General features: G+C 37.2%; 2 protein-coding genes and 1 pseudogene across 4 annotated transcripts; 2 read left to right on the top strand and 1 right to left on the bottom strand.

Annotated features, from left to right (window-relative positions):
* Positions 1 to 14,865: 14,865 nt before the first annotated feature.
* LOC143529604 (uncharacterized) lies at positions 14,866 to 19,704 on the bottom strand. Its single transcript, XM_077025365.1, has 5 exons — positions 19,575 to 19,704; positions 17,812 to 17,969; positions 17,667 to 17,722; positions 16,474 to 17,556; positions 14,866 to 15,599 (listed from the first exon to the last, which is right to left on the bottom strand). The coding sequence occupies exons 2-5, from the start codon at positions 17,924 to 17,926 to the stop codon at positions 15,072 to 15,074; spliced, it is 1,782 nt and encodes a 593-aa protein (XP_076881480.1). The 5' UTR covers positions 17,927 to 17,969; positions 19,575 to 19,704; the 3' UTR covers positions 14,866 to 15,071.
* A 20,220-nt stretch (positions 19,705 to 39,924) lies between these two features.
* On the top strand, positions 39,925 to 43,358 carry LOC143529580 (importin subunit alpha-like). 2 transcript variants are annotated; one of them, XM_077025342.1, is made up of 10 exons: positions 39,925 to 40,101; positions 40,477 to 40,607; positions 40,686 to 40,777; positions 40,850 to 40,981; positions 41,097 to 41,282; positions 41,375 to 41,538; positions 41,630 to 41,708; positions 41,800 to 41,928; positions 42,760 to 42,887; positions 42,986 to 43,358. In XM_077025342.1, the coding sequence occupies exons 1-10, from the start codon at positions 39,929 to 39,931 to the stop codon at positions 43,356 to 43,358; spliced, it is 1,587 nt and encodes a 528-aa protein (XP_076881457.1). In that variant the 5' UTR covers positions 39,925 to 39,928. The 2 variants fall into 2 exon arrangements, with proteins under 2 accessions (XP_076881457.1, XP_076881458.1); XM_077025343.1 differs by having other exon boundaries at positions 39,925 to 40,113; positions 42,760 to 43,100.
* A 6,192-nt stretch (positions 43,359 to 49,550) lies between these two features.
* On the top strand, positions 49,551 to 52,458 carry LOC143529603 (COBRA-like protein 7; annotated as a pseudogene). Its single transcript, XR_013134690.1, has 2 exons — positions 49,551 to 50,082; positions 50,922 to 52,458. The product of XR_013134690.1 is annotated as a COBRA-like protein 7 (transcript).
* The last annotated feature ends 19,631 nt before the right edge of the window (positions 52,459 to 72,089 follow it).

The raw sequence follows: 72,089 nt of genomic DNA, 5'->3' as shown, positions 1-72,089 counted from the left end.
TCACGCGTATGATACACATGTTACTAGCCATTGAAAGATATTGAAATTTTACATTATTGTTTGAGTCTTCGTCTCTAATTCTTCCAAAGTTATAGAAAGAAATTTTTTAATAGGTGATAACATTTTGATCTAAAAATTATTTTTATACACATATAATGTATAATACCGGTTTGAATGTTTTGTTTCAAAATAATCAAACACCAAGGTTTGGTTTGCAAATTATAGTTTATAATTAATGGTGTATAAATATTTCAAAAACTTATTATAAAAGTCATAAATAAAAATCATTATATAATATAACTCAATATACGTATTACATGTTATATTTTTTTACTATTATTATAAATTTCATCCGTGTAACACGGGCTTTCATTATTAAACATGTTATTATTTAAATTGTATATTTAATTTGGATTATATTGTTTTTTTTTTAATTTTCAGATAGTGAAGCAAATTGAGTTTCTTTTTTTAGAATATTTGAAAGAAGTTGATGGTGGTTTAATATGAAAGAACATGTTTAGGTCTTTTTGCTGATATTTTTTTGTGGTTTGGTGTACACTAACTTATTGTAACTTTAAACTTTTAATATATAGAAATTGTAAATGGTTAACACTTTGGTACAAAAGTTGAAGAAGTTTTGTGTGCTTAAATTTTTTGTTTAAATTTATTATGTTTGTTGACATGTTTTTCCACCCGTATATAACACGGGTCTATACCCTAGTTAAAACTAATATCATATAATAATAATGGTGTATTGGATTTTAATAATCTCTGTTAACTGGTATTGGTCTATACCCTAGTAAAAACTAATATCATATAATAATAATGGTGCATTGGATTTTAATAATCCCTGTTAACTGGTATTGGCCGATAATAATCCTTATTTATTTTATCACCATTGACGGTCCCAAATTGTTACAAGCCAAATAGAAGAATTCAATCCAAAAGACTAGTCTGATAGGTGAGGGAACCCATTTGGTTTATAAACCTCACATAGGTTGCCCATACAACCGATGTGGGACAAGTCTCATACCTTGCAATGGTTTAAGTCCGTAACAATACACCCTCCTTAAGGCCCAACGTCCTCGTTGGTCACGGCTGGCTCATTCCAGGCCACCACTCCGGGTTCTCGTTGGTCACGACCATGTTGGTCACGGCTGGCTCACTCCAGGCCACCACTCCGCGGGCCACCACTTCGAGGTTGGATCTGATACCAATGTTATAAGCCAAACAGAAGAACTCAACCAAAAAGACTAGTCTGATAGGTGAGGGAACCCATTTGGCTTATAAACCCCACATCAGTTGCCCATATAACCGATGCCACAAGTCCCATAACTTGCAATGGTTTCAGTCCGTAACACAAATTTATAAAAGTTGGTCCCCAATGATCCTCTGTTAAAAATGACTTAACAGAGTTATACATTTTTCCGAATTGCAACCTAATGTTTTAGGGATGTTGATCGAAAGGAGGATACGAGTCAATTGATGTAAAACTTATCTCGAAAAGATGATCCAAACAACTTGATTTTAATTAATTGGAAATTCAAACACCCGAATTGAAGCATTGTTTCGTCGTTTTGGAGGACCGTTTCGAACTATGTTTTACATCAACTGACTCGTATTCTCATTCCGATCAAAAACCCTAAAACATTAGCTTGAAATTCGAAAAAAAGAAAAATGTAATGCCGTTATGTCATTTTTAACCGGGGACCATTGGGGCCAACTTTAAATTTGGACCGTCAGTGATGATAAAATAAATAGGGAATATTATCGGCCAATACCAGTCAATAGAGATTATTAAAATCTAATAAACCTTTAATAATAAGAAAATAGTTATTATAGTGACTTTTTCCCTTTTCAAAATATATAGTTGTTAAAATGGATAAATTTGATAAGTGTGTGTATATACACACGCTAGATTTTATTTACAATATTTATAGATTTATGATTTTTTTTAAACATTTGGCATTTAGTTGTTTTTGATAGATTTTTGTTAGCGGGCGAGGGTTAGATTAAAAAAGGAAACCAACAAAAGGCTAGAACCCAAGATCAAAATATACTGTGTTACGTATAATGAATTATGTCAAATTTGCAGCATGATGTCAAATCTGTCATAAGAAGCCTCGCTCTATCTGTTATCCCTAACAACAACAGGACCTTGATTTTATCCATAAGCTTTGACGAAGAGGACTCCTTGTCATAAAATACCATGTTTTTTATAGATTTAGTTATGTTTTTGATAGATTTTGTTTTTGTTTATTTTGTTGACACTATATTCGACTTGATTGAGATGTTGTTTCATGATAATGTGTTAATAATATTTAACAATACATGAACATATACATAAAATTCGTGGATTTTGTTTAGTTTAAATATGCTCGGTTGATTTTCGAATCAAATTTATGAACACATTTAGCTAAATGAGTGGGGTTCAGAACATTCTACTGGGTCCACGGTTTGCCTGTCTAACTTGTTTAACTTTCTAACCTTTTAGAAAAAATGGGTTTGATGCCACAATTTAAAACGACCAAGTATGTTTAACTTGTTTATTTTTATAATTTAAAAAAAAAAGTGGATTTGATGCCATAGTTTAAATTGACTAGGTATGTATGCTATGTTCGGGATCAGGTGTCATTGTCTGACACGATTTTTAAATACGTATTAGGTTCACTTGCTAACACTATCCATTTAGCACATCGATAAAAATGAGTCGGGTATTATAGGCTTTTATGGTCATTACGCTCTAATAACCGATTATAAAATTATGTCTCATACTTGTGTGTATGAATGCACTAATTTATGATTTTATATGAATAAAAATTGCTCGTAGGATGCTTAATAACCAAAACCCGACCGTAAACACTTCAACAAACCTATTTGAATATCATACTACACTTACAGTTTCGTAATTGTAATAGTTTTATATTTGTAACATATTTAGCATATTTTTCATTATATGTTTTTAAATGCTATAACATATTAAGGTAAACATATTCGGATGAGCGACTAGTACGACCTAATTTCATACACGCATCAAATTAGTGAAAATTTTAAAAGCTAGTCTCTTACCCTCTTCTATACCCAAATGTCTTAACTTAAGATGTTTTGTTTTTCATCCCAATTTTAGCACCCATATACATTATAATTTTACTACTACTGCTGCTGCTCCTGCTTTTGCTCCTGCTGCTGCCGCTGCCACCACCACCACCACGACTACCACTGCTCCTGCTCCTGCTCCTGCTCTTGCTACTGCTACTGCTGCTGCCCGCTGCCACCACCACCACTACCACTGTAACATTCGTCAATTTTCGGACCCGAAAACCCGACTCGTTTAATTTTATTTATTTGATTATAGTTGTAAGATTGTACAAAAACAACCCTTAGCCAACTTTGATTAACTCTTGTACCCCCCAACTAAAGATAAAGGACCTAATTCCAAATTAATAAAAAATAAACTTTTCCCTTCTCTTTCTCTCCCACCGTCGGCAGCCATACCCCCCATTTCTTGGACCTTAATTTACGGACTAATTGGTGAAATTAATGTTACCATATCACTAACATACCTTAATCGCTTCCTACAGACACGCTATACATGGTAAATAACAATGAATTGACAGCTAATTTGAATAATAACGAACCGCGGCTATCCTAGGTCGTTTACACTATAAATACATGCATATAATGCATTTAAACTTTACCACACCATCTCTACAGCCTCACGAACCAAAGGCCTAACTCAATTTTATCATACGCAGTCGTCTATATCGGATTTAATATCAAGCTTGAGCCGTAAAACCCACTTGGCCGATCACCCTCAATCCTCTATTGTTTTAGGTAATTATTACATGCTTTTGGTTTGCTTTCAATCAAATAACATAAACCATGTTTCAATTTTAACAAACATAAACCCATTAATCGGATTGGGATTCTAGGGCTTGGTTGGGAAGAAGATGAACTGATTTAAAACTGATATATATTAAATGTTTTAGAGTTGTAAATGAGTTAGGCACTGGCCTGACGGCCAACGCATGTTACCCTAAAGTCCAAACCGGCCTGGGGCGCAGGTTCAAATACCCCAGGCCCGGTTTTGATGTTTTTTAATTGTTATTATTATTATTTTTATTTACTTTTAATCAAAGATTTTGATATTAATACATGCATATATACTTAAATACGCATTTTCCTTCATAAAACGAACTCTGGATTTAATGTTTCGTTTTGTAATATACATATATATGTATATATATGTTGTACATATAACAAAGATAATAGCAATAATTTCTTTTTTTACTAATCGCTTAAATGAGACGTATTGTTATTCTATTAACGCCCAAACTAAATTATCTTGTATCTTTCCATCAATATCTTATTGTATATAATATTTATTTTATCTATTAAAATCAACAACAACAATAACAATACTAAAAATAATAATAACAATAATAATGATGATGATGAAGATGATGATGATGATGACGACGTAAATTATAATAATCACAACAATCATAATAAATATGACATTAAGACTAAAAACCCTATCAAATCCCATATCCATCATACGCCTTGTTATTATTTCTTTAATCTTAATTAATAATATTAATATTAACTAGGAGTATTTGTCGGTGAACCTCGAGGAACTTGACTGTTTTCCATGCTAGCCTTTTCTTTTATTATCTCGTCCTCGTTTATCCTACGCTATAAGGTGAGTTTACATATCCCCTTTTTCTATCTTTTATATTTTGGGGGTAGCATATATACTTTATTTTACTCATTTTTTTTTCACATCTATTCAAAACACAATTCAATATATGTTTATGTGTGATCATTGCATGCTCTATGATAATGCTCTATGTGCTTAATTGTTTATTTTATGTTTGGTGGTTGGTATCTCATCCTCATCTAGTATGATCATACATTTACTTAAGTACGTTGATTTCGTATCAATAAGAACGGGTCCACATCTATTTAGTTGTTTACATTTTCATAAGAATTGCAATACTCATCATTTACATATGAATTGTGATTTATCTCTCTATATATATAAAACTAAAACTTATGTATTCTCACCAACATTCGTGTTGACAAACTCTATTTTTATACATGCTACAGGTACAAATAATTTACATTGATCAAGATTGAAGATATTAGTTTTTACCTTAGCATATTTATCCAAACAATAAATATGATGCAATTGCTTTGATTATTATAATTGTGTGGTTGTTTTGATATTAATTAATTAAATAATTATTGTCACTTTAATTAGTGTCTTTTGAGCTACTGTCGAATCAATACGTTACGCCCCGGCACGTTCCGCCTTTGGTCGCGGTGTGACAACCACGACTACGACTACCACTACTACTACTAGAGGTGCACGAATCAGGTTTTTTCTAATACCTAGGTTCGGGTATGAACCGGTTTCGGGTATCGGGTATTGGAAAATCGGGTATTGAGAGAAATCAGGTAGGGTATTGAGGAGAAAAACTCAATCCTATGTACCCGGGTTGGGTATGATCGGGTTCGAGTATTGGAACCGGGTACGATGGGGTATTAATACCCGGTTTTGAATTTGTAATTTTTTATACATTTTTTAATTTGTTTAAAATTTAAATTTGCTTTGTAATGCATAACAAAATTAAACGATATTACAAAAACCATAAAACCACTGAATTACAAATTATTTACTTAGTAATATGCATTTTACAAAAGCTTAAACATAAAAGTTGTGAATTAAACATAAAAATATACTATAGAAACTCATGTATTATTTCGGAAATTAGAAAATTGGTATCGGGTATAACCGGGTATCGGGTATAGGGTATGACCAGGTCCAGGTCTTTACGGGTATAAATCGGGTACGGTTCCGGATACGAGTATTGACCTCAAAATGCATACCCTATCCATACCTTACGGGTAGGGTCGGTTCCGGTTTCAGGTATAGAATAGCCGGGTATAAAAAAACCGTTTTCAGGTATTTTTTTCAGGTCCAGTTCTAGATACGGGTTTTTTTTCACCTCTAACTAGTACTACTACTATTTATTATGTCTGGTATTATAAAGAGTTAAATACATTAACTGACATCACTTTTGTTCAATAACTCAACCTTGTAAAAAGAAATAAGTATATAAGTCGTCGTAGCATTTATGGAGTAGGTAATGTGAATTGAATTTTTTATTAAATTTTCTGACACCTATCACATATTTACAAATTACAAATCTTGAACCAAACTGTAAATAAAAATATAAAATGTAAACAATTAATAAGTTGTATTTAATATGTTAAGGATCTCAGTTGCGTTAATTAAGAAGGATAGGAGTGACATGTATTTAAAGAAAATCTAAACTATAAATATAATTATTTGTGAATATTAAATAAAATACACTTTAATTATTAAATAATTGTTATGCAAGTAGTGCTATAGTGTGATTAGGCCTTAAGAGACCAAAAATGGTGGAATGCATGATGGTTTAGTAGACCAATATGAATTAGAACATATAAATATCGTCATTTTTCTAATAAGCATTCATTTCCTTCGTGCGAGAAATATATATTATGTAAGTTTAATAAGAATAATAATCGCTAATTTGTTAAGACCAAAGATATTTCAATGATAACTAATAAGAAAAATAAATTAATTTCAAATAACATTATGAAAGATAGACTAGATTTAATGATTTGTACTAAAAGATAATATATGATTTAATAAGTAACTTATAGGCTCTTTGTTCTAGTTGTGTGAAGAAGTTAGATAAGGTTTTTAGTTTTAAAGAGTGAGGGCTTAAACCCCATGAAAAAGTGTCATTCAAAAAGAAAATTTAAGTAGCAAAGGTTACGTATTACTATTGTGTGGTTTTGTTATCCAATTACACAAAAAGTTAAGAATAGTTGGTGTGATTTAGATACTTTAATTATCACTTCTTGATTGTTAATTTTATCTACCTATAAAATCAGTTGATGTGGATCATTTCTTAACTGTAGTTGTTGATTTATTGTCGGCTAAATTCATTAAAATTGAGAACGTAACTACGTAAAGTAAATTATGAGAAATAAATTTTGAAAAACCAATATTAGTCATAAAATCATATGGTGTATCGAAATTTTAGTTTTTGTCATGAGTTATGAGAAATTTCGGCCCTAGTCTCAATTGTTCACTCAATCGTTACAACTTTGTCTGAGATTGACATGGTTAAAATTTTCAACTATTTTTTTAATGATCATTTTACCCTTTAGTTAAAAGAAAAACAGACATTTCTTCGTCGTCAAACCTCATCTTTCTCTAGCAACCTAGTTGCCATACCCAACGTTCGGGATTCCCACAAGACAAACTTTCACCGCTATTCTTCCTTGGTCGTTGTCAGCGTGCCAAACACAAAACAAAATCCACACTAGAGGGATGAGAGAATAAGATAATAAGCCTCACCATCTATGAGATCACGGCCACCCATTCGCTACTGTTACGCACCTCACCCGACCATCTAACGACACGTATTTGATGCCCGCTAACGCCATTGTGGCACATCATCTAAACATTGCATCCTTGTTTAAACATCTGAAGCCCTTATGACACCAAGATATATGTTGTTTGACGCCTTTCAAGCCTTCAGTATGTTGTTGGTATGCAAAAGTGCAAAACCAGGCATTCCTTTTAACAATGTGTTGTGTGATGACTTTGTAAACAATAAGGATAATATGCGCAGTTTCTTATACTTAGTAACGAGAGTTGCAAGTTCAACATAGCACAAGGACAATCCATGTAATGTACTATATATGTTTCAAGATAGATTATAGCGAAAACTATGATTTGCCTCATAGTGTAATTTCGTCGGGCACCATTAATCCCTGAAAAATAACTTGCGCATGTTGTGCCACTTCCTTTTGTTGGCGGGATCACTTTATGCCATTCCGTCAGTTGACTTGTGTAATGACTACCATGCCCTTTTCAGTTGCGCAATTAGAACACCTGTCTTTCTAATAATTTAAAGTGTATCCCTGATGTGTAATTTCCTCCAAAATTTAAAATACTAGTTTTTTTTGTTTTCACCCGAACCGACACGAGCACAAGGAAACGGACATATATATTTCACTTTATATATATATATCACCCGGACCGATACGCGAACAACAAAACGAACCTATATAGTTCACTTTTTATATATATATCACCTGGACCGACACGAACACAACGAAACGAACCTATATATATCACCCGGACCGACACGAGAACAACGAAACGGACCATTATATATATATGTATATATATATACCACCCGAACCAACACGAACACGAAAATTTTTTTATATATAGAACACGAACACAATACATAACACCCGAATTATTAATTTCGGAATAACACATCACAAAAACATACATCACCTAACGATAATATAACATTCAACAAACACCCGAACCAACATTTAAACTAACTAGTTGAGCCTTCACCTCCTCCAGTAGACGATCCAGACTTGACCTGCAACAAGCCTAAAACGAACTGATAAGTTTTTTCTGCACCCCGAAGATTAATTACATAAGGAATTCCAAATAGAATTCCATTGTAATTCAAATTGAATTCTATGACGGGCTATGGGAGGTGCTATGGGGAGAAACGACGGGGGCCGACGAGGCTATGGGGAGGTGCGACGGGGCTCGGGGAGAAGCGATGGGCGCAAGGGGAGGTGCAGCGGCGGTCGTTGTGGTGAAGAAGATGGCAGTGGTGTTGTGATCGGTGTGTGTGTGTGTAGGAAGGTGTGGTGAAGAAAAAAGAGTGTGAAGGAATGAGTAGAAGAAGAGAAAAGGAGAATACTCGATGGTGATCGGACTGCCATTTTTCACGGCCAACCATTTTACAGAGCTATTGAAGAAGAAAAAAAACAGAGTGGCACAAATCTATCACCAAATTTTATTTTTGTAAAAAGTCAAAAATACCCTCCAACTTAACGGGCGTTAACAATGTAAACTGACGGGAAGGCATAAAGTGAGCCCACCAACAAAGGGCAAAGGCACAACATGCGCAATTTAATTTTCATGGATTAATGATGCCCCCGACGAAATTACACAAGGAGGCAAATCATAGTTTTCTCTAGATTATATAAACTTACTTATAGGAGAAATAATGAAATATAAAAAAATGAATGTTTACATAAATAATATTTGTTTGCACATTAGATATATGTAACACTGATGATCCCGAATTCAAAAAATGAGACTAATTCGTATCCTCTTTTTGACTAAAAACCCTAAAACATCACTTTAAAATTTGTATATATTGATGTGTTATGATTGTACATAAATTGTTGATTGTTTTTCACACAAGATCATGTTTTAAATTTAGAAAATGATTTATACGATGACTAAACCACACACAAATAGGCAAGTGTCCTATCGTATATGTAGAATAGTATTGGTAAGAACCAAGAATCGATCCACGGGTACAGAGTATTTCTAATAATAATTCTTTGTTTTTAACTAGCGGGAGTAATAATCATTTAAGGTTGTTTTTAAACTAAATCTTTGTTAAATTAAAGTAAGTAAAGTAGGTGAACAAGTAGACGGATTTTAGACGAGAAAATCAATATATTAAGGTTACCATCTAAATCAAGAATCCGTTTAACTTTTCTTTGATTATTAATATTATGAATATGTTATTAACTTGTTTTAAGAATATAAGATAGATAACCTCTCATTCTAAGCGAATTACCCTATGACATAAAAGAAAATAGAATGCATAACTTCATGTCTATCATGAAAATGTCAATTTAATTAAGCAAATAGTTTTAGTGAAGTGTAAAGATTAGTATCAACTCCATTTCTCAAACACCATTCCTAACGACTTTTAGGGAATTATAGTTTAGTCACACAACCCTCTTTGGCTGATTTAAGTAGATTATAATTACACATTCCTTTCACATATGATTTCTTTAACTAGCATGGCAACCTATTCAATCGTACTTAACAATCTTGTTTTAGAATTACCAAAACTAGAGAAATTGATCATGGTATGCATCTCATCTTTTCAAAGTCTAATACAAGGAAATATGTTTTGGACAAAATATCAAGATTTTCTTTTTACCATTTCTAGTATCCAAGAATATTAGTTAATCATGAATGATTATTTAAGTTTGTTTTAAAGATATTAGTAATCAATTGAATTAATGGATTAAGATGACAAAACATATTTCATCAAAGGATAATTGTAAAATAATCATTACTTCACAAAAACTAAATCACATATTCAATACAGTCATCAAATGGAGTTTAGTTTCATCATATATTTAGATGATAAATGGAGGTTTAGCTCATGATGAGCATGGCAATGAACATCAAAGAAGATGAAGATGGCTAATACATGATTAAACTTAGAACAATCTAACCAAATAAGTGGTGAATCTTTCTTCAATGATGATGGATGCTTCCAAGTCTTCAAACTCTTCAAATGATCTTCAACTTAAGTATAAAGTGAGTGTTTTGTAAGTGATAAACTCGTCCAAATCCTCTCCAAGCACACCAAATGCAATGACACATGCACATCTATTTGTAGGCAGTCTGGGAAATTGGGCACGGCCTCGTGGTGAATGCCAGATTCTTTTATTTTTGTCTTATTTGGGTAGGGTAACCACAGGGGTGTGGTACATGATACACGACCCCGTGTTTTTGCTCTCTGATTTGTCTTTTCTTGGAAAGGTGAGCACGAGGGCGTGGTCCATGAGAAACGGCCCCATGCCCACCATATTTTGTCTTTTCTTGAGAAGGTGCCACGAGGGCGAGGTCACTGAAACATGGGGGTGTGTTAGGCTGACTGATACACAACTTCTTTAATTTCTTTGTTTTTTCAAGTATCCACTCATTTCTTCGTTTGTTACTTGATTCTAGCAATTCATAGGGTCCAACATAATCTCATTATAGTATGATTATGCGACTGTCATAGTAGCCATAGTCCTTGAGACTTGGTCACCTGACGCTTTTATTTGCTCATGGTTTGATTGTTTTACATTCACAATAACAGTTTTGTCTTTTTATTATATTATTTATTGTAACAAATCTGATGATTTTATCACTCAACCATGTGCTGACAAAACTATGTTATTTTCTACGCATATGCAGATTATCAGTTGGTGTGAAGCTAGGCGAAGAGATAATTAGCAAGACTTTAAGAATAAAATTAATAAAAAACTATTTAAGTTAATTTATTTGTTTTGATATGTTTGGATTAATTTGGATTGTTCTGGTAATTTGCTCAAACTTGATGTAATTGGATGATGTTTTGTTTATTTAAAAACAATTAAATAGATATTGTCATATTATATTGCATTATAGTACCATGTGAGCTGTGAGCACTCAGTTCACGCCTGACATTTCCGCCTTAGGTTGGGGTATGACATGGAATAAGCCTAAAAATAGAAAATAACATAATAAACAATTATTTAAACTAAATAATATAATAAAAGATGATATTTTGGAGATTATTTGATGCTTAAAAGATGTATATTTTTATATACATCATATATCTAGATTGACTTCTTGGAAAACTTCACTTCTTTCTATAAGAGCTTGATCTTTGGTTTTTGGTGCATTAGGGATGCGTTATATGTCTATTTTCCTAGCTCCGGAAGGTGTCTTGAAAAGCTTGAAACAAATTCCGTCTAGGTCTTTTGGAGGTGTTAGTCAGGCGGAAAGAAAAATGCATTGGGCCCCTCTAAAGTTGGTTTTGGATTCTAAAGAAAAATGAGCTTTAGGTATTGGGTCGTTAGAAGGTTTAAACAATAGTCTTTTGCAAAAGTGGAGATGGAGGTTTGTGAACGAACCAAATTCAATTTGGGTGAAAATCAAATTCCTCCTTGTACGGTACGAAAAGAGGTTTGTTTTCTTCTTTTAAAGGCAATAACTTTTGGCAGAGAATGTTAAAATCATTTTCAAATCTTATTGCCTCAGGTACCGTACCTCTAAATTCGATTAAAAAACAAATTGGTAGTGGAAATGATATGTTGTTTTGGAATCATCCTTAGTGCCATACCCTATGTGTAGCTGAGAAGTTTCCAAGGTTATACGCTTTAGAAATGGTAGTTCGATGGCACAAAGGGTGAGGGGAGAGTCGTGGGAGTGGCGTAGGGAACAAAATGACCCAATTTCTAGAAATGCAAGATTTGATTAAGAAAGTTTCGCTTTCGGATGATAATGATCGATGGGTTTGATCGTTGCAAGGGATGTCTGAATTCTCGGTTAAGGGGATTTGGGAGAGAATTGATAATAGTACACTCCCTAGTGATTCGAGGAAAACCAATTGGTTCCCTTTTGCCTCGGAAAATAAGTATATGCGGATGAAGGGTTGTGGGAAATCGTTTGCCAACTAGGAAAAATATGGCTACTAAGGGGATAGATGTTCCGTATACTATTTGCCCCTTGTGAATGATGGGTCGGAATCCATTATTCATGTTTGTGGAGAGTGCACCTCGGTCAAGAAAATTTGGAATTTTGTTGAAAGGTAGTTTGATGTGAAGTTATCAGTGTTGCGATTACCAACTGATCTCATGGAGTGGGTTAACACCTTGTCTTTAGGATGCTCAAGAAAGAAATTGTGGATGCGATTATGTATGTCACTTGATAGACAGTTTGGAAGCTTCGAAATGATATTGTACGCGGTGTTGTTTGATGATGTTACATTGTTACTTACTTCTCTTTCCTTAGGTATTCGAATAGAAAGAGTATGTGTAAAGTTAATTGGTTACAATAGTTGAAGAACCCTCTTTTATTAATGCAATTTTCCTTTCTTGTTTTTTCCCGGCTAGTTTCTTGCTAGTTGGTGCTTTATATAATATCCGCCGTTCAAAAATATTGTATAAAACTTAGCGAAGTTAAATTTTTTTTTAACGGAAGTCTTAAAGAAAAAATGTGTAAAACGTGTGACTCGTCACAAAAATAAAATATTTGTAAGGTTAGAAATGTGGAATTATTAAAATCCAATTTTCATTTTCGTTCAATTATTGTCACGATTAAATCTCCAGTTCAATTTCATTTTTTTCAAGCCCCTCAGTTTAAGAATTTGCTAGGTCACCTCAGCAAAACTATCAAAGCTAACATTCATAAATCATAACTGCAATATTTATGAAATAAAATATTTTTTTATCAAAAAATGCGATATTTTATTAAAGTAACTAAATGCAAGTAAAGTTTGTCACGGCACTAAATTATGCAATAATTTGGTACAATTGAACTGAATAATTCATGTATATTAAAAACCATATAATTTCAATGAAATAAACTACCTTTACAAAAATAGTTTATAAAATTCTAAAAACTCAATGTTTTGCTAGTATCCGATGAGTTTTTTTAGAGGTCACAAATTTAAGTCTCGTTTGTGACAAATGCTATGCGTGAACCAAGGGTTTTACCACAGTGGGTCTTCAGATGGCGTGTTTCTCATTAAATTAGTGACGGGCCGGGCAACCCGAGTATCTGAACTTTCTTAGTCATTCAAAAAAAAAGAATAAGAAGAGGTTCCAAATTGTGAAACTCACTTTAGGTGAATTGCTAAACAACTCTTGTTAATATGAAATTATGAACCACTGAATTCAAAGATAACAATAGAAGCATTAATCATCCACTCTTTGTATCGAGAAAGATATAGCATTTTCGTCTTATTAATTTCTAATACCAACGTCTTCCAGTGTTATATATTCATATTGACGGTTCGGTCTATTGGAAAAAATATTGGTTTTCAAAACCGCCGGCCCAATCATTAAGTATTGACGGGTTGCTTGTATCCTAACGATTATTTTCAAAAAGACAAATATATTTTAAAGGCGTCTGTCATAGTAGCAGTAATGTCTCTCCCAAATGATCATAATACTTGCAATACCTCATTACCTAAATTTAATATTTTTATAGTGATAATGCCCATATTTCAAAATGCGTAAATAAGCTCGGATTTAAAGCTGAGACTCTCAAAAAAAACCCAAAAGAAAACATTCCGATCACCCACCAAGGTAATGCTTGTTGAAATTTTTTTATCAAATAGGTATTCTAGTGAAATCATTATGTCAAGTAGAAATTTTGAGGATCTTCATAAAGTACAATATACAAGCCCACCATGCACAAGCACAACACCCCAAAACAAAGAATACAAGAGTAGGCCCAGAAATAATAAACTACACATCATGGAGCCCTTCGTGTTTTGTGCAAGAAGTTGACGTTCCAAACTTTAAACATGAATAACAGTTTGTGCAACAGTTTATGTTATGATATTCAATAATAATAATAATAAATATTATAACTTATAAGGTGGACATGTTATAATATTTTTAGACATTCAATAATATATCAATTTATAGCATATCCATACTTGTGGTGACTGGACATGAACAAATAGACTAGAAAATAATCCAAATTAAAACATGCATATGCATATTAATTTAAGAAATTCAATTTGAGAAAGAAAGTGGATACATTGTAACTGTCTAATACTATATCAATTTTCTATATCTTTCTTACACAACATTTTCACTAGCCGTTATGCCTACTAGGCTACCAAGCACTAATGCCCGAGTTTGAATCCTTGAGACGAAAATTCGACCGTCCATCATTAGCTTGACGCTCCAGAAATTCGAACCCAGTTTCTACTCAAAAGGAAACCTATAAGAGAAAACTCCCTAACCACCTAACCAGACGAAAGACGTGATGACAATTTTCCATATCTAAAAGCATTATATAACTTTTAAGTTAATTATACAAATGATCTCTACGGTTCTCTATTTCACACTTTTAGTCCAAACGTCAAGAAATTATAAGTTTAGTTTAAATGATTGCACAAACGTAACACGTTTGTGAAATTACAAATTATTATAATAATAAATAAATAATAAAAATACAACCCCATAATTCACTACTTTAATGGATGTCCAACTAAAGATCATTTTTTACAATAATTTGCTTATTATGATTCACAAGAATTCTCAATAAACTCAACAAAAAAGCCTAAACTTAAGAATTTCTTGAAAATAATGTACAAAAAATCAATCTTGGCAAGAAAAAAATAACCATAAACATAAGATCAACCAACAAGATTTTATGCATTTGATCTTACTTATGTTACCAACATATCAACAATAGCTTCATCAATTAATGACCCGAGTAATCGCCTTTCGATCTCAATTCCGATTTCAAACGCTTCAACTTCATATTCGAGCCACTTTTTACGTTGACCGTTACTCATATCCTTGTCAACAAGCTCATCAACCATACAATCTTTCATTTGTTCCCAATCATTTATCTTGTTACACACATGTTCAACAAACTGATCTTTTTTTCTCACAACTGCTAGCCCTCTTAACCAAACTCTACACCTTGAGTCAACACACTCGCTCACGCAGTCAAACACGAGCTTACGCCTTAGTTTAGGGTTGTGTTTTTTGTCAAAAACCGGTTTTTGAGCTTCTAGTTGAGCAAATAGATGTGGGTTCACAATCTTGCTGGTTCTGTTTAAGGTGAAGTCTTCAAACATTGACTCGATGTTGGAAAGTATGTTCTTTATGTAACTGTGTTCTGACTTGGAGTCAACCTCGGTTGTTGTCGGTTTCTTTGAGAAAACTGCACTGAATTCCTGACCCGCTACCTAAAAACGTCACGAAGTTCAAAGATAAATCAGCTGTAAACTGCATTAACCGTAATGTACGATATAAAATGATCAGGTTTTGAGTTGGCACATATAACCCGTTTAAAATAAGGTTCGTGTTCAGGAAGAGTTGTTTAATTACAAGATTCGAGTTCGGGCTGACCTGTTTAATCCGTTTAGTTAAACAAATCGACCCGCCAGCCGGTGTAGTCAAACACGTCTACCCACTAACCTGTTTATGACCCATTTAACCCACTTTTTTACAACCAGCCAACCCGTTTGACACGTTTAGATAAATGAGTTAAATGGGTTGTGTTTGGGTTGACATGTTGAATATGTTTAGTTAAACAAGTTGACACGCCAGCAAATTTAGTTAAATAGGTCAACCCGCTAACCTATTTATGACCTATTTAACCCACTTTTTTACAACCGGATTAGCAAGTTTACAACTTGATTACTACCAACCCGATTAACAAGCTTACAACTTGATTATTACCCACCAACCTGTTTGACACGTTTAGATAAATGAGTTAAACGGGCCATGTTTGGGTTGACCCGTTTAATTTGTTTAGATAAGCATGTCGGCCCGCCAACCTTTTTAGTTAAACAGGCTGACCCACTAATCTGTTTAACCCACTTTTTTACAACCCACCAACCCGATTAACAAGTTTACAATTTAATTATTGCCCACCGACCCATTTGATACGTTTAGATAAATGAGTTAAACGGGTCGTGTTCAGGTTACATGATATTTTTGACACAAATAAAAACATGGGCCGTGTTTGGGTTGGACAACTATAACCCGCCAACTCACAAACTGCCAACCCGACACAATTGACATGCCTAACTCTATGTACATAACAAAGTGACATACTTGAGCATCTTTACTGGTTCTGTCTCGGTTTCTTGAATCTTGAAAGATTATAGTTCTTGTGATTCTTGATTCTTGATAAACAAAAGCTGGACTCATAGCAGTTAATTCCCTTAACTGTTGATCCAAAAGAGTACTTAAAGAACCACCTCCATTTGCTGAACTCAAACTATTTCGATTAATCTTATCCACCGACCGCGATATCGGAGATGTGAATGTAAAAGAAACAACATCCAGTCCATTAGATTTAGTTGCAACTTTCCCATTATTATCTTTTTTAGCACAACCTTTGTTTTTCACATCTTCTGTAACACGTTTCCTTCGGTCAAGTGTTTTGTTGATAGGGCTTATACTCGGAATCTTATCAGAAACCGGTTTCTTTTTAGGTACACAATTCTGCTTCATGTTGTTCGGTTTAAGCACTTTGTTTACTTTGTTTGTGACAGGTTTCTTGATTGTGTTCTTTTCACTAACTGGTTGATTATTTGTAGCTTTTGACCCGATTGAAGTCAGCCCTTCTAGTTTTTTAACGTTTACTTTCGCTTGAACAGCTAAGGAAACCGACTTTTTACCGTCTTTTGGTTCTAAATAACCGTCCCAGCTTTTGTTCATTGATTGCCCTTTAAGCTTCCTGGCAGCATTTGGCTCCGTTGACCTTGTAGAAGACGGTTTTCTGTTAGAAAAGTCAACCGAAGACGGTCCAACAAAAGGAATTCTTGATGCTGCTTCCATTATACGGGTCGGGTCATTTGATGAAACAAATCCCGACCTCTTGATTGTAGATAAGAGCTTCTGTTGAGTAACGGGAACCGATCGAGCTGATTTTGGCGGTAACATTTCAGTTTGAAACTTCTCGATTATCTCATGTTTTGGCTCAACTTGTAATGCTGAAGAATTTTGCATGGATCGAGTGTCGAAAAATCGGGTTGACCTTGACTGCGTGTCAGTCAAATTTGAAGACGGGAAAGAATCCAATCCCATAAGCCTAGCAACCACCCCGGGGGATTTACCGATATCATCTTCATCACTTAGTGATGATGAGCAGCCTTTAAGGACTATACTGTTTGATGTATAATCTTCAATCACCTAAAATAAATATTTCACATGTTGACTTTTTTGGTCAAACAAGTTGTTTTACATATTTAAAACAAAACATACGAGTCTTAACATAAGCAAAAATGTGTAGTGATTCATACCGCATGATAAGTGATTTGTGCGTTGGTACTGATGCTCGTTTTCTGCTTCGGTTGTACTATGTGATTTTAAATTTTTGGTTAAAAACAGAAAGTCAAAGCTGAAAATGCATAAAACAGGTCGATTTGGATACTGAGTTAAGAATACCTGATAAACTGGGAACTTTGGAGGCCAACTGCTTATTTGACTTTGTGTTCCAGTCAAACAAATGGTGTAAACCGCGACCTCCTTCGCCCTTGGAAGCTTGTTTCTCAACTCTCATGTTTGCATTAATTTTAGGACCTTATCACGGAACCAAATAACTTCTACAAAATATTAATCAAAAAAGAATTATACAAAGAATGGGTAGTGATGTTTTGTAAACTAAAATGCAGCATTTGTCATTATATGTAACAAAAGGATGTTTATTTTCCATTATGTCTGACGTGGCACGAGTTTTTGATGAGTGTCACAATCTCACTTGATACATTAGGTTACTTGCATATACGGGTAAAACATTTAAAGTATGTTACAAACGATTCGGGAAATATATTTTTTTCTTACAAGGAAAACGTTTAGAAGTAAGTTACATTTTGATAAAGAGTCGCGAAAACCGCAACTTTTATACAATTAAGTATTAAAAGAAATAAAAATCATGTAAGTATAAAATTTATGCTCAGATCATGGCTCAGTTGCTTAGAAATACATCAAAAATATTGATTCATCTGTATAACAAAATAATCTAGTGATGAAGTGAACTTCACCAACTAAACCTTTGATGTTGCTTGCAAAGTATACATGTGATCCTCTAGGAAGCTTTTGACTTTCAAGAGTCAAACTCAAAATAATTTAGTAATTTATCTAACATTCTTGTATTAGGTGTGTATTGTGGTACGAAAAATATAAATCAATATTTTCCAAAGGGTACAACCAAATAATTATTATAATTCTGATGAGAATGTAAAATTGTGCTAAATTTCAAGGCGAAAAGTTGGACAATAATTTTCAAAGGTCAAACATTCTGTAAGCCTAAATTAGTCAACAAAAGCACTTAAAACATGAATTCCATTGTAACACTATAACACCATCATTTTCTACTAAAACACCAAAGATTTCCACTAAACAGGCATAATTTCATGATTTCAACTCATAATTCTTATAAAAACAATCGAGATTACCAAATCCCAGATGAAATATCCAATACTACAACAAAAAGACTCATAATTTAGCTACATTTGTACATATTAAACCTTAGATAGTAGCTATTAGTTATTCCAATCAGCATGATTGATCAAGATCAACACTTCAAATTCTTCACCATTGACCTTTGACCAAAAAAACACAAACTTTCCACTTTGAACTCAAAATCCCAGATCAAAACAAGCATAAAGCTTACAAAATTTCATGCAGTAAACAGACTTGATTTCATGAATTTAACTCAATATCACATATAAAAAAAATCAAGATTACCAAATCCCAGGTGAAATATCCAATAATTCAACAAAAAGGTTCATAATTTAGCTACATTGGTACAAACTAAACCCTACATATTCCAAAAGCATGAAACTTTCCACTTTAAACTGAAAATCCCAGATCAAAACAAGCACAAAGATCATAACCCACATAATATTTTCAAGAATTTATCAAACAAAAGTATAAAACAAACTCAACTACCAAATCCCGGATGGAATATCCAATAATTCAACAAAAAGACTCATAATTTAGCTGCATTGGTACAAATTAAGTTCTAGAAATCAAACTCTTGAGTCTTGACCATTGACTTTCACAAAAAAAAAAAAAAAAAAAACTGAAACTTTACACTATGAACTCAAAATCCCATATCAAAACAAGCATAAAGATCATAACCCACATATTATTTTCAAGAATTCATCAAATAAAAGTATAAAAAATACTAATAAGTGAAAGCTTACATGAACATCAAGAAATGAAGAACCTCATATGCCCTGAAGATAATAAGAACAAAAAGGAATGAACTGAAATGCAGAATGCATAGATTTTGAGAGGATTTAGAGCAACATTATTGAAGGGTATATGGTTTTTAAGTGGTCACATTCTTTAATAATTTACAGAAATAAAAGCATTAAATGGTGTCATGGGGTCAACAAATTGGATGGATTCTTGCAGCATAAATAAAATAAAATAAAATAAAATAAAATCTATTTGATAAATCTTTTACTGTTCTGTATTTTAAAAAATTGACTTTTAAGTGGAAAAAGTTATTTGCAAATCAAGAAAAAGATTGTGTGTTTTTTGTGCTTTTTATAACGTCTCTTTCTATTATCTTTTTTACTTGAAAATGAATATATATATGTATTTTTTTACAGTTGAATACATAATCAAGATGGCCTTGGAGGGAAGATTACAAAAAGAGTAGTGGTCCTATAAAAGAAACTGAAGAGGTAGGTCTCAGCAAAGTCCAGTTGGACCCGCAAGACACCTTGAAAAGGTACGTCTGCGCAAAGACCAACTGGTTCCGCAGGACCCACCATGCTCAGAGAGATGAAAACCTTACACGCAGTAAGCCAGCTGTTCCAGCAGGAAAGCCTCCCTTGGTACAGTACCCTACCTGTTCCCGCAGCTGTGGGTACATACCAAGAAGGAAGGCTACCCGCACTAACGGTAAGGCTACACGCATAAGGCACTAACTCTTACACTTCAGCAATGTCACCTGAGGAAGGAATGAGCAAGGCGGGAATACTCCCGCCCAAATGAGCCAGTCCGTACGCTTCTGGAAGATCTTTTGTACTATACCTGCCAAGGTATGGACAAAATAGACAAGATCTGACCAAAGCAGCCCATGAACCAATCACAGGGTGACAGCTCACCGACAATAGTACGAGGAGGAGCATGCTCCAGTACAAAATGTCACTATCAGCCGCTGCCTACTCACCAACCACCAGCATGGCACATACATAGCCCACAGTTGGTGGAAAAGGAATATTATACAGCTGGCTGTACCTGCTTGGAAACCTACCTTCGGCTATAAATACTCCAACACCTTGGAACGGTATCATCATCATATATCATCTCATATTATCTTATCGTCTCTAGTTATTTCTCTTAATATACACTTATATTCAGAGCAATCTAGTATGATTCTCACGCCGGAGGGTGGTCACAAGGAGGAACCCCCCTTCTCAGTGACGAGCTCACGGTGTCTGTTTTGCAGGTTGAGAAGAATAACCATCTTTGCCGGACCTAACCCTCGTGGGGAACATCTACTTAACCCTAAGATTATCCTTAATCTGCCGGGGTCACTTAGTGTTTCTTCATAAACCTTTTTAATCATTACGTTTGGCTTTTTTTTTGTAATATAAAATAAACATATAATATAGGAAAATGATTTATATAACTATTGTTTTTATTTATATAAAGATATGTTAAAAGATAGTTTAAAGGTTATTTTATTTATTTTTTTGGTTGGAGAATGACGTGAACAAGATTTCAGTATCATAGACATTGGCTATGGAGGGTTTCAAATTGTCTCAACTTCTTTCACATTATATAATATTATAACGTATCTTCTGAAATGATGGATCACCTTTTTAAATCATGTTTATTCGCATCATATATATCGCCACAAATTGGTTATCAGATAGAGATGACGATGTTTCCATTTGGCTCAAATGTAGAATTGTTGCATAACCCAAGCTTGTTTTCAAAACAACCTTTAGGGTCTTGTGTGTCTTCTTCTGAAATAAGCGATAAGTGATAAGTACTTGGTTGTTACAAAACACTCAACTATGTGGGACAAGTTGTCATATCTTCTACTTATTTTGTCAAATTATTTTAGTTTTATCGTACTTTAACTCCTAACTTCAAGCAACAATATCTCATTTATCATAACTCTGTTTTGGGCGCGGCTTGGTTCGTTATGAAGCTCTCACAACATAGAACACAAACCAAATATATGTCGTCGAAGTTGATGAATAAGATACGTTTATACTTGTTGTCTTGTTGAGAAACATTTTTTTACTAATGACCCATGCACCTTTTTATTAATATAAATGACTTAATATCTAACAAGAGTTCAAAATGTTAATATATTTATTTATTAATCTAACATATGTAAAAAAATATCTTATTGTTAGATTTATGAAATTGTGTAACCTAATTTTAAAGAGACTCTCTAATAGTAAAAAAAAACTGTTATTTTTTCGAATGTTGTATATTTAATTTCTTTCTATATGTTTTCACATGTGTGATTTATGGTTTAATGTCGTTCGATTTTAATGCATTTACAAGGAGAACAAATAATCAATATACTTGGACGGAATTTCTTTACATCAAAACTAATTTCAACTATAATATGACATATGCATTTTAGAAAGCGTATAGAAAAAAGTGTCGCTCTACCCCTACTTGTTAGGGGGAGGAGAGCAGACAAGGCCTGGGGTGAGGAAGTGATCCATCCAACTCAAGTGCAAAGGTTGGGGCGGTGCGTAAAATGTTCTTGCATCAATGCCTCAATCCGTTACCCATCTCTCCTTTGTTTCTTCTCCACTTTGACACTACCCTCCCGATTAAAAACCTCGCACTACCATCTATATCTACCAACTCCATTTCTTTTACTATCAACTCAACCATCTCTCTCCCTTGTGATTCATCATCAGGTCCCCCTCTGCTAGAAATTTTAAACAAGATTCGACCGCACACCACTCTGCTGACAAAGCTGAGTGTAGGCTATCAGGGCGATGCACTTTTTGCAAGCTTATTTTAAGGGTGTATTTGGTTTGTAGAACTCGATAAAACTCGAATTTAAATTTTAGCTATTGTCGCCTAGTTTAAATTGCAATCTCCATTCAATTGTTAAGATGATTCGATTAAAATGCACAATAAAATTGGAGATTGGCTCGTTACACACGTATATTATCAAAAGATAATGTATTGTATTTAAACGTGACATGCTAATATGATAATTATGAGATGACAAAAAATTAGCATCTCCTGCACTTTCAATTTTCAAATATTTGAAAGTTATCAAATTCCAAATCCCATTAAACAATACGTTTATCTATTAACTACTTGTTCGGGCTCATTTATTATGAGACCTTGTATTTAACCATCATTAGTATTCTAAGACCATACTTTTCACTCGACAATTTGACCACATTATACAATTTAGTTGTCAATGTAGTTATATACTTCAAAAATATCTTAAATATAGTGTTGCTATTCAAACATTGTACATTAACATACAAATATTAATGTACATACACTTACTCTCATGTAGATTTTTTCGAGTATTCGTACCCTTAATAGAAAAGAATTGACAATATATTTGACTAAGAATAAACTATTTATGTCAAGTTGTTGAAGATCCAACTGTTCCTTATTTTTCATACACCTCTTTAAAAATGTTGCCTTGTTTCTATATATCAAACATCAAGCACACGTGCCTAGCTTAGAGTGGGAAAATGGTGCCAACTTTGTTAAATTCCCGTTGTGATAGTCTTTCTTGTTTATGGACTTTCGAATTTTGTAATCTTGGTTATGTATCATCTTGCTATGAAGCTTCTTTTAATGCTAGTTGCCAATAAAAAAAGTGTCATTCCTTCACTTTTAGTGTATCACATGACAAACAAATTAACTATCATGATCTCCCTATGTCCTATGTGTCCAATCTACGAAGAAAAAAAGAAAACAATCCATGGTTATCTCATCATATAAAAAGATGTTAAATGGGTGGTGTTTACATAATGACAGGTCAACTCAGCACAAGTCAAACACGTAACAACTTGAACAAACACATAAACTCGCAAATAAATATGGCTCAGATATTCATGTTTTGATAAAAAAAAAAGGCCCATTTATATCACCAGTGGTACTAAAGGCACACATCTCACATTCTCACTACCCTAATGTTTCATCAACCAACCGCTTGAAGACAACTCAAAACTACCCAAATAAACTCAAATTGGTTAGGGGTGGTGTTCAACATGCACAAATGACAAAACTACCCACGTGCCCCAACAACCCAATCACGTACCAAGATGAAAGAAACCTGAAGAGGTAGGTCCCAGCATAGCCCAGTTGGACCCGCAAGACTCACCTTGAACAGGGACGTCTGCGCAATGACCAACTGCTCCAGCAGGACCCACCATGCTCAAAGAACCTTACGCGCAGTACGCCAGCTGTACCCGCAGGGAAAGCCTCCCAATGGTGAAGTACCCCGCCTGTTCCCGCAGCTGCGGGTACAAGCCATCAGGGAAGGCTACCCGCACTAACAGCAAGGCTACACGCACAAGGCATTAGCTACTTCAGTAGTCACATGAAGGAATGAGCAAGGCGGGAATACTCCCGCCTAAATGAGCCAGTCCGTATGCTTCTGGAAGGTCTTTCGTACTATACCTACTAAGGTATGGGCGGAACACACAAATTGACCAGAGCAGCCCATGAACCAATCACAGGGTGACAGCTCACCGACAACAATACGAGGAGGAGCACCCTCTAGTACTGTTTGTCACTATTAGCCGCTGCCTACTCACCAACCCTTACGATGGGACGTGCGCAGCCTACAGTTGGTGGAACAGTGCGTAGCCGGCAGTAAAGGAACAGTATACAGCCGACCTTTACTGTTGGCCGTAGCCTATCCACCAACCAGCATGGCCTGTGCGTAGTCCACTGTTGGTGGAACAGGAATACTATTCAGCCGGCTGTACCTTCTAGGAAACCTACCTTCGGCTATAAATACTCCAACACCTTGGAATGGTAAGGACATCATCTGATATCTCAATCTTATCTAGCAATCTCTTAATATACACTTATATTCAGAGCAATCTAGTCTGATTCTCACGCCGGAGGGTGGTCACAAGGAGGAACCCCCCCTTCTCAGTGACGAGCTTACGGTGTCTGTTTTGCAGGTCCCCTGAAGAACAACTCTCTGCTAGACCTCATCCTCGTGGGAAACATTACTTAACCCCCAGATTATCTGTAATCTGCCCAGGGTTCACTTAGTGTTTCTTCATTGGCGCCATCCGTGCATAAAAAGCTAGAACTAATTCTTAGTTTTTTCAAAGTTTCTGAAGAAATGGTTAACGTTACTCCGGTCCTAAGACCAGTAAGTGACCAAGAAACCCCGGTGACCACAACCCCAGTAACTGGGAACACCGGCGGTTATACAAATCTTACGAACACTACCCCGGCTACCCAAGCCGGGGCAAGTGCAGTAAATATTCCACTGGGGTTCACTGATGCCCAGTTGGAAAAACGAACGAGGGTCCCTCGCCAAACACTAGACCAAGTGAAGGCGTGGGCCGAAGCACGTCAGAGAGAGTTCCAAGCTGAATTGGATGAACGCTTGCGTTCAGTTCAACAGGCTGACGAATTCGGCAGTACTCGCCAACATCTCAATATGAACAGTGAGTGCGAGTACTCAGACGACGAGAGGGAAGAATCCGATACCGACGCAAACCCTCGCCATAAGGCGAAAGGGAAGCGTAAGGAAACGGACTTCCAACCAAAAAGGAATTTTGGGGAAGCTTTTAAACCAACAAATGCGGAGAGAAACCCGCGTGATTTCTCCAAAACCTTTAGACCAACTGCTACAAATGCAGGAAAGTCAAAGTTCGCAAGGGACATTGCGGAAGCAATCGCCCCGAGAAGTGCCAAACAAATGTCCAACATTGGCACTTATGATGGTCTATCCGACCCAGACGACCACTTGAACAAGTTCATTGCGGGGGCAACCGTCAGTAACTGGACGGAACCCACGTGGTGTTACATGTTCCAGATGACTCTGGTCGGAGCGGCCAGGGCATGGTTCGATCGCTTGCCGGTCCACCACATTTATGATTGGGCGGACTTTCAGAATAAGTTCAGCCAGCACTTCAGCCAGCAGAGGAAATATACTGAAGAACAGTGGACGATCCTCAATTGCGTTAGAGAGGAGGATGAATCTTTGCTAGACTTCATCACCCGCTTCAATTCCAAAAAGCTAAGTCTCGGCAACATAAATGAAGATCTTGTTCGCGCAGCTTTCATCCAAGGCGCCGAATACCCAGAGCTTATCCGCACATTGACGGGTAAGGATGGCATGCCATCAACATGGGATGCCATCATGACGGCGGCAAAGCGCTTTGCTGAGACGGAAAAGCAACTGGGAAGGGATCTTCCCCAGAGTACACACCTCTACACGCAGAGGACAAGAGAGAACAATGTTCGGATTGCCCGGCAGAACAAAAAGAGGAAGCTAGGTATCTGGCAGTCAAGGGTAAACTTTGACACCTCATCCAGCTCTCACCCTCTTGTTGGCGGAAGAAATCACACACACCCTTCAAGCCAAAAGCACCGGTGGACGCCACTCACCAAAAGCGTCACGGAGATATTTGCCACTGAAAAGCTACCGTGGCCAAAAGCTCCAATGATCCGGCAGCGACCTAATGCGGATCAGAGTAAATCCTGTGACTTCCACGGGACAAAAGGTCATAGTACGGAAGAGTGTACATCCTTGAAGGATATTATTGAAGCATTCGTCAAGGATGGAAGACTGGCACACCCGGTGGCATCAATCAAGAAGGGATGAAGAAACGACAACCGGTACCGAGGCAACGGACGAAAGCCCGTTGACATCAGCATCAACATGGTTCATGGTAAGATCAGAGGAAGAAAAAGGCGAACGACAGAACCATGCGCGTGGAAGGAAGCTGAGGTGCGCTTCCCGCGAGTGCTAGGAGGACCCAGCAAAGAAGGCCCTATCGTCATCAAAAGCCAGCTGGGGCACTACATCACTTCTCGCACTCTTGCTGACAACGGCGCCTCGTCAACGGTGATGTACAGGCAGTTCTTTGACAAGCTAGACGACGAAGACAAGGAACGCCTAGAAACGATCTGCGCTTCGATGGAAGGGTTTGATGGCAGCACAAACACCCCCCTGGGTATCCTATCTTTCCCCGTCACTCTTACGGATGGGAAACACTCCTGCACAGAAGATGTGGACTTTGTCGTGATGAAGAAGCCACACCACACATACGACATTCTCTTCGGGAGAGACGGGATGGCAAGATTCAACGCCGTGGTATCCTCAGTCCACGGCATGATGGGATGGCCAACAGCTGAGGGTGTAGCGATGATCACCGGCATTCCCCAGGTATGCATCGCATCTGTCTCATCTAAACCCAAACCTAAGATGGCTAAACCAACCATCACCGAACCAGAAAAATGGGCCTTCAATGGCAAGTACCCTGACCAGGCCGTCACCATTGGCCCGACAATTGTTGATCCCACACGCACCTTACTCAAGCGCCTATTACAAAAAAACGCTGACATCTTCGCGTGGACACCAGCTGACATGACTAGTGTACCCCGAAGTAAGGCAGAGCATAAGCTCAAATGCGATCCGGCTGTTACGCCGATCGTACAAAAGCGCAGAGTAATGGGGCCAGAACAAACTAACGCGTGTAGAACCCAAGTCAAGGAACTCCTTGACGCAGGCATCGTACGCGTTAGTAGATATCAAACTTGGGTTGCAAATCCCGTTATGGTACCGAAGAATAACAAACAATGGCGCATGTGCATAGATTTCAAGGACTTGAACAAAGCATGCCCCAAAGATTGTTATCCGTTACCCGAAATTGATCTTAAGGTGGACTCGTTGGCACCGTTCCGCCTTAAATGCTTCCTGAACGCGTATAAGGGGTACCATCAAATACACATGGCCGTTGATGATCAGGACAAAACCGCTTTTCGGACGCCCGATGGCACATTTTGTTACCAAATGATGCCATTCGAACTTAAGAATGCCGGGTCCACATACCAACGCCTGATGGACAACCAGTTTCATGCCCAAATTGGGAGGAACTTGGAAGTCTACATGGATGACTTGGTCATCAAAAGCCCTGACCCAGAAGCGATGTTGAAGGACATCGAAGAGACTTTCAACACGCTCAGGAAGATAAACATGAAGCTCAACCCGAGCAAGTGTGCCTTTGGAATGGAAGAAGGGAAGTTCTTGGGGGTCATCGTCACTAAAGATGGCTTCAGAGCGAACCCTGAAAAGGTTGAAGCCATTATCAAAATGGAATCACCTACTACCATCAAACAAGCCCAGACACTGAATGGACGACTAGTGGCACTTAATCGCTTTCTGGCAAACCACGCAGATAAGTCGTTTCCCTTCGTGTCAACGTTGAGAAACTGTTTAAAGAAAATGCACTTCCGCTGGACATCAGAAGCGGAAGCAGCTTTTCAGGAGATTCGGTCACGCTTGATCGAACTCCCAACGCTCACGGCACCAAAAGCGGGAGAGGAGTTAATCCTATACCTTTCCGCAACAGATAGAGCAACCGGGGCAGTCCTGCTAGTAGAGCGAAAAGTCATCAAGATGCCAATCTATTATGTCAGCCGTGTCCTAACAGACGTAGAAACCCGGTACTCTACCCTCGAAAAATTAGTCTTAGCACTTATACACGCTTCACGCAGGTTAAGACGATATTTCCAGGGCCACCCAATAACCGTTCTCTCTAACTTCAAACTTGCAAACGTTCTAGGCAAACCCGAGTTATCGGGACGCCTAGCCAAATGGGCAATTGAGTTGGGGGAATACGCGATAAAGTATAAGCCAAGACCAGCCAAAAAAGGCCAGGTTCTGGCCGACTTTATTGCAGAAGTGCCTGCATCGCGGGAAAAAGAGTGCCAGGAAGAGGTTCAACCCTCTCCAGCACAAGACATCAATGATGTCTGGCGACTCTACACTGATGGAGCAGCCGGTAACGAGGGTTCAGGCGCAGGGCTGAAACTAACCAACCCAGCAGGCCAAGAATACACTTACGCTGTTCGACTGGATTTTCCAAGTATGAATAACGAAGCCGAATATGAGGCATTCTTGGCTGGGCTGAGAATTGCGCGTAAGATGGGGGTGAAAAACTTGGAAGCCCACGTGGATTCCATGTTGGTAGCCAATCAAATCAACGGGACGTACACGGCCGTGAACGACACAATGGCCCTATACCTCGCACAAGCAAAATCCCTTATGCGCGATTTTAATGACTGCAAAGTCATACACGTCAAGCGAAGTGAAAACAAATCTGCGGATGCGTTAAGCAAGCTTGCATCATTAGCCTTCACCCACTTAGGAAAGGATATCCGCATTGAACTCCTCGAGGCACCTTCGGTCCTGCACAAGGAAATTTGTGTCATCCAAACCAGCTCGGAAACGTGGATGACACCAATAATAAAATACCTTGCGGCAGGTACACTACCAGAATCCAAAACACAGGCAAGAAAACTACGCTGTAAAGCACTGAATTATCAACTCATCGATGACATCCTTTACAGACGTAACTTTCTTGGCCCACTCTTAAGATGTGTGGACAACCAAGATGCTGACTACCTCCTAAGGGAAGTACACGAAGGCATCTGTGGAGTACACGCAGGTCCCCGCGCTGTTGTAGCTAAGCTAAACAACGCGGGATACTTTTGGCCGGGGATGCATATGGATGCACTGGCATACATCAGAAAATGCAGGTCTTGCCAGCTTTACGCACCCAACACGCACCGCCCGAAGAATGAACTTGTTCCAGTCACTTCTTCATGGCCATTTCAGAAGTGGGCCATCGATGTGACAGGCCCATTTCCTACAGCAGCAGGAAATGTTCAGTTCCTAGTGGTAGCCATCGACTACTTCACCAAGTGGATAGAAGCAAAACCTTTAGCCCAAACAACCGCGAAACATATCAAAAAATTTATTTGGGAATTTATTATTTGTCGTTTTGGACTTCCACAGAATTTGGTGAGCGATAACGGCACCAACTTTGCTGACAAGAAGCTACAACAGTGGCTGAAAGAACTTCAAATCACCCACACCTTTACCTCAGTGGCACACCCGCAAGGTAATGGTGAGGTGGAAAGAGCAAATAAGACCATCGTCGAAGGCATAAAGAAAAGACTCTTAGAACACAGATCCGGCTGGGTGGACGAGCTTCCGCACGTCCTTTGGGCAAACAGAACGCTGAAGAAGGCCAGTACGGGAGAAACCCCGTTCAGTCTCACTTATGGCACTGAAGCCATGGTCCCGGTCGAAATTGGTTTACCCTCACCAAGGGTCTTGATTCAGCCAGAAGACAATGATGCGGAAAGACGGTTAGACCTTATGCTAACCGAGGAACGCAGAGACTTAGCCGCAGTGCGTGAAGAGAACTACAAGCGACAAATGCAAAAGTACTACAACACGCGGGTAAAACTCTGCAACTTCAATGTAGGAGACTACATATTGCGTAACAACGAGGCTTCGAACCAAGAACGCCCGGGAAAGCTGGCCCCGGTCTGGGAAGGGCCATACATTATCAAAGAAGTCCTGGGAAAGGGCGCATACCGGCTCGAAAGGCTCGATGGCACTACCATCCCAAGAACATGGAATGGAGCTCAATTACGCAAATGTTATATGTAGATCAATTCCAAACTTGTAAAGAAAAGGCCTAGAGCCACTTCTAATGGAAATGATTCTCCTTTCACAATGTGTTGATAGCCTTACCTTTATACTTATGAACTTCCCACACTATTGTGCCGGTATTCACCGCATAAATGGGGGAAGAAGTAAGTCGTTACGTGTGGAAGGCGGCAAAACCCGCATAAACACAACGCTAAAAATGTTAAAAGTTTTAAGGAAAACCTACACGCAGGTCAGATGTAAGTAAAGTTTAGCCATCCTTGTAAGTGCAAGTGACGGTCTTACCCGCACAATCACGAACAAGGAAGCAAAACTTCAACCTATCATCTACCACGTTCAAAGGTTAACTTATTCTGAACACTTAGAAAATTTCAAAGGAAAAGATGAGGAAAACTTCCACGCAGGTCAGATATAAGTAAAGTTAAGCCATCCTACTAAGTGTAAGTGACGGTCATACCCGCACAATCATGAAAGAGGAAGCGAAACAAACTTATAATTTACCACGTTAAAAAGTTAACTTATCTAAGTACTAAAGAAATTGCTAAGTTAAAACATGCGTAAAATAAACAAGGCAAAGAACAAACACAATCTTTATTTCATCAAAATTCAAATATTACAAAGAGCTATACAAAAGCAAAAATCTACGCTAGTGGTGGAAAGGGATCTTCAGAATCAAGCTTCAGGACCACTTCCACTTGGACCCGCTCCATCAGTAGAGCGTGGTGGTTCAAGGAAAGCTCTAAGGATAGCAAGCCCATCATCAGCAGCAGTGACTTCGTTCACCTTCTCCACCACCGGATGCAGGAAGGCGGCATACTGGTTCACTGCTTGGTCATAAACAGCTTCAGTATCCACATCAAACAAAGGGAAGTTGGAAGGCGGGATGCCTTTCTCAACGAACCCTAGACCAAGCAGGAAGCCGGCCTTTTCCCCATCCTCATGAGAAGCGTTGAGGGCTGCGCTCATAGCATCGTCATATGACGTCTCTGAGAAGACCCGATGCACAACCTACAAAGAAAAAATACAAGTATCAGAACCTTTTCTATTTTACAAAGAAAAGCGTGAAGACATAAAGCTAAACATACCTGAGACAACGCTTCTCGAAGAAGCCATTCCTTGGCAACCAGAGCTTCTTGGAGGGCAGCTTGAGCTTCGTTACGGGCGCGTTCGGCTTCACTCTTGTTGAGGTTGGCAAGCAACACTTCTTTAGCCGCAGCCTCTTCGACGCCCTTTAGCTTCCGCTCAGTATGGTCAAGCACCCCCCTCTGGTCCAAGATCTCCTGGAGCTTTTTGGCGTCTTCCATCGCCAAGGCATCATGAGCCTGCTGGAGAGCCTCTAATTTGGCTTTAAGCTCTTCATTCTCCACGCGTAGAGGCTCAGCAACAGCTTCAGCCTTGGTGGCCCTCTCGGTTGCGTTCCTCGCAGTCTCCTTAGCCAGCCGAAGCTGTTCATTAACAGCTTGGGCAGCCTTGGAACGGGCCTCGAGTCGAGCCTGAACTTCAACCTCGAGGGCCTTGAAGGCCTTCTCCTTTTCCGCAGCCACTGCGGAAAGCCTTTGGTTCTCCTCCCGGACAGCCCGCGCCTGAGCCACTTCTTTAAGGCGAGCTGCTTTTAACTTGTCGTTTTCACGACAAAGCAGCTCGACGCGCGGCTGCATCCGGGCCAGGAGAACCCGAAGCTCATTGCTTAGCCTACCCTCCTGGTAGCTAGCCATGGCTTCCCCCAACGCACCACTGGGAGCAGCGTGACGAGCCCATTCCACGCACTCTACAGGGGTGCGAAGGGTTGTTCCTCGGCGAATGTTCCATCGTGGAACATACACTTCATTGGAATCCGACACTGCAAAAAACATAAAGCAGTTAGGAAAAGATGATATATATATATATATATATATATATATATATATATATATAATGGGCCAAAAGAACCCTACGCACCTGTAGGGTCAATTACAGGCCGATAGCCGCCGAACCCATCACCTGAACCCAACGGAAATCCATCCAGGAGGTTAGGCAGATGGGAAGGTGGCAGAGATTGGCGAGAAGCCCCATGCGTACCTGATGGATCGGCCGTCGTTGCCGATGGCGGGGGCATGGTAGCAGCCGCCGCGGTCGCCGCCGCGGAATCCGCAGCAATAGTAACCGCCGGCTCGGTGAAGGATGCTGTAAAAATCGCACTCACAGCCGGCGGTGACGTCATCTCAGCTGGAACAGTCGGCTCAAAGGAGTGAGCAACTGAACCAGCGGAAGCAGGCGCAGGCGCCTGGGTCGACGCCTCAGGTAGGCTGACCAAGCCTACCGTCATTGGCGGAGAGGTACTCCTCTGCGCTCCACCCTGGAATGCGTCAACATCCACGCCTGCGTAAAGAAGATAAGTGTTAACGATATTAAACTATGAAGATAAAAGCTAAAGGAAGCTGTACTTACGGGTTTTCTTGAGCCTGAAAGTACGGACGGGCGGGGATGAACCCGATGGAGCCGGCCTCTTCACGCCGGTCACCGTCGTCATCCTGGGCTCTTCGGTGACAGTTGTCACAGCCTCCGGAATGGTGATCTTATCACCACCGGGATTCCCCGCCACCCCTTCGCTCTCGGTCTCCGAGTCAGATCGAGGCACCGGATCGGCAGTGGAGGCCACCTTCTCCTTTCCCTTCCCGCCGGCAGCCTTCTTCTTCCGCACCAACGGAGGACCATCTGCGGATTCCTCATCAGAACATACGATTAGAGGAATTCCAGCAGAGGTTTCAACATTGAGGGGTCGAGGGTTGAAGAGCGCCTTACCTGGCCGCCTGGCGCTCAGGATCTCATGGCCTTGCGGATAGACCTCCACGAACCGATCCGCCGTTTGCTCTAGGATGGGCAACTCGTTCTCGTCCAGAGCGCGAGTACCCATCCGAGCGGGACCGTCAGCCTCCCGCGGGTTCAGGAGCGACTACAGGTCGTTCCCCTCTGAAATAAACAGGAAAAAAGTTAGAAGAAATTCAGAATCAACAAAAGGAAACAAAGCATACCGTAAGGAACAGAGTTCGAACCGTATTCGAGGACGATCGGAACCTTTTGCGCATCCGCCGCCTTCCACACCCGGCTCATCCCCAACATAACCATCCCGGACTCCGCAAACCGGTAAACCGGAGATTGGACCCGGGAAATCCTCGAAAACCATTCCGCCTCCTCGTAGTTGGAGGCGTGAAGGCTGGGAAGAGCTTGCCCGTTCTTAAACTTCATGGCAAGGGGGATGGCGCGAGCGGATATGAAGAAGAACTCCCGCTTCCACGCGCGAAGACTGCGCTCGGTCGCGCAAATCTTCAAACCCTTAACCCGGGTTATCAACGTATACCACCCCTGGATGCACCTCCAAGTATAGAAGGTCATCAGGCGGTCAACATAGGGCTCAATGCCCAAAATCCGGCACACCCACTCGAAGTGGCGAATCTTGGCGATCGCCATGGGGTGCAACTCGGTCAAATGAACGCCGTGCCTCTCAAGGACACGGTAAACAAACTTTGTCAATGGGAACCTAAGATTCCCATAGACAAAGAATGCAGCATAAACCCCGATCTTGCCTCTGGGGGCATCGTACACCGTCTGGTGGGGTTCAGGAAACTCAGGCTCGAGAGACTCGAGCATGAACTTCCTGACGACGTACCGATACAGATCGCCAGGTAGAGCACACTGGCACTCGCCAGCAGTACTCTTGTCGTCAGCCGTAGATTCGAGATCACGAGACATCTTGTAAAAGAAAGAAGAAAACGATTTCGAGGGAATGCTTGCCTGAAAAGGTGAGTATTCGCCGGAAATCGCTTAGAAGATGAAGAGAAGAGTGAAAGTGTGGATTACAAAGAACCCTCTCCCCCTTTATATACTAATCGCAATTAATGCGATGAAATTAATGCGGAAGAGAGAGAAAACGAAGGTGCAATGAAACTATGACACATGGCGAAAAGCAAGCTGGCAACAGCTGTTGACAGGACGCATACCATTAATTTCGCGGCCACGCGCCCGAAAAATCGCGCCCACGCGCCTGAAAAAGCGTCTGGAATGACCATGTACTGTCACGTCACCATAACTTCCTGCACGTCCTGACAAAGTCAGAAGAAACCGTCGCACGACGTTTCAGATGTTTGGACTGTTCTTATCTTTCCACCAACTCTTCGAATTTCGAAATTCAAAATTCAAAAAGATTCAAAAGTAAGCGGGAAAATACCCTTACCTTGGCAACCAAGTAACCATAAGACGGGTGCGGGTACAGTGTCAAGGCAAAACCCTTCACATACTTAGCACCCGCAGGGAATTGACGCCAGGAATACCTTGGAAATAAAGTAACCGTAAGACAAGTGCGGGTACAGTGTCAAGGCAAAACCCTTCACATACTTAGCACTCTGTAGGGAATTCAAACCAAGAAGGATCTTCTGGGCCATGCTTGCGGAAACGGGAATAACATCCCCGCATGACGGGAACGTCGAGAACTATATTGTTTGAAACTCCAAGATGGAATTGGTGGTTTTAGCATAATTGATCACTATGTTGAAAACTACCAAGACCCCATGGAGAATCCACACAAGTGGGACTCAACGCTCCTGACGTGCGAGGAGGTTACAAACCTACCCGCTTCATACCCAAAGATCAAGCAGAAAAGTCGGGAATTTCTGCGTGACATCAGGAAAACCGCGGGAAGAATCACCACGGAAAACCTAAAAACTAAACCCTTTTCAAAACCCCTTGCTAAGTCCAAAAGTTCACCTCACTTATTAATAATTCAAGAGAAGAACATTGGACTGGGGGGGACTTGAAGAGGTAGGTCCCAGCAGAGCCCAGTTGGACCCGCAAGACTCACCTTGAACAGGGACGTCTGCGCAATGACCAACTGCTCCAGCAGGACCCACCATGCTCAAAGAACCTTACGCGCAGTACGCCAGCTGTACCCGCAGGGAAAGCCTCCCAATGGTGAAGTACCCCGCCTGTTCCCGCAGCTGCGGGTACAAGCCATCAGGGAAGGCTACCCGCACTAACAGCAAGGCTACACGCACAAGGCATTAGCTACTTCAGTAGTCACATGAAGGAATGAGCAAGGCGGGAATACTCCCGCCTAAATGAGCCAGTCCGTATGCTTCTGGAAGGTCTTTCGTACTATACCTACTAAGGTATGGGCGGAACACACAAATTGACCAGAGCAGCCCATGAACCAATCACAGGGTGACAGCTCACCGACAACAATACGAGGAGGAGCACCCTCTAGTACTGTTTGTCACTATTAGCCGCTGCCTACTCACCAACCCTTACGATGGGACGTGCGCAGCCTACAGTTGGTGGAACAGTGCGTAGCCGGCAGTAAAGGAACAGTATACAGCCGACCTTTACTGTTGGCCGTAGCCTATCCACCAACCAGCATGGCCTGTGCGTAGTCCACTGTTGGTGGAACAGGAATACTATTCAGCCGGCTGTACCTTCTAGGAAACCTACCTTCGGCTATAAATACTCCAACACCTTGGAATGGTAAGGACATCATCTGATATCTCAATCTTATCTAGCAATCTCTTAATATACACTTATATTCAGAGCAATCTAGTCTGATTCTCACGCCGGAGGGTGGTCACAAGGAGGAACCCCCCCCCTTCTCAGTGACGAGCTTACGGTGTCTGTTTTGCAGGTCCCCTGAAGAACAACTCTCTGCTAGACCTCATCCTCGTGGGAAACATTACTTAACCCCCAGATTATCTGTAATCTGCCCATGGTTCACTTAGTGTTTCTACAAAACCATTGTTGATCGGGAAGTAATATATACCCGAAAATCAAAGTTGAAACCATTTGTTGATTCAATTACGCCACTTTACCCAATCTTACCGAACTACACAAGTTGCGCCCCTGCCACTATAAAATTATAAGTATCAACTTAAAAAGTGGCATCAAAATCATGAAAAAATAAAAGATAAAACTTATAAAAAGTGAACATTGTTAGCAATTAATATAAACCTATTAAACTGTAAGGACCAAATCATGAAATGAATAAAAAGATCTCTACCCCTTAACTATTTAAACCTTCTCCACACCCTCATTTTTGCATTCCACTCTCCTTGCTAGGGTTTTATTATCTCTTCTTCTTCTTCAGGTTCGTTTCATTAATTTTAATTTCGTTGCATCAAACAATCATGCATGCATGCATCGATTTTTATACATATTATTAATCATCATCTACCTGCAGCATCATATCCACTAAATCATCCGGCTTTTACGATCAGTTTGTGCATGATATATTTGATCGTACCTATACATACTAGGTTTCTAATACGTGTTACTGAAATATTCAACGAGTATTTATCGATTAATATACAAAACTGCACATCTATCTGCATCGACTTAGCCATAAAGTATTTACGAACTGTTTGCATGTATCTGCATAGTTGTTAGGATTAAACGCACACACGAAACCGAACACACACACGAAAGCAATAAACGAACACGAGGATTTAACGTGGTTCGGTCTAAACTGACCTACGTCCACGGGTGGCAACTAGATATATCTTTTTGAGTGACCAATATTACAAGTACATAATGTTGTTTATATAGAGACTGAACTAGGGTTAGTAAATTATTATGCAAGAAATCTAAACCGGGCCGGGCTTGGGCCCGACCGCCCACACCCGTCTCCTCTTTTGACTTCATATAATAAACCGGGCCAACAAGGCCTACGAACCCAACAATCTCCCACTCGGAGGCCTTGAGTACTCTCGTCTGCACTCCTGATTGTACTTCTGTAATCTGAACATTAAACTTCTTCTAGTTGCCACCGCCATCTCATCAATTAACCTGAAGGCCCGTTGAAGCTCCCCGGAGCTCCAACACGTCAGTCATGGCTGAAACTGCCCCTGACCCGTTCTCTGTCCCTACCGGCTCCCACTGTAACGAACTACCGGATCCTGAGATAACCTGAGAACAAACACTCTCCATATTCAGCAAGTAATTCATTGGAGAGACTTTTACAGCTGGAATACTGGTTTTCTTAATCCACTGTCGACCTGGAACTGTAACTGAAACACGACCTGTGCTCCCACTGTCACGATGTCCCCCAACTGATTTAACCTTCCTATCTCGTTCATCCTGAATCTTCACTTTGGCTCTGGGTTTGTTACTTGCAAAACGAACCTTCTTCTGCCCACGAGATTCTGTGAACCGGATTTTGTCTTTCACCAAAACTGGACCCACTCCTTTCGATGACATATCGACCATATACAACGAACCCATTTTCTTGCCACGAGCAACCACGAGATTCCCTTTGACTACTTTCCACTGCCCATTCCCGAACTTAACATCGTGCCCCTGGTCATCCAACTGCCCAACTGAAATCAAACGTTTCTTCAAACTTGGAATAACCCTCACGTCTTTCAAAGTCCAAGAAGTACCGGCTGAAGTTATCAAATCAACGTCTCCCATACCCGTAACCTCTAAAATATCATCATTCGCTAGTCGAACCTTTCCAAAATCCCCAAATTTAAGATTCTTCATCGTTTCACTACAGTGAGTGGCATGAAACGATGCACCAGAATCCATCACCCAAGCATCAACGCTACTCTCAACACTACAAACCAAAGCCTCATCACTACTGACCCCGTCATCTGTGTCGTCTTCTGTAACGTTCACCTCTTTCTTACCATTCGGACACTGATTCCTGAAGTGTCCTTTCTCTTTACAACCCCAACATTCAATATCCTTACGAGTCTTAGACTGACTCCTCTTCCTGCTCCCACTGCCTCGCTGTTTTCCCCTACCTCTACCTTCTGTGACTAGCATATTGCCTGATGATTCACCTGAACTTCTGCGTCTTGAATCTTCTCCCAGAATCAGATCTCGAATCCCATCGAAAGTAATATTTGTAGACGAACTACAAACTGCAGTCACTGTTTGCGACCAACTGTCGGGCAAAGAGGATAATAACAAGAGGCCTTGAACTTCATCATCAAACTTAATGTCAACTGACACTAAGCGGGACAAGATCGAATTAAGATTATTGATATGAGTTGTAACTGACCCACCCTCTTTCATTCTTGTTGTCACTAGCTCTCGGATAAGATAGACTTTATTCGCCGCCGAAGGCTTTTCATACATGTTGGATAGCGCCTCCATCATACCACGTGCTGTGGTTTCTTTCATGACGTTAAACGCCACATCTTCCGACAACGACAATGTAATACAAGCCCTAGCTTTCTTGTCTAACTTCTTCCAATCTGCTTCTGACAACTTTTCTGGTTTTTCATCCTCGAACACTACATCCAAGTCTTTCTGACAAAGTAGTGCCTCAATCTGCATCTTCCACCAACCGAACTTCTGTCCGTCAAACTTCTGTATCGAAACCTTTCCGTCTTCTGCCATGACAATGACTAAAACGAAAAACTAGATAAAACACAGACAAACACGCAATGGCACGAGCCTGAACTTAACGACTGTTCTACTGAACTCTGTTAAACAATCAACCTATTTATACGCAGCGGAATATCGAACTGAAAATCAGAAACTGAAATTTTAAACTGAAACGATAAAACCTGTCAAGCGCGGTTGACACTGGTTCACTGCTTCTTTAATGCTTCTTCTGACTTGACAACTGTTCTTCAACAAAAATAGGATCTTGATTTGTTGCCTTAACTCGTTCTTGCTTAACCAAAAAATGTGTTTCAATATCTTGGTCAAATAGCAAAACGAAAAAAAAAGAAAAAATAAAAATAATCTTATTTCTCTTTGGTCTTCTGCCACGAATAACAAGGAAGAAAAGGAAGTAATCTTTCACTTTTCCATGAATTTCATGGCTCACAAGTCCCAAGAAAATAATAGCATATCTTTTCACTATTTTCTTCGCGAACAGCACCCAGGACCAAATAAATCGAAACCCACTGCCTTCCACGTCAGATCTAATCGTATCTGCTAAGTGGCGGCGAACTGCGGTTGATGGCGGCGGAACGCGGTGGTGATGCGTTGCTCGACTGAACCCTAGTCGTGATCGTCGGGCTGGGTTTAGCAGCGGCGAAACAGCGGCGGCTGGATGGTTTGGCGGCGACTCGGCTGGTTCAACGTGTTCTTCGTGTGATCCGAACCTAAGCTCTAGATACCACTTGTTAGGATTAAACGCACACACGAAACCGAACACACACACGAAAGCAATAAACGAACACGAGGATTTAACGTGGTTCGGTCTAAACTGACCTACGTCCACGGGTGGCAACTAGATATATCTTTTTGAGTGACCAATATTACAAGTACATAATGTTGTTTATATAGAGACTGAACTAGGGTTAGTAAATTATTATGCAAGAAATCTAAACCGGGCCGGGCTTGGGCCTGACCGCCCACACCCGTCTTCTCTTTTGACTTCATATAATAAACCGGGCCAACAAGGCCTACGAACCCAACACATAGTATGATCATTGAATTAGCTGTTTTTATATATGAACAGTTTGCGACTTTGCACTAGTTTTTACGATCGATTATGTAATTGCATTCTATGTTTCTAATCTTCAAGTGTTAGTGAAATTAATGAGTATTTAGGATCCATTTGCATGTATATATATATCAAATTAGCCATGTTTCAACGATAAATTTGTGCATGATTATGTAATAATTGCATTTAGGTTTTCAATCTTCTAGTGTTATTGATATCAGTTAGGTATCAGAATAACGGGCTTTTACGATCAATTTGTGTGTTATATGTATTTCCATTCTAAGTTTCTAATCTTCAAGTGCTAACGAAATCAGTTAGGTATTTGCATCCTTGATTAGACCTAAATCAAGGAGTTTCTACGATCAGTTTATGTATGATATATTGATATATATATATATAATTGCATTTTAGGTTTCTAATTTTTCAAGTGCTGTGAAATCAATTAGGTATTAATTATGTCTTTGAGACCTAGAGAGAAGACCGAGGTTCGCCGGAGCAATTACAAGGTGTCAGTTGACCCAGAGGAAGGAAGGAGGCGTAGGGAGGACAATATGGTTGAGATCCGGAAGAATAAACGAGAGGAGAACTTGCTTAAAAAGCGTCACTTGTTTATGTTCAAACGCACACTGTCGAGAAAAAGGTATCATCTCTGATTGATTTGGTTGACTATTGATTAGCATAAGCTCTGCCTGTTTGATTTGGTTGAATATAGGATCAGGGGCGTCTCCGAGAATTTAAATACCTCGGACGAGCCAAAATAAAAAGACCCATGGGCCTTAACAAAAAAATTTTATTCACTAGCGTACATGATAAAACTTTTATCGACCGATTTATTATAAGCAGAAACCAAAATGGAGCATGTAATTATCTCATAAACCACTGAAAATAACCTTATTTTTAATAACCTTATTATCTCATATATACAATAACTATATGATTTGTCTAGACATAGGAGTATTAGTTAGGTTTAGGGTTGATTAGTCAATATTTGATCTAGTTGCAGACATACTTTTTTCACTGAGTTGATTAATGTGCAGTTTGAAACTCTTGTTTCTATGGCTGCTGGAGTTTTTTCGAATGATAATAATATGCAGTTGGAAGCAACTATCGAGTTTCGTAAATTGCTTTCCAGAGGTATACATATGCATAAATGATATATATTTGGTTTCAAGACACACATTTTAATTTAATTAGTTAAATTTTGTTTCACAGAACAAAGTCCACCAATTGATGTAGTTATACAGTCGGGAGTTGTACCTGGTTTTGTTGAGTTTTTAACAAGGGAAGATTTTCCACAGCTTCAGGTAATGCTCTGCTTGTTGTGTGTTTTGTTGAGTTTTTAGTGTATATTTTTAACCTTGCTATTTTTTCATCAGCTTGAGGCTGCTTGGGCACTCACAAACATTGCCTCGGGAACATCTGAGAACACAAAGGTTGTAATTGATCTTGGGTCTGTCCCAATTTTTGCCAAGCTTTTAGCTTCTCCAAGTGACGAAGTGCGCGAACAGGTAATCTTTATCAGAGGGTTGGAGTTAGGGAATGATAGGCGTTTGGTTTAATGGCGTGTGTTTCAAAATCAGGATACACATTTATAATAATGTTTTGGCCACCTCTTTGTTGCAGGCTGTTTGGGCTCTGGGAAACGTGGCCGGTGATTCTCCCAGATGTCGTGATCTTGTTCTTGATCACGGTGCTTTGATTGCATTGCTTTCTCAGTTAAACGAGCACGCGAGGCTTTCTATGCTCAGAAACGCCACATGGACATTATCAAACTTTTGTCGAGGGAAACCACAGCCTTCGTTTGAGCTGGTTGTTTACTAGTTAATAAATCATGACATCATAATTTTATTATTAAGTTTGTTTAATATGGTTTTGAAGTAGTTAATTTATTTAAATCACAGACAAGGCCCGCTCTTCCAGTTCTTAAGCGTCTTATTCATTCAAATGATGAAGAGGTTATAACCGATGCATGTTGGGCTTTATCCTATCTTTCTGATGGTACAAATGACAAAATTCAAGCTGTGATTGATGCTGGTGTCTGCACACGCCTTGTTGAGCTTCTAAAGTGGGTTATGCATTATTTTGGTTTATAATTTTTATATCTGCTCTTGATTAATGATTTAAGCTCTTAATTGTTTTTATGTTTTTTTATTTAGTCACCTGTCTCCTTCAGTACTCGTCCCTGCGCTTCGAACTGTTGGAAACATCGTCACTGGTGACGATCTCCAAACTCAGGTATGATCAGGCATTTGTTTGAAATTTACTTGGATTTGAATAAGTATGGTGACATTGTAAATATAACTTCACGTGTTCTTCAACTTGATAGCATATTATCGAGCGTGGTGCACTTCCTTGTCTGCTTAGTTTTTTGACTCATAGCTATAAGAAGAGCATTAAAAAGGAAGCCTGCTGGGCAATCTCAAACATCACTGCAGGAAACAAAGAACAAATACAGGTATAAATTGGTCAACCCCTTCACTTACTAGTTGACCCATTTGACTTTTGTCTCTTCTCTAATGGGTCTAAAGCCACATAAGGTGTATCTTCAATGCATTAACCATGTTATATATCATTTTATCAACAATAATGATTATTACTGAGACAATATAATTTTGTAATCACACTTGATGCACCAATTATCTGTGAATTATTTTTAAACATAAAATGCTTCTGGTTAAGGTCAACTTGACCTGACCCGTCACCCGTTTTGACTGTTACCAAACCTCATTGTTTCTATTTACAAGGCTTGTAAATGAACCAAACGCTCACTGAACCGTTCATGAACTGTTCAACGGGAAGTTCGTTTATGCTTTTTCATTTAACAAACGGGCGAATGTGAGCTGAAAAGCTTGTGCGTTCAGTTAAACAAACGGGCATGAACACATTTTTTGTCCGTTCATTTAAATTCGGTTCATTAATATATTCATTTAAAATTTTTATGGTCTGATACAACTTAGTCTAGTTTCATTAACTATTTAGGCCCAACGCATTCTTCTTCACGTTACTTTTAAGTTTTAACTGGTTTTAGCTCACTTGAGTTGTTTATCTTTATTCAGTTATGTTTGTTCGTGAACTATTTTTTTATACCGTTAACGAACGAACACGAACAAAAAAAGCTCGTTCGTGTTTGATTGTTTGTTCGGTTAAAGTTAAACGTAAACACAAACATAGACATGCTTTGTAGTCCATTTGTGTGGTTCATTTACAAGCCTTTTCTACACAATTTCTGTATTTGGAAATAAGATATATTTACAATGATTTATTTTTCTTTATTATAACATTTCAGGCTGTGATTGAGGCTGGACTAATTGCTCCTCTGGTCTTTCTGCTTCAAAATGCTGAATTCGATATCAAAAAGGAGGCTGCATGGGCCATATCAAATGCCACTTCCGGTGGTACCAATGAGCAAATCAAGTACATTCCTTTTATTATTTTTTACACCAAGTTAACATACAATTATTATACTTAACAGACATTTATAAAAACGATACCATGATGATTATAATTTATAGGTATATGGTGGATCAAGGCTGTATAGAACCTTTGTGTGATCTGCTTGTGTGTGCTGATCTGAGTATCGTGACTATCTCGTTAGAAGGGCTCGATAACATCCTTAAAGTTGGAGAAATGGAAAAACATGCGGATAACAACCGTGGTGTTAATGTTTATGCAGAGTTGGTTGATGATGCTGAGGGGTTAGATAAGATTGAGATATTACAAAGTCATGATAATAATGAGATTTATGAGAAGGCGGTTAAGATTCTTGAGGCGTATTGGTCATATGAGGAAGATGATGAAGATGTTGGTGATGATGGTCAGTCATGTTATGATTTTGCGGGAGATTATGTTCATGTTCCGTCTGGTGGATTCAGTTTTAACAGCTGAAGGTAATTCCAGTTTTTACTATTTAGTATTTACCTCAATCTATGAAGTTATCTTGTTGAAGATTTTATTAATGTGTTGTGGTGGTGGCAAAATGCAGGGTTTTGGTGGGATGATGAGGTACTTAAGTTGCGTCAAAGGTCAAGTTGGTCAGGTCAAGTCGGGTCAGGTCAGCGTGGTCGAGCCATGGTCTTGTCTTCGGGAGATAGGAAGGTGGTCTGTTGGTTATATTGCAAGAGGTACTTAAGTGGCATCAAAGGTCAAGTTTGGTCAAGGTCGGGTCGGATCAGCATAGTCGAGCCATGGTCTTGTCTTCAAGAGATGGGAAGGTGGTCTGTTGGTTACATCACAAGCAGGACTGAATTGGCGTCAAAGGTCAAGTCCAGTCGGGGTCAGCATGGTCAAGCCATGGTCTTGTCTTCAAGAGATGGGATTGTTGGTTATATTACAAGTACTTAAGTGGCATCATAGGTCAAGTTTGGTCATGGTCAGGTCGGGTCGGGTCAGCATAGTCGAGCCATGGTCTTGTTTTCAAGAGATGGGAAGGTGTTTTGTTGGGGGTTGACCGAGGTCTTTTCTTGGGGGTCGGGTCGTGTCGTGTTCACCTCAACTGGTTCGAGTTGGTTGTGTCGTTTTATTAAGGGTTCAAGAATTGCGTTGTTTGTCTCTTTATGAAAAAATAAAGAATGTTACTATCAGGTTTTCATTGATTGGTTTTCGTACTTTTTCATTAAGCATTTTTTTTTTCATTTATGAATTTTCTGGATATGTTGGAATTGGAGCAATTTGCAATTTTTGTGTTTCTATGAAAGAACAAAGATCATATGGATTATAATTGTCATTTATCGTGTATTATTTATTCTTTTAATAAAATAATGATTGGAATTTATATGCAACTAACGCCAATTTTGTATGTGAAGGAAATAATAAATGCTTTGTAAAGTCCGTGTGGGATCCACACCGGTTTTTCCGCCAAGGATTCTTTCAAATCATAACTATATTTCCAACGGTCAAACCGTCAATTTTTCATGATGAAGTGTTATTTTTGATAAATTTTAACGGAAGGATTCAAAGAAAAAAAAAAGAAGCATAAAGTAAAAGGTATAAAAAAGTTTGGATTTTAAAGCACTCAACTCAATTTCTACATTTTCAGGTATCAAAGCATAGAGATTGCTGGGCGTGCAAAAAATTCAAATTCGAATCCATATTTGACTCCGAATTATTCGAAGATATGGATATCTAGATTTTTCGTATATCTGAAATTTTTTAATCAGATTCGGATAGTGATTTTGAAAATTTTCAAATATTCGGATATAATTATTAGAAATCTCATATATTTTGGATGATTTTTAGATGTTTTTAATTTTCAGATATTTTGAATAATTAGATTGTCAGAACTACATTTTATAAAATTCTTACATATAAATTTATTACTTATGACATAATATAAATCCTTTTATAAAGTCCACATACCGTGTATCCGTTTGGATATCCGAACAAAATTTTCAAATATCTGAATTTGAACACCCCTAGAGATGACAATAGCCAATGTTTAAGACTTTAAGTAATTCGGATATCTAATATATGCCTAATGTAAGACTAGATCAGGCCTATTAAGCATATGCATTTCGGTTCTTAGTTCATTTTCGGCTGAATTTGGGTTCGGTCAAGTCCAAGAAAAGCCGAATATGAAATATGAAATATTTTAATGTAAAAATTCACCTGCGGCCACCTGAGAGTAACCTGACCCAAAAAGGTCGAGGTCGGGTAACGTTAAATAAATCTTTGTTACTGTTAACTTTTTTTTATTTTCAGTAAAGTTCAATTTTGTTATGAATTCATCTCAACACGCTTTGATAAAATAGCATTTGAAATATATATAATAATTTGATGTTAATTTTTTTTTTCTCCAACTACCAAGCACGCAACAAAATTATCGAAAAGACATTGGATATGGCATATTAGACCTAGTTGATTTGTTAGAAACGTACAAGAGACAAAGTAGAACTTGGTAAATTCACTTTGAAGTAGTCATGGTGTTTGTTATTGTCGTCTTAGGATTAAATTATCCAAAAAAAATCTCAATAATAGTAATTTCTTATTTATATATTTAGTCCTACCTACAATTACCTAAATCAGTTTTTAATAAGATTTTAAAATTAACATTTTGGTTTAGTATACTGTTAAATAATCATACATCCAACATGTTTATAATTATTCTAACTAGTTTATACAATGTTCATAACAATTTTCATTAAATGGACATGTGAGATGATTTTATGTTTTTCGACCTGCTAACACGACTTCTAAAAAAAAGAAAAGAAGAGGTTTTTTATATTCATAGTTTGTTAAAACATCATGTTGTAAATAGGGCTGATAATTTAGACACGTACACGAATACATGATACGAACCTAGACGACCTTAGTAAGTATCGTATACGGTATTAACAGGTTTCGTGTACTAAACAAGTAGTTACGAATCGACTTGTTAATTTTCGTGTCTAAACAAGTAAAATACTCGTTAGTACCTGATTAGATTTTTTTATAACTAAAAATATAATAATATAATATTTATTGTACCCTAAATACTTAATCGTAATTCTTTTACTCCCATAACCAGTTGTCTCTTAAGGTACCCAAATCAAACTGTCTTCTTATTCGAGTACAGTTGTACGCACATGTTAACTTTAATTAATAATGTATTTGTTAGGAGATGCAAACAACTCTTATGGTGTCTTATCGTGTATAAATTGTGTTAACTGGTTCGTGCTCGTATTTGGGAAACTAATACGATAAGTTTTCGTACCGTATACAAGTATACATGTGTTCGATTTCGTATCTTATTGTCTTCATGTGTTATCTTCGTATCTTATCGTGTTCATGTGTTATCGTGTACGGTAGGGGTGGCAATCATGACCCAAACCCTTTCAAATAAGTCAGTTTGAGTTGTTTTAAAAATTAAATGAGTTGGTTTGAATAAAATGCTTTAACTAAGTCAAAATGAGTCATTTGAAATTTCATCATTTTATTTTCGGGTCAAAATGGGTCGACAAGTTCAAAGAAATTGATCGATGTGCGTTAGTGTCATAAAGAAATGTGACAGGTTTCAGATCGGAACGAGTTTTTGTACAAGACATGTTTCGTATCGGAACGAGTTTCAGATTGGAACGGGTTCGGTTCAGGTTTCAAGCCAACACGAGTTTTCACCCGTGATGGTTTGGGTTTTGGTTTTTTTTTGGTCGATTCCGAACTCGTTTTTGTCCGTTTTTTCAGTTTCGTTTTTGTTTGGTTTGAATTCTTTTAGTTTCGTTTTGATTGTAATTTTCGATTTCGATATTTTCGTTGATTTTTTTTTGGTTTCGGTTAGATTCTCGGTGGGTTTATATATATAATATATATATATATATATATATATATATATAAATGGAACTAGAACAGCGTAAGAAACATTTTAGCGTTTTTACTTTTTTTTGTTTATAATTTATATTTTGAGCTATAATTTTTTTGAATATTATTTTGAGGGTTTTTAATCTTAACAGAAAACCATAAAAAATTCAAAATAATAATAATAAAAAAATCATAACTTATTATATAGATAAAAAAACAAAAAATCTAAAAATACTAACATGTTTCTGCCGTTATTCTCGATCACAAAAAAAAAAAAACGCAAAACCCGGTCCGACCCTAACCTATTTCGACCCAAACCAAAACAACCTTTTTTTTAATTGACTCGTTCTGACCCAAACTCATTCTGACCCAAACTCGTTTTGGCCAATGACTCATTTCAACCCATGACTCGTTCGACCCAACCCAACCCATTTGCCACCTCTAATGTACGGGTATACACGATATGTTAGTAATATGTTATAACCAGTATTTTGAAAATTGGGTCAGATCGATCGGTTAAACTTGCAACCATTGGTCATTAGTGAAGTCATAGACTAATGATTTTAACACAATCGAACCAATCATTTCTGTGCGAATGAAGCAAAGACGCAACATTGTATCAATCCGACAGTTCTTTCCCTCTCAGTTTGTTAGTAGACTGTTATGAACGAACTAACCAAACCCGTTCAAAACTATCGACCATAGATAAAAATTTAATAAACGGAGTAAAATAAAACTTGAAGCTGATTATAAATTAAAAGAAATATTATTATATATAATAATTAAGAAGTTTGGCGACGCAATCACGTGATTGGTCGCCAAACTTCTTATTTGCTTTTAATTTGTTTTACATTTTCAAATTCGTGTCGGTTCGCCGCTGTAAAATACGGGTTTTTTTATCGTTAATATCGTCAAATGATTCCGGCTAAATTCGTCAGCTCGCCGTCACAATCCAAGGTTTTTTTCCACGTGAGTTATTTTATTCCGTCGATTCTGGAAGAATTCGCGTCAGATCAAGGCCACGACGCACATATATTTTTTGTTTTCGCCGTGATCTTTTTTATGTAATTATATTAATTTGTTGTATTTTGAGTGTGGACGAATTAGGTTATTGCTTTAATTTCAGAGTCGTAACCTGATACCAACCGAACCCGTGTCAGTTCACCACAACAACACATGGTTTTCTATGTACGATTTAGTCTCGACAACGTCGATTCCGGCTGAATTCGCGTTAGTTCTCAAGCACAACGTTTGACTTTTTTGGCAACTTTTTTTTGTCTCTTAGTTCCATAATCAACAGTTTTGTATCAGTTCAAAATTGCAATGCGCGTGTTTTTTTTGTTCTCCACATTTTTTAAAATTTTATGTTAAATTGTTGTATTTAAGAGTTGACGAATATATGGTTTGCTTTACTTTTGGGTCGTAACCACGTACCAACCGAAGTGTTATCGGTTCCTAACCGCAACACGTGTTTGTTATGTTAATTTGTTGTATTTTTGTGTTAACAAAGTTTTTTTATAGGGGGGGGGGGGGTTAATTGCTAGTTTCGTTACCTGGCACTTATCGAATTCACCTCAATTCGCAGACGCAGTGCAAGATTTGATAAGTTGTACGAGTACGACTGACGTCGACTGTCAATAACATCAACCCGGCGCAGCGCGCCAGGAATCTTCCTAGTTTGATATAATCGTATAATCATGACAAAGTTAAAATATTACGTCATTATATTTAAATTTTAAAAAAGAACATTCTTAGCTATATTAAACATCTTTTGATGTAAAATAAAATAAAGATAAAGAAGAAGAACGCGTACGACGATTTCTAAAAAGATGTCGTTCCTCGTCTCATTGAAAGCGAGTAGACACCCACCACAAGACATCATATCCCCCAACGTTCATATTATTTTAAAATACACCTTACAGATCCTTCTTCCATTAAATTAATAATATATTTTCAATCTTAGAAAAAGAGAGGAAAATACACTTTCCATAAAACCTCATGTATGTAATATTTATTTATCTCAATGGTGTAAATTATAAAAATAACATATTAAAAAATCATTAACAAATTAAAACACATCAAATTTATAAGAAAACTTATATAGATTTAGGTCGTAAACGAGCCAAGTCAGGTTGGTTATAGGCGTAAAGTTTAATGAGCCAGCTTGGTTCAATTTATTAATCTCAACAAACTAAAATGTCAAGTTGTAACTTGCTTCATAGAAAACTCAAGCCAAATGATCATTTTTAATAAGTTTTTAGCATTGTATCTTCTATTTTTTGTATCCATCACATAATTCCCGCCTCTCTCATACAAAATATTTGATGTCACGTATCGACTTCTAATGAAATATAGATTTTGATTTTCTTAAATAATAACCATAATTACAATTTCAATCGTCAATCTTGTGCGCCCGTTATGCCTCATGACTCGATTGAAAAAAATCTCACTTGAAATCAGTTTGTCAGTACACCAGCTAAGCACTAGCCATAAGGAAACAAATGAGTTTACCTTGACTCGTGTTTGGCTGGTGTGCTAACAAACTAATTTCAAATAAGATTTTTTTCCAATCGAGTCACACGAGGGTGCATGAGATTGATGATTAAAACCGTAATTGTGAAGTTTCTTATGAAAACAAAGCAAAAAGTATAAATATAAAAAATATAAATAATAATATTAAAACCCTAAACATACACAAGTCATAAGAATTCAAATACAGCTTGTAATAAGCTGTGTGTCAACCTTTAACCCATTTCAAATCCTATATAATAAACCTTCCACTCTCTCTCTAAAACCCAAAGAATTCAAAACATGCTTTCCACTCTCTCTCTTCTCCTCCTCCTCCTTCTCCTTCTCACCACCACCATCACCACCTCCCAGCCACCACCATCACCACCACCAGCTTCCGATGCCTGCAACGGCATCTTCCTATCCTACACCTACACCTCCGGATCCAAACTCCCACCGGACCAACCCACCAACCAACCTTACCGCTTCGAATCCACTCTCCGAATCCTCAACAACGCAGCAGAAGAGCTTAAATCTTGGAGGGTATTCGTCGGATTCCAACACGACGAGTACCTGGTTTCTGCTTCTAATGCTGTTGTGGCTGACGGGTCGGTTTCCATTCCGGGTCCGGTCGGAAACGGGACGGTGTTTGCCGGGTTTCCGAACGCGGATCTTAAGACGGCGATTGAGACCGCCGGTGATGTGAATCAGATGTCGGTTCGGGTCGATTTGGTGGGCACCCAGTTCGGAGTCGGGGCTCCGGATGTGCCCATGCCCAGGAATATCTCGCTGGAGAATGATGGGTTTGTTTGCCCTAGACCCACTATGCAAGGTATAATATAATAATAATAATAAGTTGATTTAAATAAATTTCCATTAGTTTTATAAAATGTTTTTATTATTATTATTTGATTGGATAATTGTGGGTTTTATTGATCGGAACTTAGTTGATAATTATGTGACCAGTTTATCCTAGGATTGTTGAAAATTATGTGACCAAAGTATTAGGGTATTTCATTTTATAAAGCTTATGCTCGGCTGGTGATTTGTTTTTTCAAGCTTGGTTCGGCTCCTTTATCATTTATATGTTTTTTTAATCAATTTAATATATTTTGAGAAAAATCTAAATGAGCCTAAATTTGGCTCGAGCTCGTGTAGTACCTTAAATATATGTAAAAGTTAAAAATACCCAAGGCTTGACGTGCCTAAACGAGCTTCCCATACAAGTCTTGGCTTGTTTTGAGCTTTTTATAGATCCAAGCTCGAGTAACTCGCGAGCGGCTTGGCTCGTTTGCACCCGTAAATGTTTTAGATTCTTTGAATTCTTGATATGTTTGTGACCAGTGAGTTTGATTTTAAAAAATTGTTTTATAATTTGGTGAACATAAGAGGGATTATTGTTCATCTGATCTATACTTGAAATGCTTGAAAGTCTAAACTTGCACGTTTGATCTTATTGAGTGGTATTTGAAAATGACTTATGATTAATGATGTAATAATCTCAATTATTTGACTATTTTCATTTAAGGGTTGTTATTATTTTAAAATGATTAACTTCATAATGTATGTATGATTTAATCAACGGGTTTTTAAACATTTTTGTTATTTACATTTGTGTGACCAATTCATTCCAGACTTTGAATTTCACTCGGTTTTTTGATCATCTTTCAGGAACACGCATTATGAACGTATGTTGTACCAAAGATCCAAATGCAGTAACCAATGATACCGTAGCGGACGAGTTTCTTCGCCGACAAACCGGTGATCTCACAATTATGTACGACGTGATCCGAACATACGAGTCAAGTTATTGGGCCCAAGTGACCGTCGAGAACCATAGCCCAATGGGCCGGCTCGATAACTGGAACCTAACCTGGGACTGGATGCGAGACGAGTTTATAAACGACATTAAAGGGGCCCACCCGTACACCCGCGACTCAACCCAATGCATATTCGGCCCGCAAGGCGCGTTTTACCAAAAACTGGATTTCTCGAATGTTTTGAACTGCGAAAGACGGCCAACGATAATCGATTTACCGCTAGAAATGACTAACAATACCAAATGGGGAATGATCCCGTTTTGTTGCCGAAACGGGACGATTTTGCCCCCGACTATGGACCCAAGCAAGTCGAAGTCGGCGTTTCAGTTAGAAGTCTATAAAATGCCCCCGGATTTGAACCGCTCTGAACTTGTTCCGCCTCAGAATTTCAAAATCAGTGGGCGATTGAACCCGGATTACAAATGTGGCCCGCCTGTTCGGGTCAGCCCAAGCGTGTTCCCCGACCCGAGTGGTTTGCCTGGCTCAACCGCGGTTTCCAGCTGGCAAGTGGTTTGTAATATTACTCAAGCAAAAGGCTCGAGCCCGCGGTGTTGTGTGTCGTTTTCTGCTTATTTTAACGAGTCGATTATCCCGTGCCCCACTTGCGCTTGTGGCTGCCCGAGTGGAACAGGTTCTCGAACGTGTAGTACGACTGCACCAGCGATGTTTCTTCCGGCTCAAGCTTTGCTTGTCCCGTTCGAGAACCGGACCGCACTCTCGACCGCGTGGGCTAGCATTCAACGCCGAACCGTCCCGAATCCGTTACCGTGTGGGGGACAACTGTGGGGTTAGTTTAAACTGGCATTTGTTAACCGATTACCGAGGCGGGTGGACCGCTAGAATCACGCTCTTCAACTGGGACGAGACGTCATTTGCAGATTGGTTTGTGGCAATGGAAATGGACAAATCTGCCCCTGGGTTTGAGAAGGCGTATTCATTTAACGCAAGTGCACTCGAGTTCAATGGGGTCAACGACACAATATTCATGCAGGGTCTGCCCGGGTTAAACTATTTGGTTGGGGAAGTTGACGGGAACAACCCGAAAAAGGACCCGAGAGTGCCTGGGAAACAACAGTCGGTGATCTCGTTCACTAAGAAGCTGACACCTGGCATCAATGTTGCGGGTGGTGATGGGTTTCCGACAAAGGTTTTCTTTAACGGTGAAGAGTGTGCGCTTCCGAGGGTTCTTCCGACTAGCGGTTCGTTCAGGGTGGTGTCTCGGGCGGTGGTTTCGGGTGTGGTCGCGTTCATCATCGTCGTGATGTTGATCTAGCATGAGTTGGTATGGGATTGATTTTTTTGTAGATTTGTTAATTTTTTGAACTGATTTAGTGTTGATTTTTGAACTATTTGTATAGGAATGTTGTAATATTGAATATGGTGGAGTTTTACAGAATTTAGTGTTTAAACCAGTTAGTTAGTTGCAGACATTCATTATGTTTTTGATAGAATATAGAACAAGAACATAATAATCAAATACTCAGTTTGAACACAAAAAAATTAGAAGGTGTTGAGGTGGTTTTGTAACACAACCTAAAATGCAAGTAGTTAACATAAATTTAGCAACTTATTGTTATTAAAATCAAGAAAATACTTAGTGGTTGGTATTGGGGTGTTTACGAGCCCGAGTGTTAAATAAAGCTAGTTTAGTTATCGAGTCTTGTATGAGAATCTCGTTTTGGCTTGTCAAGCCTTGTGTGCTTTCAAGTTTTATCTTATCTTGGACTTCTATGTATTAATTTCACATTGCACAGTCGAGTTTTGGCTCGTTTAAGGTTTATCTAAATATAAAAAAACAATAATAAACGAGTCGAGCCAAGCTGAAGTTGAGATTGAAAAAACATCTCACGAGTCAAGCTCGAGTTCTCGTATATCAAAACAATCTTAGCTGGAGCCTAGTCGTGCTTTAACTCAGCTCGACTCACATACACCTCTAGTCAAACAGGCAAATAAATAATATGTTCTTTTTAACCAGGCAGTGATTGACAATCTTATTTAAACAAATTGTGTTGCTCATATATAATTTAAATAGGGTTGGTTTAGGCAAATAGATGTGACTTAAAGTATTATATTTACTAAATTAATGTGGTTTCAAATTTCAATTCATTGCATCTTTTATCACGTTTCATTGTACTTTTTTAATTTCAATTTTAACCAACTCATCATACTTCTTTCCTTATATTATTTTTAAAACTTTTTCAATCATATTAGTAACTTAACATAAATCAAAGCAAATAGTGAAACATCACTCACAAAACTAATATTCAACTTGAACTTTGCACAAGCCACATGATGGTTGATAAATATCATATATAACATAAAATGATTAGTTTAAGTAAAAGAATATATAAACCGAAAAGTTTAAATTAAAAAGACAATAAAAAGTGAACGGTTGAGTCAATAAAATTGGATTGTTTTCAGAAAAAGAAACATGATTTGTTGTTGAAAATACTAGTTTGATAAATCAATGGCTTATATGATGAATGTTTATTAGAATCGGGGGCAAGAATTCACATATATCTATTTGGATACCCAGACAAAATTTTCGAATATCCGAATTTGAACACCCCTAGAGATGGCAATAACCAACGTTCAAGTAATCCAGATGTCTAATATTTAACGATTTTAATATAATACTAGATCAGGCTTGTTAAGCATATGCATTTCGGTTCTTAGTTCATTTTCGGCTGAATTTTGGTTCGATCAAGTCCAAGAAAGACGAAATATGAAATATTTTAATATAAAGGCATCACATTCAGTCTTGGTTCAACCTGAGACTAACCTAACCCTTATAGGTCAAGACCGAGCAACCCTAACTCAATATTTGTTAATGTTCGCTTTTTTATCTTCAATAAAACTCAATTTTGTTATGATTTCAACTAGACACGCTGTAACATCCCGGATTTTTCGTATTTGAAATTTGAATTCGTATTTGTTTACCCGGCTTGGGAATGTAATTCGAATCTTTATTATTTATAAAAGCTTAAATTTATTAGCATTTAGCTTGGTTAAACTTAATTTATATTCTTCTAACTTTCAAATTTGTCAAGCAACTCCTAAAATAACTTAAAACGGCTAAAAAACGTATTTATAAAAGTACATGAACTATTTTAGCCAATAATCAAAGTTGGGAAACCTCCTCACCACGCCGCGTCACGCGTGGAGAGAGTCCCATGTAGGCCACGTGACGTGGGCTACTATTAGTATCAGTTTGTGTTTTCGTTTGACTCTCTTATTCGCTTTCAATGCTAAATCGTGCATATTTTGTGTGACATTCCCCATTTTCGGGTCAATTTGTATTTGTTTTTATTGTGAAAACCGACCTGTTTTATATCCGGAACCTTTCAATAATATAGAAATGATGAATTTTATGTTACATATTTGTTTTATGCTTGTTGGATCTCAAAAATATCTTTTACAACCCTTAAAATGCCCCTAAAACTCTCAAAACGAACTTCAGGGCTAAAACTGCCAAAGTTGAAAAATCATATTTTTCCCTCCGCGACCTTAGTGCCTTGCTGAGGTCAAGGGCAGAGACCTTAGCGCCGCGCTAAGAGGCTTTGCAGCAGCAATAATGTTTTTTTGTTGTTGTTTTGTGTTTGTTTGACTCATTTTCTCCACCCATTTGCATGCAAACATTTGAATTAAACCCCATGCATGACCCATTCAACTTACCTTATAAATACAAGCCTATTCCCTTCATTTTTCCCTGCTCATTTCATCAAATCTCTCTCTTAATCTAAGATTTCTAAAGTTCTTATTCAAGTTTTTGGCAGTTTGACTTTCCAAAGTCAAGCTGCGTTTAATATTACATTCTAACTAACTTCCTAGTAATTAAAGCTTGTTGTTGCAACATATATATAATATATACCCATTGTTTTATTCGGCTTTCACTTCTCCGGTCACGGTCGGTTGAGGTGATACGCTACAAGGTAAAACTACACGGAGGACTCATTATAGTCCTTGATTATACTATATTTCCTTCAATGCTTACTACTCTAGTTTAATTATAAGTAGTTTAGTTTCTAATTCATCTTAAATGAGTTCCATGGTATTGGGTATGTGGTCACTAGCCTCGGTTTTATCCCGAGTTGAGAACCGAACCGAAACTGAAATCTTGTTTACAAGTTTTGTTTAAATAGTTAAATAAACATGTTATATGTAAGATTTGAATATTATAACTTCAAAAATCATTTTTATAGTTCTATGGTATTTGGGTATGTGGTAACCATCCTCGATCTTATTCCGAGTCAAGGACCGAACCAAAACCGAACTAAACCGAGTTCACTCGCTTAAGACACACATGTGTGTTTTGGGCCACCGAAACTCCTATTCTTCTTTGAAATTATATTTTAAACTAATTTTAATTATTTTCTCAACATACTTGGCATATCGGAATCCAACTTGATCTTATAACAAGTTTGGACTGGTAAAACCAAATACTCGCTTAACGAACGTTAAGGTTCTTCACAATAGAACTATATACTTGGTTAAGTCTTTTTGAATTTTATTGAATTATCTCATAACAGTTATCACTTTGGAAAGTTGACTTGAGTTTGGTTAATTATCAAGACTCGAACCGACAAATCCGAACACTCGTTTAACACCTCGTTTTGGTATTTATATAATAAAGGGTCTTGCAATAGTGCATTATAACACACATAATTACTTAACATAGGTTGAGTAATATTAATAAATAAAATACCTAGACCCGGTTTAGGGTAAACTTATTTTTCAAGAAACATTTATTTAATTTCTCAAATATTTACATTTTTAAACTCTAAACTTTATTTATCTACTTTACTTGTCATATATTTTACTTTAAACCCTTTCAAGACTACATACTAACTCAAGACCCGTTTAATCTATGTCTTGTTCGTTAAACCGATCTCCGGTTATTCACGAATCAATCTTTCAAGTTACTTAGTTAATGTGAGTACTTTTTCATCACCCGTGTTCCATCTTACATTTTGGGTGTGGCATTGCATACTTATTCATATTCAAATGATTTGTACTTGTGTCTCAAACCACAAACTCTTTAGTATATGTTTACTTAAATAAATGCTCGATTTGGTGTTATATGCTTTACATGATTAGATGCTATATGTTTATTGCTTTAGGCGGGTTGGCCTCTATGAAACTATTAAGTATGATCATACGCTCCCCTAACTACTTTAGCTTAATTGCTAGTAGCATAGGGCAACTATTATCCGGGTATATTTGGTTGTTACCATACAGAAATGTGTCTCAAACTATTTACTGTTTGCATATCTAAATTGTTGCTATTATTTATTGTTTCATATACGAGTTGTGGATTTCATCTATTATATACTTATTGTTCGAAACCATGAAAATTACTCACCAACATTCGTGTTGAAAATTTTATTTTATGCAATGTTGCAGGTTTATTACTTGGTTGATTTGGAGACGTGAAGAACTATTATCTTGTGACCGCTTAGGTTATTAGACATAAATGAACAATTTATTTGTTTGACTATTTATTCGGTTATTTGTATGAACAATGTTGTGTTATTTATGATATTATGAATTTAAATGAGTTGTTTAAATATTGTCACTTAATAGTGCCGTAGTGCAATGGGCAATCGGTCGTGCCCCGACGTTTCCGTCGCTTTTGGTCGGGGTGTGACATTTTGACCTAACTAACGAAACTTAAGCCCCAAGATAAGTCCTATAATGTTATAACAGGTCCAAACTCATTTTCTTGTTGATCAAACAAAAATATCTAGGTTAATTGACTTGATTTTGTCATAATAAGCTCATTCGATTTCCTTAAACGAACCATTTCCTAATAAACGATTTTAGAGTATAACAATTAATCATAATACATCCTTAATCCTTAATATCTACTGTATCTCAGCCATCATACCTGTAAATCAAGAAATCCCTTTCTTCTATTGTCGGTTCCTTCAAAATTTTCAAGAACTTTAAGCTTTAGTTTGACTTTGGTGTTCAAGACTCCTTTCACCTTGATTATCTCCTAGTTCTAATCATTGTTTGGGTAAGCTATCTTTTGTGTTTTTGAGTGTTTTCTATCACTTCATAAAATCCCTCAATCAATTTCAGTGATTGAGGGAGTTTTGATGGTCAATTTATAATAGTCAGATCTTTTGACTATTCGATTTCTCCATCTTCTGGTCAAAACTAGCTTTCGGCCATAACACTTTTTTATTCACCGTGAAAATTTGAGTGTACTGTTCAGAACCCAACTCCCGAATCAAAGTTCGGATTATGAACAGTACCAGCTCTCTTAAATATTAAAAACCTCATATCATGATTTCTAGATATCCGTTTGACGCGATTCTAGCGGCTAAATGTTCTCTTTTATTAATATTATCTACTGTAGTTTTAGAAATTATTGGTTGAGTTTGGATCAACAACTATTTTATTAATACTTTATTATCCCTCGATCTCTTTAATTGCTAAGATGAGTTAATCACTACCCCTTTTTCCATCTTTCGCTTTGGGGGCTATATGCGTACGAAAACTCATTTATTTACATCAAATCTCAATTTAAATCGCAAATCATGTATTGCTTATTGTGTTGTATGCAAATTGATTATTATGTGCAATGTGTGTTAATTGTTTATTTTATCGCATTCGGAGAGGTTCATCACAATTTATCTTATTAAGTATGATCATACGCTGTCTTAGCAGCCAAAGCCCGATTAGCATGAAAATGGTCAAACGACATCTACTTGTTACATCAATTGTATTAACGCATATTGTTTGTTTTTTTATTAGTATATATCAAATTGGTAGTTATCTCAATCAACATATTGTTGACAAACTATATTATTTTTACGCATATTGTAGGTGCTATATTGGATGATTGATAGATGAAGACATTTTGTTATCGAATTTTAGGTTATTAAATAAAAGAGATCATTTTATTGTTTTGTTTATAATTTTGTAAGTAATGTTAGATATTGTCATCAGTTATCGTATAATAGTTTCTTGTGAGATGTGAACTAACAATTCGCCCCCGACATTCCGTCATAAGTTGGGGTGTGAAACGCACCCTAATAATATATCAAGAGAAATATTCCTAACAATTTGATGTTAATTTTTTTTCTCTAAGCACTCAACAAAATTATTGAAAAGACATTGATTATGGTATATTAGTCATAGTACTATGGCATATTAGACATAGTTGGTCATTTCTAATATGGTGTAGTGGTAAGAAGCTTGATTTTTTAATGGAGACCCAAGTCTATACCTCACTGACAACACTTTGGAGGGGGAATGGGTGGCTTAATGAAGAAGACTGCGATCTTTGTGATCTCTGTTCGATCATGAGGGCGTCCGGGTTTTATTGGTGCCTTCGAGCGGGTGGGTTTTCTCCGTAACTGCAGATAACTTGGAGGCACTTAAGGGCTCCGTACGGCTGGGTTAGGCTAGTTGGCGGTGGCCTTTTGCCATTGGGTCACCTCGTACGTAATATCTAGACAATTATTTGTTTGTTGGTCAATTATAAAAAAAAAGACATAGTTGGTTTGCTACAAATGTACAAGAGACAAAGTAGAACTTGGTGAATTCACTTTCAAGTAGTCATGGTGTTTGTTATTGTCGTCTTAGGATATTACCCCAAAAAAAATAATCTTAACAATTGTAATTTGTTATTTATACTAGAATAAGTGCCCGCGCGTTGCCGCGGCTTCACATAAATTATTACCTCGTATTGATTTATAGTGTTTGATGTGGTGTGTAATGGGTTATCAGTGTGAGCGGCACTTGCTATAGCAAAACTTATGTTTTATGTTAATTATGATACAAAAGTATAATATTTGTATTATAACATTATCATAAAAAAAACAAAATTACGTATTTTAAGTTAACGAACATGATTGAAAATGATCTATTAGAAGCCCCGCTTTTATTAGAATTAGGCACCACATTTTGAAAAATGATCACTTTACATAAGAAAGAGAAAAAGGGTACCTTAATGTTTGTTCACCAAATAAACATTAAACGAGTTAAATCAAAACATAGAATAATCATGACCGTTTGTAATGAGTGAATATAGTTTTCTTTATTTTCTTTTCTTTCTTTCTTACTTTCTTTTTTTCTAACAAAATTTAGATAAAGAGAATGAAGAAAAATAGTAACGTTTCTTCTAATTTTTAAAATTAGTCACATTTTCAAGCATGGTCTCGTAGAAAGCCAATGGATGTCACACCCCAACCTACGGCGGAAATGCCGAGACGTGAGCTGATTGCTCGCAACTCTCAAGGCAATATCATACAATATTAAAGGTGATAATATCTATCAAGTTTATTTAAATAATCATATACATCAAAGTAACCAAAGTACACAAGTTAAAATTTAATCAAATAAAACAAAATCCAAAATTCTAATTCCTGTATCTTCTTCTCTAGCATGCAACCCTAATTTGTTTTTTTCAAAATAAGCTTGAGAATCACATCACACGAAAACCTACATATGCGTTAAAAAATACAATAGCTTTTTTCAACGCTAGGTTGAGTAAGTAAATCACCTGTTTTTCATGATTATATAATAATAGTAATAATATAAAAGGCAATCTGTGTCAAGTGAGATAAGCAATTTAACCAATGAGCAAGTAAATAATGATGTCGGTAAGCACGATGTCAGATGAACTGAACGATGGCTAACACAACCGACGTATGATCATACTAGACTGAGAATATTGTCACACCCCAACCTATGGCAGAAATGCTTGGGTGTGAACTGATTGCCCACAACTCTCAAGGTACCATTATGCAATTTTATAAGTTTCAATATCTATAAAATAAATTTCAACTGAAACAAATATTTATAAAATATCCAAACCAATAAAAGTGCATCAAAAATCAAAATTTATAAATAATATTTTCACGTTAATTTTTCTTCTAGCATTAATCCTTAAGTGATCTTGTACTTCAGTTACTTCCCATCAAACAATAACTTGCATATGCGTTGAAAATAAAGTAGTTTTGTCAACACAAGGTTGAGTGAGCAACACACTAGTTTATACGTACATATAGTATATATAAAAATAATTAATGCAACAAGTCATATGAGAATAATAAATTAACCAAATGAGCAAGTATAACTGAGATATCGAGAAGCACCAAGGCTATAACGACTGACGTATGATCATACTACTTTGAGATTATGTTGGACCTCTGTAAGGCCCCGTTACCGGTGCCTCACATTTGACGTTGGATTTACTCATAAACACATTTCTAAATGTCAGAGTTAATTAAAACTTTCACGAAATAATAATCATAGTCAACCATTCATTACAAATATTCATAACTTGTCTTTTTAAAACATAATTAAAAAATAGTATCAAAACAACATGACAAATCTTCAGATGCCAGTCTCTTCCAGTTCCTGCCATCTGTGTTCCACATACCAGTTGTCTCAGTCGATTAGCCTGCGTGCATACTAAAAGTCAGCTACGCTGAGTGAGTTCTAGTTAATCACACGACATACGATACATTCACATACTTACATATGCACCCGGAGGTACATACCTTCATATTTACTTACATACTTACATACACACGTACTTTCATTCTTTCTTTCATACTTACATACATACTTTCATTCATACATATACGTTTTAAAGAGCATTTCGCCCTATAACATTCGCCGACATTATTAGGGTCGGTTCCCTACATTCGCCGACATTATTAGGGTTGGTTCCCTATTCATAACTATAACTTTTGTACGTTCATACATCACTCATACATCGTATATATATATATCAATCATCTCTTTAAACTATCCTTTAACAATACATGCAATATCCGAAGATCGTTCATGTACCATCAACATAACATACACACATCATCCATACTTCATATATATATATATATATATATATCAATCATATCTTTAACTACCCATTGGCAGTACACGCAATATCCGAAGATCGTTCACGCACCGTCAAACATTCATCATACATGGATCATACAAGGCATACACTTACCACTTAAGGTAAGTGTATTAACTATCACATCGAGTATGTACACAGCCCCGAAAACATAATAAGGAAGTGGGGCTAGAAACTCACCTGAACTCGGTTACGTTCACCGTTTATGGTTATTCCTTTCTTGAGCTGTGCACGACTAACTGTATAACAATTACACGTATCAATTTAACTATCACTACCCATGTCGTGTTTCTAGTTTAATTATTACCCCCAACGAACGGGGGGTCCGGGGGCAGCGCCCCTGGCAACAGGGTTCTAGGGGCGGCAGCCCCTAGCGGGGGTCCAAGGGGCAGAGCCCCTGGCTAGGGTTAAGCTCTCAATCCTTTAAGGTATCTTCGATAAATTAATAAAGGTTAGGGGCTATTTTGTAATTATATCATTCGTTCTCTAAGTCCAGGGACTGTTCTGTCAGTTATCAAACTTCTAGTTCGTTACTTGGTTCTTAACGAATTGGGTTCATAACAAATGATCCATTCGTTACTTTATAACGAATTGACTATTATAACGAACTGGTCAACGTAACGTAACAAATTGGACCTTATAACGAACTGGTCCTTTGACGAATTGAACTTCTTAGCGAATAACCCCTCGGTAACGAATTGAACCTTCTAGTTCGTTATCTCCTTCTAACGAATGGTCATAAGGAATTGGGGTTAATTCGTTATCCTTTCCTTAACGAATTTGGACACGAACTAGGGCTAGTTCGTTAAGCTTTCGTTAACGAATCGCGTGACGAATTACCTCTAGTTCGTTAACTCTCCGTTAACGAACTAGGGTTAGGTCAGAGAATTTCATAAACATTCTCTGACATTCTAACCCCGTACCCGCCGCCTTTCCGGCGCTGTCGTCGCCGGAAAACCGCAGGTTCGCCGGAAAAACGTGTTTTTGCACCATTTTCACCGTTTTTCGTCCCGTTCGATCCAGATCTGAGCTAGGGTGACCCCTAAGGTCACATTATGCTCGGTTTATACCCTATTCCACCCGGATTTCGTGACTTTAACGGTTTAAAAGTGTCGGTTCGTCGCTTCGCAACTAGATCTAACGGGTTTGAGCTCATACTATAACACACTATCATTACCTTGGATCGAGATCGGTTCTCCTTTTTGGTTCGGCTAGAGAAAAGAGAGAAACTAGAGAGAGAGAGCTTAAGTATGTGTTTTGGGTGGTGTATGGAATATGTGTAAATGAATGAATTAGTTAGTAATTTAGGTTTATATATATTATGGATCATGGGCTTAAGCCCATGGTCTTTCCTTCTTAATCCAAGTCCATAACCTATATCCATTTAACCTAACACTAGCCCGACTCATAATAACTCATGTTTTTATTTTATTAACCGAAACAAGAAAACAGGATGTTACAAGTGTTCCCTCCTTAAAGAGGTTTCGTCTCCGAAACCTAACTATTACTAAAACAAATCTGGATAAAACTTGCGCATCTCTTCCTCGGCTTCCCATGTAGCGTCTGATCCTTTGCGATGCTTCCATATCACTTTCACTAAGGGTATAACCTTGTGACGGAGTTGCTTTTCCTTGCGATCAACTATCTCGATTGGTTGCTCAATGTAGTTCAACTGTTCATCAACTTCGATGTCCATTAATGGCACGTGCGACGTGTCATCAGCCAGACATTTTCTCAGATGAGAAACATGGAAGGTTGAGTGAATTCCTTCTAATTCTTCGGGTAAATCTAGCTTGTTAGCCACCTCATCCACATGATCCATAATCTTAAACGGTCCAATGTACCTCTGACTCAACTTCCCTCTCTTTCTAAAACTGATAATCCCCTTCCAAGGCAAGACCTTGAGCATCACATTGTCACCAACGTTAAACTCAATCGGTCATCACCGCTTATCAGCATACGACTTCTGTCTGTCTTGAGCCTCTTTCATTCTTGCTTTGATCTGATCGAACTTTGAAGAGGTTTCTTGAACAACTTCTAAACTTCCCATCTCTTTCTGACCAACCTCTCCCCAACATACCGGGGTTCTACATCGTCTAACGTAAAGCATCTCAAACGGTGGCATACCAATACTTGAATGGTAGCTGTTGTTATATGAGAACTCTACCAGATGCAGATGATCATCCCAACTTCCTCCAAAGTCTAAGACATATGCACGTAGCATATCCTCAAGGGTTTGGATCGTCCTTTCAGACTGTCCATCTGTTTGAGGATGATACGCCGTACTGATGTTTAATCTCGTTCCCATAGCTTCATGGAACTTCTTCCAGAATCTCGAAGTGAATCGAGTATCTCTATCAGACACGATCGATAACGGTACTCCATGCAGTTCACGTGAAGAAAATAAGCACACAAACAAGTAAGATATAAGTTGTTAACACATATGACAATAGTTGCAATTTTGTGTATACGTATATATGAGAAATACAATTTACGCATATGTCCACAAAACGTAGAAAACAAGTAAAATAGGGGAATGTGGAACTCACCTCAAATAGACGAGCAAGGGAAATAGATAACAATAAGAGTGATGATTTGCGAAAATCACATGTTGACGATAAAGCCTATAAAGGAAAATAGAATACGGATACGCTATGTTAATGAACTAGATTGATTAAGAAAGTTCGACAATTAAGTTAATAATATATCCCTTTTTAATTATAATTAATATAATTATATTAAAAGATATTATATGTAAAATTATTAGTTTGATAAATTATATATAAAGTATCTTAAAATACTTAATATAATATATTACTATGAAAATATTTCGTATATGAGTAACACACATCTTTTAAAATTACTTAATTTCGTAAGATATATAAGTATAAAAATTTGCCTTTAAAATTTATATATTAAATCCTAACTATTAATTTACGTGGTATCATATAAACTTATACATATATATAGTTTTAACCAAAGTTTGAAAACGTGACAAGTTAAAGTGTCGGCTTTTAACAAAATATAAACTGATTATGATTTTATAGTATTTATAATATTAATTTATTTGATTATTTATATTAATACATAGGTTCTAAATGAATAAATATCAATAAAATAACAAAGAACGCCGGCCGGGGGTTTCGAACCTGCGCCCCCCCAGCGGTCTAAACCAACAACACAACCACCCTAGCCAATCGAGCTAGGGTGTTAGTGGTTAAAGCACATAACGGAAAATCTATATACAATACCAGAAGCGAACCAAAAAACTATGAACCCTAGATTGCTTAATCGATCAAACCAGTTGTTGATTACTAAATCATTCATAGGGTTTTTGGAACTTGGATCACAGACGACTAAAAACGACACATCAATTACCTTAAACCATTATAGATTTATGGTGATTGAAGACTACACAGACGCGACAACACGATGAAGAATAGATACCTTGCGGAACTTAATAATCAAATTAGACTTAGGGCATTTGTTAGCGACGTCCAGAGGCTTTAGTAGGAGGGTTTTATTGAATTAGATTTATCGATATAATGTGTATTGATTAACAAGTCAAGTCTGATCGTTGATAATAGTAATACGTATCATAGGTGATCTAATTTCCTAATCAAACGAGTCGATGAAGCCGAATAAGGTAAGAGGATCACAACACACAAATCAAATTCCAAGTTAAGGCTGATAATTGAGGTGCAAGATTGATAAAAGGGTTGCAGATTGTTAAATGGATACGGGTAGTTGGATCAGATAATAATAATAATAATAATAAATAAATAAATATATAATAATTTAATTTAAGCCCCCTGGAGATTGAAGGTGGAAACATAAATAGGTTAAAGTTTGATTTTGGGTAGTTTTTGCCAAATTAAGAGAGTTTAAAAATAAATAATGCACAAGTAATTTAAAATAACATTAAAATAATAAATTTACTCGACACGCGATAAAATCCCCCGAGCATCTAAATGGGTCGGATATTTAGTAGAAACATTTAATTTGAAAAGTCCGAGTTGTTTCAAATATGTTGGACCTCTCCGACATGAATTTAAGTAAAGCATATAATTATATAAAACGTTAGGTATAAATTGTTAAACACACAAGACAAACAACTGCAAGTTGAGTATAAAATAATAGGTAAATAGATAAAGTACGCATACGTCCCAAAAAGATTTAAAATAAGTAAAAAGGGGAGTGATTACTCACCTTAATAAATAAGCAATAGGTAATGGTTCGATAAGAAAGATAAAGGTAGATCAAGCTCTTCGTGAAAAACACCGACGAGAAATCTTAAGTAACAAATATTTAAAGAAATAGATACGAATAGAATATGGAGCTAAAACTAGATAGAGAATTTGGTGATGATCGGGTGTTTTTATACAAAATTAAATATTGTATTAATTTATTATCAATTTTTGTTATCACTTTTATTATCAAGGGTTTAAAGAAAATAACATATTTTAATTATATAAAATTATAATTATAAGTAGAATACGTAATTAAATATATTTATAATTTCTGATAAATTTGGTGATGATCGGGTGTTTTTATACAAAATTAAATATTGTATTAATTTATTATCAATTTTTGTTATCACTTTTATTTATCAAGGGTTTAAAGAAAATAACATATTTTAATTATATAAAATTATAATTATAAGTAGAATACGTAATTAAATATATTTATAATTTCTGATAAATTATATAAAGAGATTTGTAATAAATAATTACTTTAAACTAAAAAAAAATACATTTAATATATTCATATAAATTTATATTTGTCAAAATATTTATTGAGGAATATATATATATATATATATATATATATATATATATATATATATATATGGTTGATATCATTTAAGAATTCTAAAAAAGTTAAAAACTCCTAGGAACTCTTAACAACCAAACATTTTTTTTAATATTTTTTCATATATTAACATTATTTAAGAGTCGTTTTATCATATTTTATATAAAAAAAGTTTTATTACATATATTAATCACAAGTTTACATATGTGTAAAAGTTTTGTACTAAGAAATTTACATATGTGTAAAGAAAACATAGATGTGTATAAAAACTAATTTCATAATTGTAATCGTAAATATAGATATAAAAATAATAAAACTACACTCAAATAACGCTAACATACAAAAAAGTTTATAAAAAACGTTTGTTTTCAAGGGTTCCTTCAAGTTCTTAAATAATTTATGAGCTCTGTAATGATACTCATCCCATATATATATATATATATATATATATATATACAATTATAATTATAAATACATATATAATCCTATGAAAATACCGAAAACGCCAACTAAACGATGTTGGTTTAATAACATAAAGTTTTATCTATCATTTATAACAATAATAATTAATTATTTTTTTTAACAAAACCAAACCTTTTTTTAAAAATCTTTATTAATTTTAATAACTAATATATATAATTTTACCAAGATTCAAAATACGTAATTAATTTAAATGTCGGTTTTTATAGAAAATAATATAGTTATAATTTTTGTATATATAGTTTAAATATCTCATTAAATTAATATAAATGATTTAAAGAAATAATAAAAAAAATAACAAAAACCCGGTGCCGGGGGTGGCTCGAACCCGTGCCCCTAGCCTCTGCAAGCTTTAATACACCCTCTGGCCAACTGGGCTAGAGGGTTAGTTGTTTAATAAACTGAAAAGAATATTATCCTCTCAAACCCAACAACCTATATGAACCCTAGAAATCATGATCGATCAATCCGTTAATTGAGGATTCAGTTAATGTTAGGGTTAATGTTCTATGATTATAAACAAACACAAATCACTAAACGATTACCTCAAATCATTGTAAACGACGGGTTAATTTGAGAAACGGGGCCGGCTAGAACTCAATTAAAAACACAGATCAAACAGAAGCGATTACCAGGTTGATTATAGGGCTTTAGCAGGCGCTAGTATAAGGATGGTGTCTGCAGGATTAATTTAATTATGGTGGTCGTTACGTATATTTTAATGAACGGGTTTAGACGGCAAGGTTATATAAGAAAAACGTATCGTATAGGTTTATGTTTCCTAATTCCTCCTGTCGGTGAGATCAAAATAACTTAAGGTATGATTTGTACATATCAATTTCCAAGATTATGACGAAATTTGGGGTGCAAGGTATAAAACGGGTATACGAGTTTGCTATATGGGTCGGGTGGATGGGTTTGGTAATGGGTTAATGGGTTGGGAATATATTATATTTACAGATTTTGCAAAAAGGTCCTTGAATTATGGAGGGGGACACAAAAGAAGGTAAAACTTTAGATTAGGTTTAAAAGTGTTTATTTTTTAAACTAAATTTATATTCAATAAATAAATATAATAAGCAATTAAAATAAGTTAATAATTACTCAATAAACGCACTATGTTTTGTTGATAAAATTTCCCTAACATAAAACGGGTCGGGTAACGGATATAATATATATTAAAAAATTCCGAGTTATTACAATGGAACTTGGTTGACCATCCTTGTCTACATTCTCAAAATACCAATTCGCAATTAATCATGATTATAAATCCAAATAAAAACATAAATATAAATATACCTCATCTCTAAATATGCACATGAACCGAATGAAATGAATTACCCATTGAGGCGGTTAGTTGGGGCATGAGTGGCGTTATCAGGAGTCCTTTTTGTGGTAGCTCTCCAGCAAAAAAGACACTAAACCATCTAGGAAATAAGTTCAGTTCAACCTTAAGAACCAAAAAAAAAAGATGAAAGCAAAATTTTTAAGAACATGAGAAACCTACCCATTTAGGATTTGTGTTCATTGTACATTTTGTTGAGTAGGTCAATCAACAATTTTTATCACTTCAAGTTCCTGATAGTAACAAAAAAATGACATGTACCCTTTATAGTTCCTGCTTGCTGCAAACTACACCATCTTGCATTAAGTCTCCAAACTGTAATGAATAAAACTTTAAACTTCATAAACTACATTCCCCATTTTGAATTACTTCCTATGATCAGTGATCCAAAGACTTATCACCATGTTACTGGAAAAAATAGGACATGTTAATTTATATTTCCACAAGTAATAAACAAATATGTATCTTGAAGATACGGGTCACTCAGGTCAAGTGTTACTCTTTAATTGTTTAAATACTATTTCTCTTAATCAAATGGCTTTTGAAGTTTAAGAGATAATTTTCTGGCATGACACAAACCTAAAATGAAACTTGTGGGTTTAGAATTAGTATAAACAAGTTTGGGTCTATTTAGCGTTTAGCCCTTGAGCATGTTCAGCTAAATGGGTAGTGCTCGAGTTAACCGGATACGTTTGCAGGTTGGCTCAATTAACTTGTTTTGCCTTCATGTGATGTAATGGGTCATGTTCGTGTCAATCCACGAATAAATTTGTTGTTTTCATAAGCGTCACACGATTTTCACGTTCCTGTCGTGGTTGGCTTCACTTATAACTTTCGGTTTCAACCTGCCAACTCATGAACGATATCCATTTAGCAAACCTAGTTTTAACCACCCTCTTTCCATTTGAAATATGTCCGTTTTAAAATAACATTTTTTTCTCATTTAACTTGTTATGATCCATTAATAAACAAATGGTTCACACAACCATTAAATTATTTTAACTACAAATCTTAACATAAACATCTATTTAACAAATGTTAACAAACCTGAATCTGTTTTCGTTTACAATACTCCGATCATCAAAATTCTTGAATAATATTCACACTTAAAAACCTGAAATATGAAGCAAAATCATAGCTGACCTACCAAGAAGTTATTGTGAAGTTGTCTCAAAAAGAAAACAAAATGAATTACATATTTAACAAGATAACTAGTGAACACGCCCCGTTTAGCACCAATATTTGTGATGATTTTTCTAATCCGTTTAAGCAGTTTAACCTGTCAACCCATTCAAAGTTATAACAAAAGAAGTTATATAAATATATTTTATAAGTTAAAGTATCCAACCCGAAGTGTAAACATGTCTCATTTGTTCATACATGTTCATAAACATTTGCTTACCTTCGTTCATTTAAGATGCATATTTTTGTAGTCAAAATCACAAAATTCAACTCAAATTATTGTCAAGGCCAAACTATTATTAATGTTTGATCAGTCAAACAATTGAAATAATTCAACTTAAACGAACCCAATCTCAAGTTAAATTAAACAATAACAAATACGCAGACAACCTCTCCTAAAGCCGCCAATCCGCCATAGATAGAGCAGGCGGGTTAACAAATATAATTCTTTTAGCCTCCAATGCATCTGACAATTTTGGAATTTCGGACTCGGGACCTCAACCCAGCCAAACAACATCAAATTGTATTAAGTCAGCAATCTGAAATTAAATTATTAAATGTTAACAGTTAATATGTTGGTACCTAAACAAAAAAGTGTTTTATCAATAAAAATAAACCTACTTACCCATATAATGAATTGCACATTAGTGTATTTGTTATTGTTTGTACCACCAGGTACTTCAACCAACTGATCAACAATCTTTTATGATCTGCATTTATCATCATATCTTCCAGAGTAGCTATGGATATCAACAAGATTGTTTTTTCTGAACCAAACGTTTTGTAACTCCATGTTGCCAAACTTCTTATAAGCTTTGCTCGGCTTGGCTTGGCTCATTATTCAGTTTGAAACTAAATAACCTAAATACTGAATTGGACTGAAACTGATATAAGACGAATTGAATTCTTGTTCAATCTGTATTAAAAAGGTATCCAAATGACCAATTTGGGGCAGCGACGCAACTTGTTGCCCGCTTACCTGCCTCTCTATTGTAACTGGATCCTTTATTATAAATGTGAAGATATTCGTTTTGATTTACAAAAAAAAAAAAAAACTAAATCCCAATTATAACCGAATAACCCGTGTTAACTCGTTAACCCAAACACATATACTAATTTGTAATGACATAGTGTTTGGGCACATATAATATATGCTGAGGATAGGGTTTCCTTGAGACAATTCTGGATCAATTATTCTTGACAAACGTTACGGAGTTGAGCCAGTATCGAGGATCCTTAGTATTTGTTGTTACTAATGATTGTTTCTTTTGTGTTGGTTAATATTTGATAGGTATAACGGCTGGACGACCTGGTCTACCTATTTAATCGCTACTGGACTCATAATGCACGTGGTCAAAGAGATGGAAACGGCTAGTGGGAGAGTGGCATGATAATAGGAAATTTTGTTATTTGTTATTTTCGTTTATATTGAGCTTATGATCAATTAGGTCGACACTTCACGTTCATTAAACCACTCAGAATTCTCTCTAGCAGTACACATACACTTAGCAATCTTGTAATCATTGATCATAAGCTCCACAATTTGTAACCCGATTTTTTATTAATAAAGTGATGATAGACGATTTGTCATCACCCGGGGTTTTTGTGCCGGCGATCCGACCAAGATCAAGGGATTTTCCTCACAACAAATCATTGTGTTCATCTATATTTCGTTTTCATATTCACTACTAACATTCAAAGAACTAAACCTCACCTTACAAATTTGGTTGCATTATCCTTAGTTGATTTTTAACCAAAACAATTTGGCGCCCACCGTGGGACAACTGGTGATATAATCCATATTATTTTCTATCAGTTTTCAACCTTTTCTACCCATACTACTATCAATGGCCTCTCTACAAATCTCTGCTTCAACCACCATGCCCATCTTCAGTTTATCTCTCATTAAGAGTTTCATTGCCAATGCCTCCTCCACTTGCAGGAACACCGAAGACCACCTTTGCTGGATACAAGACGCAGATCCCAGTCTTCCAGAGCTCAAAAACCACTACTACCACTTTGGTGATTAACTCTAACAATGATGTTTCTACTATGTTTTCGCAGGTTAAAGCATATATGGAGCAGAAGAATAGGGCTAACCAGAAGATCCTATGTGAGATAGAGGATCTCAAGAAGACTAAGAGGCCAGCGAAGGATCAGACTCCCCTGATGCCTAGGATGCTGGATTTCACTAATCCAGGATCCTTGGCTCAACTTGCTCAAGGATCATCAATCCTTCATCCGGGGTCCATGGGTCAACAAACTCAGGGCTCCTCAATTTTCCAGCAAGGATCATCTATCCTTCAACCGGGGTCAGCAAACTCAAGGATCCTCTTTCCTCCAGCAAGGATCATCCATCCATCAGTCATGATCCTCTGGGTTGCATCATCAAGGATCCTTCAACTTCCAGCCTCAAGGATCCTTCTTCTAGAATCAAGGATCCTCGAGACTTCGGAATAAAAGGTCCTCAGAGGTCCATGAAGGAGACATCATCCCCATGCTGACAATTGCCTCTAGTGGACCAACTGCCGTAGCAGATACTTCTTGTCTCAGCTACTCTTCTAGGATGCCTACACGCAATTAACAAAGAGGTAACACATATAATCCCTTAGATACTAATCGTGGTTTCTTGCAGGATACAAATTTCAATCAGGCTAAGGCTAAGGAACTGCAGAAGCTTAAGGGTATGATATCCAGCGTACCAGGAGTGGTCCGACCAATTCCTGAAATACCGAAAAGGAACCACAAGCTATCCAGATTTGCTCCACTAATATGTGACGCTGAAATCCCAAAACGGTTTCAGACCCGCAACATGAAGGTGTATGATGGAACAACCGATTCAAAAGAACATGTGGCTCAGTATAGGGAGAGGATGGAGATTAACCCCATTACTGAAAGACTCAAAGAGGCTTGGCTATGCAAGGGCTTCGGATCTACATTGACAGGATCTGCACTTAAATGGCTGCTAAGTCTTCAACCCTACTCTGTTACTTCTTTTTCGCATTTAGTTAACTTGTTCAACAGCCAGTTTTCTAGTAGTAGGAAATTTGAAAAGTTAACTAGTGATTTATATAGAGTTGTCCAACCTTATGATGAATCCCTAAGGGATTTTGTTACAAGGTTTGGCAGGGAGGCCCTAGATATCCCTAATATTGATATGGCTACGGCTGTTGAAGCATTCAAGAAGGGGCTACATAGGGGCTCCCCATTTTATGACGATCTTGTGATGACCCCATGCAAGACGTTATATGAAGTCAGAAACAGGGCACTCAGGTTTATAAGGCTAGAGGATGACAAGAAGATCCAAGAACGGTTAGGGG

Source organism: Bidens hawaiensis, unplaced genomic scaffold (genome assembly GCF_021521415.1).
Source record: "Bidens hawaiensis isolate Kalapana, Puna unplaced genomic scaffold, B.hawaiensis_p1.1 tig00008580_1, whole genome shotgun sequence".
In the NCBI taxonomy this organism is placed as follows: domain Eukaryota; kingdom Viridiplantae; phylum Streptophyta; class Magnoliopsida; order Asterales; family Asteraceae; genus Bidens; species Bidens hawaiensis.
This window is presented reverse-complemented; position numbering and strand designations above follow the sequence as displayed.

What these genes read in the sequence shown, in the direction of transcription:
- LOC143529580 (XM_077025342.1), top strand. Translation starts at nt 39,929, where the DNA reads ATGTCTTTGAGACCTAGAGAGAAGACCGAGGTTCGCCGGAGCAATTAC. An exon ending in TTTATGTTCAAACGCACACT is followed by an intron (nt 40,102 to 40,476) that starts GTCGAGAAAAAG and finishes ATCTAGTTGCAG; the next exon opens with ACATACTTTTTTCACTGAGT. An exon ending in GGTACCAATGAGCAAATCAA is followed by an intron (nt 42,888 to 42,985) that starts GTACATTCCTTT and finishes TATAATTTATAG; the next exon opens with GTATATGGTGGATCAAGGCT.
- LOC143529604 (XM_077025365.1), bottom strand. Translation starts at nt 17,926, where the DNA reads ATGAGAGTTGAGAAACAAGCTTCCAAGGGCGAAGGAGGTCGCGGTTTA. An exon ending in CACAAATCACTTATCATGCG is followed by an intron (nt 17,557 to 17,666) that starts GTATGAATCACT and finishes TATTTATTTTAG; the next exon opens with GTGATTGAAGATTATACATC. An exon ending in GAACCAGTAAAGATGCTCAA is followed by an intron (nt 15,600 to 16,473) that starts GTATGTCACTTT and finishes TGACGTTTTTAG; the next exon opens with GTAGCGGGTCAGGAATTCAG.